General features: G+C 44.4%; 1 long non-coding RNA gene across 2 annotated transcripts; it reads right to left on the bottom strand.

The window, feature by feature from the left end:
- Nucleotides 1–44,802: 44,802 nt before the first annotated feature.
- Nucleotides 44,803–69,402, bottom strand: LOC137152904 (uncharacterized). 2 transcript variants are annotated; one of them, XR_010919650.1, is made up of 4 exons: nucleotides 69,243–69,402; nucleotides 48,857–48,925; nucleotides 45,200–45,325; nucleotides 44,803–45,036 (listed from the first exon to the last, which is right to left on the bottom strand). It is a non-coding gene; the product is annotated as an uncharacterized lncRNA (long non-coding RNA). The 2 variants fall into 2 exon arrangements; XR_010919649.1 differs by lacking the exon at nucleotides 44,803–45,036 and having other exon boundaries at nucleotides 45,079–45,325.
- Nucleotides 69,403–72,089: the final 2,687 nt, after the last annotated feature.

The following is a 72,089-nucleotide window of genomic DNA, read 5'->3' as shown; positions in this document are numbered from 1 at the left end:
AATCAATGATGATGCACTGCTTTACACCAGCCGTGGATTCGGCCCTACCAGTCTGAAAGGGCCACATTGGATCGGGAGAGAAGGATGCTGGTTCAGTCTTTGCTCAGCATGACCTTGCCAAGATAACTGGACTTTTGAACAAGATTCCTTCCTTCTGGCTATTTTCCTTCTTTCCTGCCTGCTCTGAATATTTGAGTTCAATGTTCATGAAGTGTACCAGACTGACACTCCCTGAGATTCACATCCTCTCTCTATCCACAGAGAGCTGGTTCCTTATCCAGTAATGAACGAGAATTGCTTGACAAATGCTCAGAATCCCAGGCAATTATTCTCGGATTTTTTAAAAAGACGATTATTATTGAGATCACAATAGTGCCTAGAGGCGCTAGCCAAGAGCAGGGCTCCATTTGGTGGACAAACACGCATTAAGAGACAGCACATACCCAGTAGATGCACCGAGAGATGAAGTGACTTCCCATCCCCCACATCACACAGCAGATCAGGCAGAACTAGAACTCAGGGCTTCTGACCACTTGCCTATTGCCATCCACTAGGCCAAGCCAACTCCCATGGAGAACAAGAGGAAGGAAAACTGCACTGATGACTGAAGAACTCCGTTAAGTCTGTCTTCTTTTGTTAAAGTTCATGTAGTCCAGTACAGGTGACATCACGATTGCCGGAGCCTGATGGGTGATGCTATAAAATGCACGAAACCGTAAAAATGTCAACAGCAGCAAGCTCCACTGCTGCTACAACTGACAGCTCTTCGCTGCCCTGCGAACACAAATATTATCACAGGGCTCGGTAAGGAAATACACCCTACCTGACCTCAGGAGTTTTGGACTAATAAGCAGTACAGCCGGACTTGGATTTACCACATACAGTCAATAGAATGGTGTCTAAAATAGCAGAGCAAAGTGTAAGTCGGTGGCTAGGACAGGTCTAGGGAGAAGGAAATTTTAAAAGCAGGCCAAATTATTCCTACTGGCACACACTGTCTTCATACAGAGACAAAGCTGCAGCGGGAAGTATCCTAATATGGCTGTGAGAAGAATCCTAGGCCAGGGGTGCTGATGCTTTACACAAACTGTGGGTGGCACAAATGGCATTTAACCCCGCCCCCCACTACAGGCAGTGGCCAGGTTTCGCAAATGGGTCATTGGTGGTGGGGTGGAGAGCAAGGCCCGCAGGACAGAAGCCACTGCTGGGTGGTGAGTGCAAGGCGGGATCACTCTTCAGCGCCGAAGAGGCATCACACTTCCCCCTAAAGGTAGCTGGGGGCCCCTCGTAGCTCCACCACTGACCACAGGGAAAGATGACATCAACTTGTCTCAGAACCTCTGACAGTAAGTGAATCTGCAGGAGCAAAAGAATAACTGTGACCCCTTTTCATCATCACCATCACCACCGAATAAATAACACTAATAATTGCACTGTATTTAGGGGATGGTGCTGAGGGGCCCGTCTGGGATCAAGGCTTCATTGTGCTAGAGTATGTACAAACAGATCATAAAATCATGGTTCTGGCCCCAAAACTCTTACAGCCAAGGATGAAACCCTGGCCCCACTGATGTCTATGGCAAAGCACCCATGTGATGATGATGGCCAACAGGCAGATATAACAAAGAGACACTCTGAGAACATGGGAACAGGGAGATGATTTAGAACGATGGGAACAGCGCACCAGCTGCCTAACCAATTTTTTTCTTTTTCTAAGATCTCCCCTATCCGGCAAGCTCTCAGACACATGCTTAACTGTTCACACGAGGAGTCCTACTCTTTCTCACCAAGGAGCTTAGATGACACCTCTCACCACAGTGTCTGAGCAACTCAAAAACTTTCATGCATTTATCTTTGCAATAAGTACCATTGCCTGCATTTTGCATGGGAAACTGAGGCACAGAGAGACATGGGCAAGGTTACACAGAAGGTCTGTGGCACAGCAGGGAAATGAACTCAAGTCTCATTGTAAGATGCAGACTAGCACCTTGACTGCTGGACCATTCTTCCCCCATTGGAATCACTGGAATTACTTACCTGGGTAATGTTAAGCACAAGACTTAAGTGCTCACAATATCAGTGTCTATGTAAATGTAACACTGGCCAGTGATTTCCCTCTTCTAATCTCTGCCTTGCCTTCCTCCAGTTGTTTGGACAAAGAGAAGCAGCTGGCTCATCAGGGTTTGAATGGGACACATTTAACGAGGGAGCTCCTTTCGCTGCTAAACTTCTCCCCACAGATAAGTGATCAAATGCGACATTTACACACTGAGTTAATTTTATGCTCTCTTTGCCAAGAGCTGATCAGTACAAATGATTTGATCTGGGTGGGCTGTGCACATTAAGGAGAATGGAGAGGATAACAGGGAAATGAGCAGGAAAATCTTGGCCCTCCTTTTCCACAGAGCCACAACAAAGGCGTCAAGCCGAACAGACTCCAAAGCCAAGGTGAGGCATATAAGGTGGAGTCGGTTTCCTGCGAGTAAGTGGATGTAAGGAGATTTAAGTAAGCATCGGGGAGTCTAAGGACGATAAGGAAGTTTCAGATGGTGTAATTTACATGCCAATGAGCCGGAAGGAGGTGTCAAGTTCACCAGCTTAGACTCCTCTCTGAATCTGGCCCTACATTACCAAGACATTAAACTGCTCAGAAGTCTAAACTCAGGCACCCAGTGTTGTACAACCTCCACCTGTGGAGGCCTCTGCTGATGTATCTACCATCAGTTCTTTTCATCACCTTCTGCCAAAAGACAGTTCTAGGTGCCAACTCAGAATGCCACATTGTTGTTACAGTATCATCAGCGGGTGGGCAGAAGAGTGTGGGAGCCGATTGATGCTGAGAAAGAAGGTAGAGGAGAAAGAAGAAAAATAGATACTTAAAAAAAAAAAAAAAAAAACCTAGTAACTTGAAGGAGGAAGGGAGTGCACCAGACTGGTCAACATAATACTTTTAAATGTGACTGAGATCAATTGGCTACACACTCAGGTGATGAGCACAGCATAAATGCTAGGGCTGGGGTTTTCAAAACCACCTAGGGGAGTTAGATGCCCTAGTCCTGTTAACTTTCATTTGGAATTGGGTCTCTTTTGAAATCTCAGCCTAGACAGACAGATAGCTCTGTATATTTCCCACAGCAGCTCAGGGATGTTTAAAGAGTAGAGTTCTCTGCATGAAATACAAACATTCAGAAATAAGAAATATGTTCAAAATGAGAATACAGGAAAATGATTGCCTATTCCAACAAAGACCGTCCTCTGCAGTTGGGGGACAAGGTCTGGAATTTATGCTTAGTGTATCCTTAGCACGTGTTTGCCAACTATTACCACCTAAGGATGTATAATACACTGGGCATTGTCACATGCATACAAGCACCACTAGAGGTTGCCACATACTGTACTTAATTAAACAAACAAACAAGCAAGCCAATGAATGCATTCATTTCTAGGAGGAAGTCAAAGGTAGGACTGGAATCTGGGTTCCTGGCATTCCAATGCAGCTAAGTTACCACTAGGTCTTAGGGCAGGTGGCAGAATCTATTTTATATCTAACACTCTGCAAACTAAACTTTCCCTAACTTAAATGAGCTGAGAATTGTCCTTGAACTCCCACACGTGAGGTCAGGAAATTGAGCAACTGAGTTAGCAGCAAAAGGGTATTTTTCTGTAAGTCTCCTGTCTTGTAGTTACACTACCATGTAAAACAACTAAATTAAATAAATAAATACAAATAATTAGAACTATTTGAAATTTTTTCATGTGAACTTTTTTTAATAGAAAAATGGCCTTTTTTCCAAAAAAAAATATTGTTCACATTATCAAAATGCTGTTTCTCATGTATTTTTAATCACAATTTTTACCAATATTTTTATTGATGTATCTACCAACATTGTTTTCAGAATTACTAATGTTTTTTTCACTTACTGGAAATGGCATTTTCTTAACGAAAAAGGTCATTGATAAAGAAAAAGGTTTGAAAATTTTAGTAAAATTTGCATTAAAAAGTATAGTAGGAAATGTAGCAAAAACACAATGGGTCCATTCTGAACTCTGAAAAATGGAAACAGTTTCAAAATATCTCACGGAATAATTTCCTTATTTTCTCATAGACTCACAGATGTTAAGGTCAGAAAGGACAAATATGATCATCTAGTCTGACCTCCTGCACATCACAGGCCACAGATTTTCACCCACACTCTCCTGTAACAGACCCCTAACCTATAACTGAGTTATTGAAGTCCTCAAATAATGGTTTAAAGACTTCAAGGTACAGAGAATCCACCAGCAAGTGACTTGTGCCCCATGCTACAGAGGAATCTGCCAATCTGCCCTGGGGGAAAATTCCTTCCTGACCCCAAATATGGCAGTCAGCTAAACCCTGAGCATGTGGGCAAGACTCCCCAGCCAGATACCCATAAAGAATTCTCTGTAGTAACTCAGAAACCACCCCATGTAACATCCCCTCACAGGCCATTGGGCATATTTACAGCTAGTAGTCAAAGATTAGTCAATTGCCAAATTAGACTATCCCATCATATCATCCCCTCCATAAATTTATCAAGCTCTGACTTGAAGCCAGCTAGGTTTTTCCAGTCATCCTCATCACAACCGCCACCGCTACTTAATTTAAAACTTGTGGGTACAGGTACAAAGAGAAAATCACAGATTTTGACAAATGTGATCAGATACTATGGAGATGTGTATGATTTTTAGCAGTCAGTTACAAAAAGACACCTAAATCCCATTGATTTCAATGGGAAACTTCCTTTTGGTTTCAAAGGGCTCTGGGATCAGGCTTCTCTGCTTTAGTTTCCCATCTGCAAAATTGACAATGAAACAAAAAGTCCATTTTTGACCTAGCTCCAATATTAATCTCTTTACCTGAAGCATTTAACTCTGGGTGTTGAATAAGGCGGATATTTACTTAGCTCCTGGTCCAAAATGCAGGCCCTAAACGAGGGAGACATCTTGCAGAAACAATAGGATGTGATCATAAAAAGCCCCCGTTGTGATGAATATGCTCAAGGAGGCTGAGTTTAGGCTGTTTGAGTAATCCTAACTTCGGCATTTCCTAATTTCTGAGAGTTCCAGTTTGCAACCTAAGGGTTTTTTTAATGTAGCTTTTTTCCTGTGGAATAGACAAAAAATAAAGCTAATAACGATCATAAAAAAATCAAAATCGTTTACCTTTCACAGGGCAGCTTGAATAGGACTATTAAAATGTAATTTGGTACATCATAAACTTTCCTATTAGAACAGAAAATGAAGCTGCTTGCTTGAGTTGCCAATTGGAAATAAAATAGTAGAGGAACTATGATCTTTAGCACGGCTCTTTCTATTCAGATTACTTTTCATCAGTGGCGTGAAAAGGAAGGAGGTTTGCATTTAGGCGGGATATATCTGGAAGGCAGGAGAGATGGGAATGGAAGCCTGGCCCTTTAGCGCTGCCATGTGCATCTTCATTAAGGGTCTGATCCTGCACTCATTGAAATGAACAGCAAGGCTCACACACACTTCAGTGGCTGAAGGATCGGGACCTGCGACCACAGTGGAACCTCCAAATCCCTCAAATTTCATGCCAGTGCCAGGATCGGACAGAGAGGTGCTAGAAATACCCGCAACGCAATTTGAACTGCTTGAAAATTGAGCATTTTTGGCCACTCCCCAAATGATTTTTTTAAAGGAAAACAGACTAGCTTTTGTGCAAACTGGCCCATTTTTTAGGACAATTATTAACACTATAAATGCCTGAAAAGTTTTGCAGTTGCCTGTGTTTCTCAGCATGATTCCCTCCGCTGCACTGAGCTGTTAAAGGTGGTCCTCCTCCTCTGTGCTCCCCTGACCCTCGAGCTATAAGGTAGCTCAAAGTCACATATGCACACAATAAAAGATCAACTATGATTATTTGCTGACAATGGCACCTGGAGGCCCTAGTTCAAATCAAAGTCTCACCGTGCTGGGCACTGCTCTAACAGACTGGGAGAGACGGTCCTTGTCCCAAAGAGCTTGCAGTCTAAGTAGACAAAGTATGGGAGTGTGAACAGAGGCACACAGAGGGGATGCGTCTTGTCCAAGTTTGCACAACAGGTGAGCAGAAGAGAAAAAAGAGGCATCCAGGTTTCCTGTGTCCCACAGCAATGCCCTAACCACTAGCCCACGCTGCCTCTGAAAAGTCTTATACTCCTCAAGGCATGTGCATTCACCTTCAGCGAGTTTATGAACAAATTGTCTTTGCTCATGCTGACACCTCCTGCTGTTTTCATCTGACCATAGGGCCCAACCCAGCCAGAACTTATAGAATCATAGAGTTGGAAGGGACCTCAGGAGGTATCTAGTTCAACCCCCTGCTCAAAGCAGGACTAACCTCAGCTAAATCATCCCAGCCAGGGCTTTGTCAAGCCACAGCTTAAAAACCTCTAACGATGGAGATTCCACCACCTCCCTAGGTAACCCATTCCAGCGCTTCACCACCCTCCTAGTGAAAAACGTTTTCCTAATGTTCAATCTAGACCTCCCCAACTGCAACTTGAGACCATTGCTCCTTGTTCTGTCATCTGCCACCACTGAGAACAGCCTAGCTCCATCCTCCCTGGAACCCCCTTTCAGGTAGTTAAAGACTGCTATCAAATCTCCCCTCATTCTTCTCTTCCACAGACTAAACAAGCCCAGTTCCCTCAGCCTCTCCTCATAAGTCTTCTGCTCCAGCCGCCTAATCATTTTTGTTACCCTCCGCTGGACTCTCTCCAACTTCTCCACATCCTTTTTATAGTGGGGGGCCCAAAACTGGACACAATACTCCAAATGCGGCCTCACCAATGCCGAATAGAGGGGAATAATCACTTCCCTCGATCTGCTGGCAGTGCTCCTACTAATGCAGCCCAATATTCTATTAGCCTTCTTGGCAACCAGGGCACACTGCCGACTTATATCCAGCTTCTTAGCCACTGTTACCCCCAGGTCCTTTTCTGCAGAACTGCTGCCTAGCTCTTGGGTTTCCAGTCTGTAGCTGTGTATGGGATTCTTCCATCCAAAGTGTAGGACTCTGCACTTGTCCTTGTTGAACCTCATCAGATTCCTTTTGGCCCAATCCTCCAGTTTGTTTAGGTCCTTCTGTATCCTATCCCTACCTTCCAGGGTATCTACCACTCCCCCTAGCTTAGTGTTATCTGCAAACTTGCTGAGGGTGCAATCTACCCCATCCTCCAGATCATTAATGAAGATGTTGAACAAAACCGCCCCCAGCACCGACCCCCTGGGGCGCTCCACTTGTGACCAGCTGCCAGGTAGACATGGAGCCATTGATCACTACTCGTTGAGCCCTATGCTCTAGCCAGTTCTCTATCCATTTTATAGTCCATTCATCCAACCCATACTTCTTTAACTTGCTGATAAGAATACTGTGAGAGACCATATCAAAAGCTTTGCTAAAGTCAAGGTATATCACGTCCACCACTTTCCCCACATCCACTTGCTGCCATGCATAGTGATTATGACTCTGATTGATCACATCAGTGAGCTCACTCATTGTAGTAAGCATTGTGCTTTCAGTACGTGTCTGCAGTAGATGGTAAATCCTTCTGAGCACGGGCACCATCTTTAGCACAGCCATGGCGCTATCTAAGTTGTTCATCATAACAGTAACTGAGCCCGTAAACCTAAAGATAAGCATAGATATGCAGGGCTGAAGCGCGTGCTGTAAAAACAAACCACACAAACTAACACAGGAAAGAGGCTTTTTCCCTTCCTAAGGGGAACAAAAAGTGCCGTTTATACTCCTCAGTTTAACTGACTGCAGAGCAATCGGTCCTGCTGCCATCAGAAGTAGAACTGGCTGCCACAGGTAAGAAAGAAGGTGAAACCCATTCTTGCAATGTATAGCTTAAGCGTTGGGTAAAAGAGACCTTGCTTCCCAGAGCCTCTTTCCCTAATTTGGTTAGTGCAGGTGAGGAAGACCTAAGCACTTTGCTAAGAAGATTGTTGGAAAGCAGAGAATAGAGCCAAGAAGAGGGTAACTGGCATTTTTTTTTTTTGTTCCCTTTAAGTTGGAAAAAGTCTCTTTCCTGTGTTAGAAAACAAGAGCCTTTGAAATGATGCTACCCTAAATGTTTAGGGTAAGTTAGCTGCACAAAATGAGTGTTTCCCCTCTGATATCGCCTGGAGAAATGGTGGAGCTGGCTCATTTCCTCATCTTGTCACAGAAGAAGGACATTGCAGCGATTTTCATTTAATGTGGGCTACGAAAAATAAACCAGTAGGACTCCATGGAGGTTGGGTCATGGAAACCATGGGACACCAGACAGCTCATGCCATGGAGATCATGAAATAGTGTGGAGCTCAGGTCAAGGAAACACCACATGCCACAGAAATCATGGGACACCTTCATAGAAATCAATCCTTGAAGACCATGGCACACCAGCTTAGAGTTCAGGCCACGGAGCTCATTGGACACCATAGAGCAAAAGTCAAGAAAAGTTAAAGCAATAACAATATGATCTGTTGATTCAAACACACACCATCGCTCCCCATAAAAATGGCCACTTGCCCTCAGATGACTCTGTCCCATTTCATCACACTTGACATTGTTTTAAATCAATGAATTTAATGAGCGGCTTATTTCAGTTTAGTTTAAATTGATTCCTAATTTACTTAAGGTAACATGACATAGGCCTGGTTTAAACCAAAATAAGGTCTGGGCTTACACAGACGTTGTGTCGGCGTAACTATGTCAGTTAGGGTAGTGATTTTTTATGGATATAGTTATACCAGAACAACTCCTAGGATGGATACAGTTATACCAGTATAGCTTCTTCCCCTTCCCATGTGGAAATAAGCTATACCAGGATAAGCACTTCTATACCCGTATAACCATGTCCACACTAGGGGGGTCTGTACTGCTTTAGCTATACTTGTTTAGTTAAAATTATACAATTCGTGTGTGCCAAGGCTGGTCTATACTAGGAACTTTTGCCAGTATAGTAACGTTGGTTTCAAATGTGACTTTTTTAGTGACATTTTAATACCAGCAGAAGCCCTAGTGTAGTCAGCTATACCAACATAAAAGTGCTTTTGTCGGTATAGTTTGTTTCATTCTGTGAACCAGTATAAACTGTACCAGCCAAAGCTCTTTTATATATAAGCAAAAGTGCTTTTGCTGGTATAGGCTGTGTGTCCAGTAGGATGGTTTGCCGGTGTAATTATACCTGTGTAGCTATATCAACAAACCTTTCCTAGCGTAGATTAGGCCCAAAGTGTCCATGTAAACCTTTTGCACCAGTTTACCCGCACTGACTTAAAATCCCCCTTTAAGTTAAATGGGTGCAACTTTCTCCTGTGGACAAGGTAGAGGTATAATGATGTATTAGGCTATATCTTTGTGCTACAGATCCAGTGGAAACAGCACTGCCTTTGGAACTAGCAGAATTGCTCACTGAAGTGGTTTCCATCTGGCTCCATTTGACTCAGACATCTTTTCTTTTCCTAATGGAAAGTAAAGTGAAACTCCCTGCCTTTGCCAAAATTTAATCTCTCTCACATGGGCACCCCTTCCCTAGCCACTCACATGCATTACGGGAAGTGGCATTCTTCAGTTGCATCCAGCAATTAGACATTTGCTGCTGCTTCTTGAAATGAATCCACAGGTATGGATCACATCCAGCTATGCACTCAGCGTGTCCAAAAAGCAAAGGCTGCAGTTGCCCTGAATGTACTTTAACTTCTTGTAGATTTATTTAGGAACTTCCTTTTGGAATAATTTGGAGACTTCATTAACTGGAATTCTGCTCCCCCATTACTCTGGCAGATCCATTTACCCTTCAGCATCTTCATGACCCAGTTTCTGGATTCCAGTGTTGGGAACATCACATTTATTTATTTCCCCAGAGCTGTCAATATAAGGTGATGCTGTCTATGTAGTGGAGTCTGCAATCCCTTCCATGACTACCTAGTCCAGTCTGGAATTTACAGAAATCCACTCAGCAGCATAGGCTGTGTTTAATCACTCACTCAGATGAGGTTATGATGGATGCTACCCAACAACAGAGATAGACAGAGAGTGAAACAGCCAGAGAGAAGCATAGGGTCCTGTCTGTGTCCAGTAGCCTCTTTATTAGCCTTTTCATTCAATAGAGTTGGTTGGGTTTTTCCTTCCAAAATGCAATTTGGGGAAAAAATGAAATTTCCACAGGAGATATTTCATTTTGGGAAGGGGTTTAACCTGAATCAAAACATTCTGGTTTGTTGAACTGAACCAAATCGTTTTGTTCTGTCAGTTTGACACTAAACTGTACCTCTGGAAAGCACTGCGGTGCCCCATGGGAGTTGTAGTGTGGATGTTTCATGCCCTCACTCACTTGATAAGTGGGGCTCCCTGACTGGACTACATTTCCCATGATGCTCTGTGGTCTCTCCTCTGACTGAGCCACATAGTGCATCATGGGAGCCACATGACTGTGGTGCATTATTGTCCCAATTTGGGACAAAAACAAATGTCAAAACATTGGAATTTCCTGCAGGACAGAAATTCCCATTTTCTTTGTGGGCATGTTGGTGTGAGCAGCTGACATAAGAACGTGAGCCTGGAGTCACTAGCAGAGCCGAGGAGGCTGAGGGGAAGGGAAGACATGAGAAGGGACCTTGGGCTAGGTTCGCCAGTTTGTCAAGATTGCACTTAGCAGAAGAAGAGGGTAAGTTCAACAGGGATCTGGTCACAGCTCCCTGATTCTCTGCCTGACCCTTGCATGGCTGGCGCTGCCTGGGGGCTGCGTTAACTTGCATCAGCTGGCAATGATCCATACGGGACCACATAGCAGCTGAACTTAGCTGAGATGCATTGTGTTCCAGTCATGCCTCCTCCTCCTCCATCCCTACACACCACCCTACATGCCTCCTGCCGGAGGAGCTATTGGGAGAGTGGTGTAGGAACTGTTTAAATTGGCTGCACAACCACTGAGAACTGCCCAGGCTAGAGGAATTTCTAGTGAGGGGGAAGGCCAGTCCACTCTCCCTGCATGCCAACCTTAATGGTAATCTCAGCAATTTTAAAGCAGAGAAAGTTCCCAGATACTTGGATATGTGCCAGTCAGATGCGCCAGTCTGTTGATATAAAAGACACTGAGGCACCAGAAAGGGTTAGTATTGAGGAAGCGGAGTTGATTATTGCTTTTTGGTATCTATTGGCGATGGACGTGATTGAAAGAACTGTGGAGTGTTGGAGCTGCTTATTAACAGCACTCTCACCAATAGAAAGTCAGCAAGAATTTAAGGATACTTTTTCCTTGGCCATATTCCATGCTGTGAAAGTTGTGGGTGGCTGGGATGGGATGTGACCCTACCTATCACTAAGCAACGATTCTGTTTGTGTTAATTTTCATTAAATGGAGTCCTGTATCTTCGTTAGCAGAAGGGATATTATGCCGGCCATTCCAATCCAGTCTATTCCTATTCCTCTGACTGAAAGAAGCAGTCACGCTGGTTTTCCATCTAAACCCCAGCGTGACAGTATATTTTTGTTAGCATTTAGCAGTGCTTCTAGTCAATATCAGTAAATACATGATGCAGCTTTTAGCCGTAGTTAGTCCTCTTTATTATGAAGACTTTCCTTAAGCCCTTTTCCCTCCTCGGTCTGACTTGGATTTAGGCCTTTCTTACTAATTAAATGGCTAGTTTCTATAGCCTGAGATTGAATTATAATTTCTGTTTAGAGCAATCAGAAATGATCAGAGTAAAGGGTGGAAGCTATATATATATATATATTTGCTATAAAAGATTTTGGTTCCAGACATTTGGATCCAATTAAATAGAGGATCAAATTAACTAGAGATTGAACTGAGTGGAAAGCATCTCATTATCTAAAAGATGGAAACATGTGTCAATTTATAAATGCTAAAAATAAAACAAAAATGGGTTGAAATGAAAAGCAGGAGCTCTCAAAATGTCAGCCAAATGCAGAGTATGTTCAGCCCTCTGAATTGGAAGCCAGTGAATAAGGTATTTGCAGATTCATTACAGGAATCTTTGCAAAATGATGAGCTTAAAAAAAATAGATGTTGCAAAAAAAGTAACAGCATATTTCCCACTGTGACCCAAAGATCTCTTGATGGCAGCTGGCAGAGGGATACATAGAGGTACGGGGATCCCCTGGACTCAGGAAAAAGAATGTCACGTAAGATCTCTAATGAAAAAACTGACTTATTTTCCGTAGATACATACATATATATGTTGAAAATTATGTTTTCTAGGCCATGTAGCTAAAAGCAGGTAACTCAGGGTTTGTCTACACAGCAGTTAAACACCCGCTGCTGGCCCAGGTCAGCTGACTCAGGCTGTGTGGCTGAAAAATCGGTGTGTAGACATTCAGAGGCAGGATCCCAGAGCCCATCCTCCAGCCCAAGCCTGAATGTTTACACAGCAATTGTTAGCCAACTGACTCAGGCCAGCCGCAGGTCTTTTATTCCGGAGTAGAGGTATCCTTTGAGGTAGCATGCCTTGAGATAAATTTCTTCAGAAAGGAAGTTGGAGACACTCATCTCCCTGTGTATTGGGGGTTTGATCTTCACCTGTTCTCAGGTGAAGACCAAAGGTCTAGCCTGGTATACCTGGGGGTGCAGAGACATGCCCTGACATCCTTCAATCTGTGAAGACAATCTGCCAGCAGGCCTGATCTTATGAAAGTGGTGGGGAGGGTTTCAGCCGTCCTGGCTGAAAAGGACTTGGGGTAAGCGTTTCTGTGGGAAACGGGGGACTGTCGTGGGAGTTAAGTTTAGGCTTTAGCAAGCATGTTATGATTTTGTTTTACAACTAACCATTTATTTCCAGTGTTCTTATTTATCATCATGAATCTCTATTCTTTGATAATCAACATTCTTGTTTTCACTATAAATATGTCTAAGTGCTGGATGTCACGCTGAGCGGTGATCCTGAGCAAATCTGAGAATGTTGTGACAGAGTTCAGGGGAACAGGGGCTGGGCGCTCCAGAAGGACACTCATAGGACTCGGGGCTCGGTGTGTGCCATCTCTAACCTGCACAGAGAGAACAGGGCCTGCGGCGGCCTGGCAGGCACTGCTTGTGTTGCCAGAGGCTGGTGGAGTCAGGGAGCTGTCCCCCGGCAGGCACAGACAACCCTGGGTACCCCCGGGAAGCATCACACTCACATTTGCAGTCAGTGAAAGAGGGGGATTAAATTCCAGTTCCCTTTCACTGTTCACTAGCTAGAGCAACATTCGCTCACATGAAAACTCTATTATGCTCAAGCAACAAAACTGTGGCACAAGCGTATCATTTTGTACTATGACTAACACAGCAGGGTGCTGCCCCATAAAAAGGAGCTCTTCCCTCTGTGTTCCGGACACCGTTTTCTTGAAACATAGCTGGATACCACCGCTAACATTCAAAACAAGTCTTATTTTTTTTTCCATGTACAAAAAGCCAGTGAGACATGCAATCTTTCAACTTGCGCTTATCTCCTGTGATGCTAACAAGATTTTCCTTCCTGATCATCTGGACCTCAAATTCTAGCCACTCACCTTCTTTTCTTGCCACAATATTTTGCCGAGCAAAGTGTCAACTAAAAGTTGTCCCTGAATACGTGAATTCAAGTCCTCCCTTCACCACACTCAAAGCCCCCATGCCTAAGTCTGCACTGTGAATTAGGATCTAGCCCTTCCCTATCTAGCACCGTATTTCCTCCCTCTTGTTTCTTTTACATCTCAAGTTTTGACAAATGCAAGTGGAAGCTTTCCAGGATAAATAACTTTATCTTTGCAAAACCCTATGGCACCCTATGGCAATTCATTATTTTCCAATTAAATTTATTATTCATTGGCAGTTGCCCTAGTTTAATTTTCTGCTGTTTGTTTACTGAACAGGGGAAAACATAACACAAAGCTCTATAAAAGTCAGACTAAGTTAATTAAATGTGGAACTAGGAAACCCTAACTCTGCCTCCAGAGCAGTTTTTATCATCAGATCTCCTTAAAAATGTCACTTTTTGCAGGAATTTATTTGGACATTTGCAAGCCGTTATTAATTTAGCATGCGATCCCCACGCTGCTGCCATCAAGAGGTGTTCAACATTAGCATGGTTTGGGGAAATGATGGTTCTCGAAGAGATTCAGAATAAAACTTTGGGGAGTTCTTTTTGCTCAGTTCCAGGTGTACCAGCCCAATTCCAGCTCAGGTACCTACATTCTGCCTCTTTAACCCTTAAGTATCTGCAGCTGCTTCAGCTGAATAGTCTGCTTCACTTCCTATCAAAGTACTGTGCAATTTTGTTGTGCTCTTTACTTTTTTTCACCCCAGAGATGGCTGCATTTCTGCCCTTAGGGGAAGAGATCCTTGTACATCCCTCACCTATTTCAGATGCTTACGATGAAGGAGGGAGGCAGTGAGTACACAAACACACATTGTGCTTTTAAAATGTATAAGCATCTTTTAAATCATGTGCAAATTATTAGCACAGTAGCATTATTAATTATTAGCATCATTACATTAGCCCCTAAAGACCCCAACTGAGATCAATGTTCCACTGTGCTAGGAGCTGTACAAATACGTAGAGGGGAAAAAACCACAGTCTCTTCCCCAAAGAATCTGCAATCGAAGACAGATTTTTCAAAGCAGCTTACCAGATATGGATGCTCAATTCCCAGTGTCTATGCAAACCCCTTACACCATTTTGAAAATCTGAGTCTTCATAGGTGGAAGTCAGACAAAGTGGGGAGAAAGGAAATATCATTATCCCCATTCGACATATGGAAAATGAGGCAGAGAGAGAATTAAGGTACAATTTTGAATAAGAATTAGGTTCCTAAGTCACTTAGGCACTTTCAAAAATTCTATCCAAGTGAGTTGCCTGAGGTCACACTGGAAACTGAATCAAATTCTCCTGAGTCCCAATTTAGTATCTTAGCCACATGATTTCTGTGCTGTACAATGAAAAATGTGAAAACACTGGTCCAAATTCTATTCTTGGTTGACATTGGATAAATCCAGAGTCATTCCACTGACTACACACATGTAGTTATTGTAGAGTTATACAAGTGTCACTCAGAACAGAATTGAAACAGGGTTGCTAGGAGTGTCAGAATAAGTTTTCATTGCTGAAGTATGATTTCAATTAGAAAACTATTTCTAGAACTGAGGACCCTTTATGAGGAGAGGATATTGGCTGGGAAAATCAAGAACAACATGGTCTGTGATGTACCACTCAGAAATGACACTAATAAGTAAAATAACTGGGGAGATTAAAATAGGTTGGATCTCACTTATAGTGCCTAAAAATAATCTGAAGAGAAATGAATTGAAATGTTCAGCTAAATCAATTCAATGGATCTGGACTGACTTACACCCACTGAGGACCTGGCCCCAGATTCTTATTCGAGTAAAGAAATGCCGAAATGAAGCAGCTCTGATTCCATAGGAAGCCGTTTCTCTCTCACACCTTCTCCATTTCCTCCAGTGTCCAGAGACTTGAGGAACTTAGAACAGGGTGCAGATGAATGCCTGCTCCTGTGCTCAGCGCTCATAGACAGCAGGCTACGGGCGAGGGAGTGAGACGCACTCTGTGGGCACATGCTGGCAGATTGCACTCAGTGCATTTGTCCGTGTGTTTGAGGGCCAAGGTTCGGAGGAAGCAGGGAGTGAGGCTTGAGAAGCAAGCACACGAATCACATGAGTGAAGCATGGTGTGATGGTGCTGAGGTGAGCTCTCCATCTTGTGAAAGGCTTGGGGAGCACGTCAACAGTTAAGTTCAAAATGGGGTCTCTTCCACATGCCAGTTTTAGATACCCCCGTTTCATCCTGCACCTCTCTGGCTCTCCTCCATAACGGTGTCAATGGTCTTATGACTCAGGCACTGGAGAGAGTATCAGGAACCGTTAGCCCAGTTCTTGATTCTGCCACAGACTCCCTGTGACAAGTCACTTAAGGTGGGATCTTTCAGTGATCGCCAGGGGCTCACTCTCCATCCCCATGGACCCAGGGCAGGAGGAGTTCTGTGCCCCCAATGATTGGGGGGGTGGGGGGTGCCCCTGCTTGCCCCTCCTTCTACATGCCCTGGCAATAGCCCTAACCCCAATCCCATTGGCTTCACTTTTGAAAAACCCACCCTTAGTCTCTCTGTTCCCCATCTGTATCATGGCAATACTTCCTTTGACTCCTCTATTTAAGTTGTAAGTTCCTCAGGGCAGGGACTAGAACTACAGGAGACATCCTGGTCTTGTTGAAGCCAGTGAGAGCTTTATGGATTTCCCCGTGTATTTGTACAGAGTCTAGCTAACGGGGCCGGTATCTCAATGCTTGCCTCTAGCCACTAGCATAATGTAAACAGTAACAATAACAGCCCCAGACACTCGCTGTCTCAGAGCAATGGAACAGATCACTTTGCACTTCCACTCGTAGGTTTTAATGCAGAGCGGGCTGCTATTTACCAGAAGTTACTATGTGTTGACTGTTGGTAGCCAGCATGAAATGAGCGTCTCAGTCCAGTAACCCCCAGTGAAAAGCTCAGCACAGTTAGGACTCTTCTGGGAGGTTTCAGTAAAGAAGCCAAGGATCTGAATGGAGAATGATCTCACTTTTCAACCACTGAGGTGATTCATCTAGGTCACAGCTGAGACATAGTCCAAGGCAGCCCAGGGAAAACATGCACTGCTTCTGCTCATGCTCTAACTGTGTTGGGGACAACAGAGTACTTCAGACTACACCTACATTGCAAAAAACACCCCATGGCCATCAGCCTCAGAGCCCTGGTCCACTGACTCAGGCACGGTGCTCGAGCGGCATGGACTTTCCCACTCAGGCTGGATCCTGGCTCTGAGACTCACCCTCCTCACCAGATTTCAGAGCCCGGGCTCCAGCCCCCGTGGGAACATCTACACCATTTTTAGCCCCGCAGCCTGAGGCCCGCAAGCCCGACTGAGTTGACCCAGGTTCCGAGACTTACTGAGGGGGGTCTTTTTTTTTTGCAGTGTAACCGTACCCCAAGGCTGGCGAGCCAGTACCAAGACCTGATGAGAGCTGCCTCATGCCTGAACCAAATATTAACAGGAGCCTGGTCCAAGCATGCAAGGCGGCCTGATTTCAGTACAGAAGTGGCATGCCATATGGGACGCTAAAGTACCACATCGATGCACTGGGCAGCTGCTTGCCTGTACTAGTATTATCGCACGCTGCTACCCATCACCACTCACGTTTTCTATCTATGGATCCCACGCTGTGTTTTACAGCTGTAACCTCGTGCAGCATTTCAGAGAAGGCAAGGGGAGCCATTTCTTATTAAAGGGATAACTTGCTGTGTGCCTTGAAAATAGGGGTCTGCATTTTGCAGGCTCCGTTTTGAGCTACTGCTAATAAGAAGTGCCCCTCCACCTCTCAAGCCTGGAATCCAATTGTTTCAAACTAATCCCAGTCCTGGCAGTATCTGACTGCTGATGTGATGAGACAGATTTTCTCCATCAGGGAAATACCGAAATGCAGAGAGAATCTTGCTCTGAGCTGCCAATTACGTTATGCCAGAAGCAGGAAGAAGGTGTCCTGGATAGAATGGAGGCCCTTTGACAGCTGGGCAATTCACTAATCTCACTCTCCACCTCCTCTGGTTGGTCGGCTGGCTTTTTTATGTGCTACCCTATAACTTTTTCCTAAGATCATTCCCACATAGTTATTCTGAGAGAGGAGGGGGTCTTGATGGGATCAATGGGAAACAGACAGTTCCACATTAGAAACAGGGGAGTTTAGGGCTGAAATCCTGGCTCTATTGAAGGCAATGGGGTTATTGCCCCTCAATTCGCTGGGGTCAGGATGTCACTCGAGGGTTCTGAGGTGCAGCAAAGCAGATCCGCAGCTGGTGTAAGTGTCCACTGAAATCAATAGAACTAGGACAATTTACCCCAGCTCAGGGCCTGGCCTCCTGTGCTTCTTCTGTTGCAGTTTTTCCCCCAAATCTAATCTATGAACCTGATCCTGCAAAACCCTTCGTGATGTGAGCAAGGCATTACTCAAGCAGTAGCTCCACTGACATCGCTGAGATCACTCACGTGAGTAAGGGACCACAAGCGCCTGCCTCTTCATTTAAAACAGCACTGTTTTTCTGCTGCTCTTCATTACTCTTCTCACACCTGTCCCCGTTACTTCAGAAATAAAGGGTTATGAAACTGAGGCAACAGAGTTATTGCCACGAAGGAGAGCCATCCTGCAATCTTTTCACATTTCCTGCTTGAATGGTTCCGTGCATCCTTTACTTTGGGTCTCTGTCGCACATCACACTGGGGCCGGGGCTGGAGAGTACGCGCCGACACGTTACATTGAATATCCTGAGATTGTGGGTGGGAGGCTTGGAAAAAAAAATCCCACAGAATCTTGACTAGCAGGCCAAAAAACTAAGGCAGGTTTGCCTCAAATCCTCCAGGGAGTAAAGTCCAGGTATGCCTCCTGCGGCTGCTGCTTTGGAGTCCCTTAGGGGCCAATCCTGCAAATCCCCTGTGCCTGGAACTCCTGGGGAATCCATACACAGAGGGGCAGGATCAGTGTTTTCAGCAGGGCAACATCCCAGGAAGGATGGAGGCAGGGCGCACAGGAGAGCTCTGGGAAGAGACAGATCTTTACTCCTTGGCTGCCATCACATTCAATGGATCAGAGATCCTATAAATTACAAGCTCATATCACATGGCCCGGGTCAGGCTCCACTGCCTCAGATGGCTACAGTCACACCACGTCTCCCAGTCACAGAGCTGTCATTGCCAAAGGACTCGGGAACTCGGAGACAAGCTGCCTGGGACTGCGCCACCAGACAGAGCAGCTCACTTCAAAGGGTTCTTAAAACCATTAAAGAAACTTCCAACCATACACCAGTTTCAAGCCACCCTGAAGTTGCTTAAACATTTTGGTCTTTCCATTTACGTGGGGATTTAGCAAGTGCGTTCCAGTAGGACAAAGCATTCCTGCTTATCTCCAACCCTGGACTCTTTAGTTGGCTCCAACTATGCCTGATTTATTGTCTCCCTCTAAAGTCCCTCTTCATTTAGCGTCTGGTGAAAGGATCCTGCGGCAGAGGATTGCTCTCTGGGGACACCTCCTTTTCAGCAAGGCAAGGCACGAGTGTTAACGACACAGCCGTTGTCTGATCCTCTCTGCTTTAAAAGCCATAAAGGAGCCAGCTCGTTCCATGGGAAAGTGCTGGGGAGCCGAGCGAAGCTGCATCAAATGTCAGAGGAGTGGGGCTTGCTTTCGCAGAGCGTCGCTACATGATATCACCTTCCCCGCTCCAAACCAACAACGAGGGACTTGGAAGTCCTTTAGCTTTTATGGAGTATCCAGTAGTTGTAGCATCTGGCAAGCAGCTCAATACCTGAGCGGTGACTAAGCCCACATGCCCCTTTCCCCGCCCCCCCACGTACCCTCGCCGAGTGAGAGCGCGATGGAAAACCGAAATGCTCAGCTCAGCCCAACCAGTGTAGAGGCCTGCTCAGTGAGCTGTGAAAAGCCACCTGGGTTACAGCTGGCGGCGAGCATCCTGTGCCTCCCATGTTGCAAGCGCCGCGTTTTGAGGGGCAGTGCTGTAATTGCAGGTGGCCTCTGACTGGAGGGGAGTTGGCCCCCCATTTATACCTCATTTTGTGCCTTGGTGAAGCCTCATTGCCCTCCCTCTTCATCATCACAGCACCCAGCTTTTGGCATAGAGGGGCTGATGGCTTCACCTTCTGGGGGTCTATCAATGTTCCTTGCATTGGCCAGAAGGAGTCACTGGAGAGCAATGTGACACACTCCTTGTTACCCACCGGGGCCTAGCCGCAATCTCAGACACTGATGGCCCAGGGATGAAGAATGCTGACTGCAGCCAACAAGCAGCACTCCAGCAGTGCAATGCAACTAGGTCGCCAGGCTACTTTGCCACCTGAATTGCTACTGTATGTTGCAACTGCACGTTCCTCTCCCTCAGTTCATCCAGCACTTCCAGGAAAGACAGAACCCCGCAACACTGAGGCACGGCACTGAAATGCGAAGCACACCACTGTGGATGAAGTCCAAAACATTACAAAACCAGCCTTTCCCATGGTATTTTGGCATTTCCTCTCCCAGGGGCAGCCACAGCATGTAGAGGACGCACCAAATTGAGAAACAACAAAAGGAGCCGGTTGGGAATTTTTCAATGAAACGATTTTTCACAGCAGTAAATGCTGATCTGTTGAAACCAAAACTTTGTGGAAACGTAGCCATTTTGATGAAACTTTTGTCAGGAAGGTTTCTCAGGTCCAGAACGGGATTTCTGGCCAAAACCAGAGAGCAAGAGACCAGTCCGAGATGAGCCAACAGAATAGGGTGCTCTGCTTGGCTCGGTGCAGGGACTTGAACCTTGGTCTCCCATAGTCCAGGTGCATGCTCCAAACCACTAGACTATTCTAGCAGGATTCTCACTTCAGTTGTTCCACAAACAATTTCAGAAGGGCTAACTGTCATCCCGATATGCAACCCTGTGAGCTTTCATGAAACTGCATTCTTGTTTTCCAGCCAGACCTAACAACAAGAGTATTAGTTCAATGAACCAAACTATCCTTGTAGATTTCTGGATTTCTAGCACTTCCCGCTTCTTCTCCAGCTAGAAATCTCCCCAGAAAAGGGTATATCAGCGTCTTTGTTCATTGCTGGAATCTGAGAGCAAAAAAAAGGCCTCAAAATAATAAGAAAACAGTGCAGAAAGAAAGGATGGTTGTGTAGGTAAGGCACTGGACAGGATCTCAGGAAATCTGGGTCCAGCTCCCAGCTCTGTCACAGATTCCCTGTGGGAGCTAGGGCAAGTCACTTAGGGTGCGTCTACACTGCAAAGAAAAAAAAAAACTTGCAACAGAGAGTCTCAGAGTCCGTGTCAATTGACGTGGGTTTGCAGGGATCATGCAGTGAAGCTGAAAATAGCAGCGTAGATGGTCAGGCCCGGGCACTTCTCTGGTTTTCAGAGCCTGGGCTCCAGCCAGCACCTGAATGTCAACACAGCTAATTTTAGCCCTGCGGCCCCAGCCCAAGTGAATTGATCCCAGTTCTGAGACTTCTTGCTGTGAGTCTTTTATTGCAGTGTGGACTTACCCCATCTCTCTGTGCCTCAGTTCCCCACCTATAAAATGGAGGTAATACCACTTTCGTTGTTTACAGTGTAAGCTCCTCAAGGCTGGGACTGTTTCCTATTATGCGTTTGTACAGGGCTAGCACAATGGGATCCTGATCTCAGTGGAAGCCCCTAGCTGCTGCTGAAACAGAAATAATAAAAGAGCAGCTCCTCCAAACCGCAAAGTATTATAATTCAGCTTGGATGTTCTGGACGGGTCACATTTTCTCCCGACCCAGTTGTGCTTCCCATCTGACTTCCCCTTTTCTTTTCAGGATGTATTGCTCCTTACAACTCTTAGATTTGAACTGACACAAAGCCTCTAATCTAAGAACAGACGTTTGCCTTGGGAGATGAGTGCTGCCTTGCACAAGTGGCCGGCAAATCCTCTGGAGCGCTCAGCCTGTAAAACGCAACGTCGGTTCTTCTGGATGGCTTGTAAATGGTGAGGTAACCGTTGAAACAGTTTTGAGGTTGCTCCTCTCCCCGCTGGGAACAGGAGCTAAGATCCTAGCACAGAATCAGATCATTCATCATCGCATGGGTGCCTGATTAAGATTTATTAGAAACTTTTTGATAGCCGAGGAAAACTGCTTCCAGAAGTTGTCCAGCATAACCAAACAAGAAAGCCCTTCAGATGAAATGGCACTATCCAAATTCCCTTAGGCTGACTCGCAGCCAAGAAAGGGTACAGACAGACACTCAGCAGCTGCCCAGATGTAATGGAGCATCCAAAACTTTTAACTAGAGTCCAGCATTCAGCTATTCCAAGCCGTGGCTATAAAACTGATGAACTGAGAGAAATGTCTCAAAAAGAAAGAGGAAAAACACAGCCGCCTTCCTTAGCTGTTTGTTAGTGATTTATGTCATATCCTACCTTGCATTAACTCTGCAAAGCCTTTCAGGAGAAAACCACTATACACTGTAAAATGGTCTTGTATTAAACATCTGCAGATCCCTGCTTGAAGGATGAACTGCTGTGCAGTTCTGTAGGGCTCGGGCATGCTAGCAGAGGGTGGGCAGTTATGTCCCAGGTGCTAAGCAGCTCTTTGTGTTGAGGCAGTGGTGAGGTACGTAACTGTTGGATTTATTACTCATGTCTGTATAAACCAGGTATCCGCACAGCACTGACGAAATGTCCAAAGTCTTGTGATGGCACAGGCTGTGTGCACGTAAAGCATAGGATGTATTCTCTGAGGGATGTCTCTGTTCGGATGTTCCAATGTCCTGGTCAAAAATCTTGAGTGGCGTTCCAGCTGTGGGCATTATGGTGGTTGGCCCCCTAGAACTAGGATAGATCAAAAATGTTCCATCAAAACCATTTTTTTGCTGTGGAAAATTAGTTTTTTTCACCTACACTAATATTTTTAAGAAGTGTCAGCTTTCCATGGAATTGTAAACCCTCAACACCCCAAAACTGAAATATTTCAGCCAAAAACGCTAATATTTTTATTTGGATAGCCTGCCATGGTGCCTCACAGGAGTTATGGTAAGGTTTCTTCATATCCCTGTTCTCCTTTATGGGCCAGCTTCCCCGGCTGAACCACATCTGCCACGATGCACCATGGCCAGGGACTCCCATGCTGCAACCACCTCCCCTAAATGTGAGGAGAGATTATGGGGCATCACAGCAGATGTAAACCAAATCAGGAGCCAGTCTACAGAGAAAAATGGAAGCATGAAGCACACGGACTACTACTTCATGAGTACCACCACAGCATTTTCTAATCAATATATGCATTTCGTTCTTCAGCCAAAAAAAAAAAAATTTTTTTTTTTTTGACAAAAAGAATAAAATTTCTCGGGGGGGGGGAACCCCATTTTCCAACCAGCTCTAATAAATAGTTAGATCCCATAGAAAATCTTTTGTTGTAGGACCACATTAGGAACAGATGAACCTCTTAAGAGGTGAAGTCTAGATATACTGCTCCTCTGGGTTAGGCTGGGCAGCCTGGGAAAAATTCCAGGGCACTACTTGTTCTTCATATTTGTGCGTTGATGCATGACACTATCAAGCCCAATTACTTGTGGTTGAACTAGAGCACATCTTTTAGAAAGATATCCAAGTCTCAATTTAAAGACTCTGTGATGATGAATTTATTCCTTCCCTTGGTAAGCTGTTTTGATGGTTAATTATCCTCACTGTAAGGGAGTTGTGTCTTATTTCCATTTTAAATGTTTCTAATTTTAACTTCCAGCCATTGGCTCTGTTCCACCTTTGCTAAATGTCAGAAATCTTTTCCCAGTGTAGGGACTTGTAGACCGTGATCAAGTTGCTTTGGAAGCTCCTCTTCAATAAGCTAAATAGATTGAGCTCCTTAAGTCTGTCATTGTAAGGCTTTTTTCCAGACTTGACCTGCCTCATTACAGCTCAGGTATCCCTTAGCACATCTTCAAGATGAAAACGAAAGCGTACCTAGCTTCAATCACTGCGTCATTTGTAATATCATAAACATCAGGCCTGCATACTTGGCCAGCCAATACAATAAATGCAATGATGCCAGAAGTAAAAGTCGAAGCGTAAGAAATGTGATGTCAGGAGAGAGGGAAACATGAGCTCCAAAGTATCTTGAAGGTGTCATGAGCAGCCAACCGTCCACATTTCCCAACACCAGCTGTCCATCGACTTGGGCATATTTGGTTCCATCCAGCTGGAATGAAAACTAGGGAGTCCGTTCTCCGCCTCATTTCCATGCGATGTCAGTGGCAGTCCTGCATGCTGATGTGGACAATTTTGCTCCTTGTGATGAGAGCCCATCCAGTGGAAGATGCTTCACTGAACAAATGACTGAGTCTTCTCCTGGTCCCCTAGGAGGGGTCCAAAGAATGGGTGCACCAAGAAGCTCTCTCTGGGCCACACTGACAGCCAAAGCCTCCCAATAAAGATATGCTAAGCCCACGGGATGCCATTCTCTCTCCTTTGAGTGGATGTTCTGTGGCAGCCAGACACGGTGCAAAGAAAACACATTCCAGGCAATACTCGTCGAAATTACAAGCCGTGACAAATAAGATCTGTAACAGAGATGGATAATCCAAGGCTGTCCAGCAGGCTGTCTACCTGTCCCAACATTCACCCATGGCTTTTCCCAAGTAAAATATTACCCACTTCCTTGAAGGCAGCACGCTCTTTATGCTAATGCAATGCCACGGCAGCATGAAATGAGCTGTTTCTCCACCTTACTTCTGCTCAGTCTAGACAGAGGCAAATGTACCTTCCCGCTCACGTGGCAGGCCTGTGTAAAGCACAGCTCGGCATATGGTGACCTGCAGCCTCCCATGGCTCTGCACTGAATCTCAGAGAATGGATTTTGCTCTCCCAGCAGCAGCTACAAATAAAGATCCCGAGGATTCAGATACACAAGGAGCCTCAGCTGCACAGAATGAATATTTTGGTGAGTGAATTTAGGGCTCCTGTTAGCACGGGGTTAACAGCACTGCAGCCAGACATGGGAAATACACATAGCTCTCTCAGAGCACCTCAGCAGCAACCTCCCATACCCCTCCCAGTCTCCCCCACGGTTTTAACAGTGGGGCTCATTCCTGATGGGCAGCCCGCCCTGCTATCCAGTCGTGGGCTCTCACCACACTACAGGAGCGAGGGCTTTTTTTTTGGGGGGGGGGGGGGGAGGGGAGGGAAATCACAAAATTTCACAAGACTCACAATAGCTTGCATTTACAGACCACCCTTCCACCCAAAGGGTCATCTGGTGTCTTAAAAGATATCTACAAGATTCAGTTCACCCATTGCTGAACTGCAAATTGCACAGTGCAAAAGAGAATACATTATCCAAGAGAAACTGCAGGGGGGAATTCAATGGCTAGAATGGAATCGCCCCAGTTGGAATTTGACCGGAATTCCAGGGGTAACACATACCTTACTCTGCGCAGCACCCCGGGCTCTTTAACCAAACCCACACACAGCATGTCAGCCCATAACAGCACACTGGCTCACTGGATCGGTTTTGGCTCAGAGGAAAGAGCATGTCTACCAGCTCATAAAGAAAATCTGAATGAAGATGGTTGCATGTAAATTAACAGTCCTCACTTCACTGCTCAGCAGTGGTGTTTCCCAGTGTCCATAGTACAACAGCTATGGTACTACTGTCTGACACAGCACCTTAATGTTACCAAACATGGGAGTGAGGCTACGCCTACACTGCAAACTTTGGTCAACACCAGTTACGTCAGTGTAAACTGCAACAGTCGGTATATCACTCATACATGTGCCTGCTTATGTCAGTACTGCATATGTTGACCAGGACTGCCTGTGTCGATTGAAAGTACAGTTCACCACAGGTGGGTATCCCGCTGTGTTGCATACCACCCTTAGCGCAATGCATATTGAGGAGTTTTTGCAACGTGTTGTGGGGCACACGCACCATGCAGGAGGGACTGGGAGCAAGGGGACAAGTTCCCATCATGCAACTTCCTCCATCCCATAATGAATGGCCATTATCAGTGTTTACTCCGATTAGATCTCCGTGAGAAAAATATTCCAGTAGTTATAGCGGTGTGTTTTGCCACAAAGATACTGTGCAGACACCAGAGGAAGTGTTGCTACTGGGGTGGAAGTAGAGCGGCTGCCTGCTGCCTTTGAACAGCCAGACACAAGGATCATTAGAAGAGCTGAAAGCAGAGCTATGAACGTTAGTCAGCCACAGTAATGCACGGCGCTGGACAGTGCCACTGTAGGCCCTGCAGTTGATGGGATTGTCAGGAATGATGCAGTGCTTGATGGACGTTTATGAATATCACACCATGAATTATGCAGTGCCTCCACTAATTATGCTGATTTGGCAACTGAACCTACAAGTTCTGGGATCTGTTCTATTACAAGCAACGTGGGCTTTGAGTAGCGCTCGGCATGGTGCAGCATGATAAAGTAAAGATGAATTTACTTCCAAAAGATAAACATTTCTCATGTCCCATAAACAGTGCAAAATGTTAATGTGCAATTGAAAACCAGCACAGTGCACACTTGAGTTAATAGAACAGGACTTTAAAATTAGAACAGGAGAAAATCTGTGTGTCCATTTCTGCCAAACATACACCAACCGTGGCTCTCAGGTCAGTTTATGTGAAGCGAGGGTTTGCCTTACTGCCCCCAGCGTGGAGCCGTACGGGGAGGGATGCGGTGCCTAACGGCACCTGGGATGTTTGGGGGTGTAGGGAGCTGCTGCAATGGAGTTGTCCATTGACTGCAAAGGGAGACGAGCGTGTGACTGTCGGACTTGTAGGTCAACAAGAATCTGCAGCATGTGTGTTTGCTGCCTGAGAAGCCCCATTGTGTCCTGGTGCATCTCCCTCTTCTTTTCACGCTAGGACTCTCCCCTGTCCACTTTTTCCTCCTCCCGGCTGGCAGCTATATTCATCCTCCAGACCCTCCACTCATGGTCTGATGCAGCTCTGGCTTGCAGGATCTCAGGGAACTTGTTCTCTCTAGTCCTCTTCTTTCTCCTCCGCAGAGTCAGGCGTCCTGGTGTGGAGCAGGCATTCCTCAAGGCCACAATGGCAGCACCACAGGTAAAACAGATGGATTGTTGTGTTTACACTCACAATGGAAAGTTTCAGAATTCCCTTCCCTCATTCCCCTAAGGGTTTTAAATAAGACATGCTTATTGACCCTCCGGCTTTGGAGCACCTCTGCACAGCATAGTTCTTCAGCCACTGCCGAGGTGAGCGTGGCATGCCGGGGTGAGGGGGGGCAAATGAGGAGGAAATTATTTGGCTGAGTTTTGGTGGCAGTGATTTTAACGATCTCATTCTTGAGGGGGCCACAAAGGCACAGAGCACAGCTGCTGCTGCCGCCCCAAAGCCGCCTGGGCCCATATGCTGCTGGCCTGTTTACTGTAATGGTGTCTGCGGAAGTCATTGCAGGGTTGAGGGGAAGTGTCCGACCACAGAGGAAGACATAAGGTGGCCATCCCTAGAAACTGTCAAGAGACGATTGCAGAGTACCGCCAGGAAAGTTTCATCAAGATCTTTCAAGAGGACACAAGGGATACAAGGACATCCCTATGTACATAAATAAACTGATCTTCACGTCCACTCCTCGCTGCCTACACCTACAACAGAAGGAATTTAACTATGTGTCTGTTGTACCTCTACCACGTCTCGGAGAAGTAAACAATGAACAGTAGATACCCTGTGTCCTGCTCACTTGGGTTGGCCAGGCACCATTTTCCCATTTCAATATTTTAAGGGAGAATGCATGCACACGCTTACCTGAGCTTCCATCCTTGGATCAGACTCATCAGTGCTCAGCTGATGGGACTGGCTAGAGTCTCAAACAGATCCTACTTCTCAGCATAACTGCTCCCCCCAGCCTCTGACTGCACATCCCTCCTCCTCACGGCAGAGGTCTGTCTTGGGCTCCATCCTGTGTTCTGCAGGGTGCTGGTGGAGTCTCTGCCAAGTCTGGCATGCAGTTCATTTTCAAAGCAGCTTGTCTGCAGCTCAGCACCGATCAGCTGTTAGCTTCAATCGCCTTGTGATCTGTCTGCCGCAGTTGCTTCACTGTCTTGCAGCGCTGCTTCTGAACCATGCCATACCCCTTCCCCTGCATCCCCTGCACAATCTTTTCGTAGATGTCCACATTGCTAGAACAGCCCATAGCTGTGTCTGCACAGCCTTTTCTCCTCACAGGTCCAGGAGACCCAGGCAGGAGCACATCTAGAGCACGCAGCCAGCATGCTCAGTTGCCCCCACGGGAGAGCTGCCAGGTGAGCTTGCCAGGCATTTCAAAAACATGCAGGGATTTTAAAGAGGGGCAGTTTCCAGTCTCCATGAACCCTAAGCAGCAGAGTTCACAATTATGTCCAGAATGGTCACTGTCAGGCATTGCGGGACAGCTCCTGGAGGACTGTAAGGGTGAACATACAGTTACGAGTTTTGAGTTACGGGAAGGGAGATTGTTCATAACTGTGAGATGTTCGTAACTCTGAACAAAGTGTTATGGTTCTTTCAAAAGTTTACAACTGAACATTGACTTAATACAGCTTTGAAACTTTGCTATGCAGAAGAAAAATGCTGCTTTCCCTTTATTTTTAGTAGTTTGTTTAACACAGTACTGGATTGTATTTGCCTTTTTTTTTTTTTGGTCTCTGCTTCTGCCTTATTGCATACTTCCAATTCCAAAATGAGGTGTGTGGTTGACTGGTCAGTTTGTAACTCTGAGGTTCTACTGTAGTTATAGGCAGTGCTGCTGTAGCTGTGTCAGTCCCAGGATAGAGAGACAAAGGTGGGTGAGGTGATGTCTTTTATGGAACCAACCTCTGCTTGTCTCTCTCACCCACAGAAGCTGGTCCAATAAAAGATACTGCCTCACCCACTTGTCTCTCTAGTGTCAACATAGGTCACCCAGTGTCTGCACTCACACTGTGTTGGCCACAGTACATCAACCATGGCTCAACGCTGTTCGGGGAGGTCGTGTTACTGCATCACCATAATAAGGTGCTTACGTCAGCAGGAGACAAAATTAGGGTGTAGACATATGCACAAATAAGTCAACACTTGGCAACGGACATTGACCTAACTTTGTAGTTTAAACCAGACTTGAGTCTGTGCAAGAATTTTGCCTTGCATGTATTGTGCCTTCCATAAAAAACATATAGTATGGGTCATAATAGTTACGTACTTAAAACAAGGTTTCACCATCTTTTAAAGTGATACATTTGGAAGTAGATTTTCCAAAGACCTCAGTTCCCATTTGTCACTTCCCTGGAGTTTTTCAGAAAGGGCCTGGCACCTACAGTTTTCATTGTGAACAAATGGGAGCTGAGTACAGAGGGTAAGAAAATAGTTTTTCATCCACAAATCAAAAGTCTCAAAACAAAGCGGAAAAAAAAAAAAAGGGTAGGCCAAAATCAAAAGCTTTAAGGCAGAGTTGATTTAAAAATGCTTCCCCCTCCTCCCCCATTCACCTCTATAGTCTTGGCTTCTTCGTCAGCCTACCTCTCCCATGATGCATCAATCTCCCCTCCTGGAGAAGGGAGGAAGTACATCCAGGGAGGCACTGTCCATGGTGCACTAGAGGAGACGTATGCCAGTGAGGGACCCCACACAGAAGAATGGGGACATGAGGCAACTGAACACCAGTTCCCATAAGGCACCACAGTAGCATTTCCAACTTGAAATATTTTGGTTGGAATATTTCAGTTTTGGGATGTGGGTTGTTTTGGGGGGTTTTTTAAAGACAAAAAAATAAAAGTTTTCCAGGGAAAGTTGATATTTTCCATACAAAAAAGTATTTTGTAGATTCAAAACCCCAAGTTTCCAAAGAAAAAAGTGTGGATGAAAATGTTTAATCAGTCTTAGTACTGAGCTCTTTTGAAAATCTGGCTTTATCTCTTCTCATGTATTTGAAGTTATTTGAAGCTATTATGAAACATCCAAATATATAACATTAAAGGAACCATCAAGAAGATTTAACTAAACCTATATTGAGTCTAAAGAAAGGATTTTACAAAACGTAATATGAATGAAATTGTCTGATGATTATTGATATTTCAGTTACAATGTGTGATTGTCTCTTTGTGAGGGGGAATTTAGCTTTCCCCAGAAGCAATGGAAATCCAAATACTACACTACTGAGCAGAAATTAAATTGAAACCAACTATAAACAGAAAATGAAACTGAGCAATCTAGGTTCATTGGCTGCTGAATGAAGAGGGTAAAGAAACAGCATAAAAAGCAAGTAAAGATCTGAACTATGATTTTTTTGTCTCAGTGTCCTTTTAAAAACGAACCTTTACATTTTACTTCCAAACATTAAGTAAAGAAAGAGAAGGCATTGGAGTGACCTTCTTTAAATAAGACTGATTTTTCTGGATGAAACTATTTGTAAGACAAAAGACAAATAAAACCAAATAGGTTGAGCGGTTTGTTACCAGACTGTACTGAAAAGGGAGCTCTCGCATCAGGTCAGTGCAGCAGGCAAAAGAAACTATTTTTATTTTAGCACTTTGGAAAAAATAACTCTATAAAATAACATTTGGCATACCACTGAGAGCTAAGGGAAATTAGAACCTGCACAGAGCTGCTATGGAAGATCTGGGAACCTTGCTGTGAAACTGAAAACTACGGCTAATCCATTCACCCAGTATTGCCCTGTGTGAGAATAGGAAAACTACTGGGGGAAAAAAACTGGCCAGAGAAAATCCAGGTTTCCTGTTTTCAATCCTTCAGCTTTTGTTTCAGAGGCTGCTGGTTTATTTAATTAATAAGTTCATCTCTCCCAAGTCTGTGGTTCTGATTCCACTCTTGATTACCTCGTCCTAGTGTAAATATAGTGGAATTCCATTGCAATCATTGGGGTTACATTGGTGCAAAACTAGCCTGAGATTAGAGTCATGTCCTGTGTTTTCGCAATGATGGGACCATGCTGCAGAATCCAGATCTAGATTTCAAGCATTCCAGAGCTTAGGGGCACATGCATCCTGACTATATTATAAAGATAAGGGGCCATCTCAAACTTGGGATTCAGAACTGGGTTTGGATTTCAAACTACCCAATGTTTAGGGGTATCTTCTGCAGGCAGCTCTATAGCTTTTAGAAGTATTTTGGACATTCAGCCCATGTATTTCAATATTGAAATAGGAAGGGTACTTGCATTCTTATTTCTTTTATTTCCCAAAGAATCAGCATAGACAACTGTCGCTGGTTGGTTGTCTATGGGAACTCCACTACTTTAGGTGCCAGCCCTTGCCAGATGTTGAGCACTAGAGCCCTGATTTAGTAAAGCCCTTAAGCATGTGAGTATCAGACTCTGGTGTTTAGCATTTTGCAGGATCAAGCTGACAGTGACGAACAAGATTAGGACTCAGTAAGACTAGAGTGCAAACATTTCAAAAGCACTGAAGTGATTTAGGAGCATAAGTCCCATTGGTTTTCCATAGGACTTAGGCACTTTTGAAATTTTTACCCCAAATTAATTTCAACAGAACCTAATCTGTGATAATAAATAATAAACCACTTATTTTCCTGGCCGTTACAAGCAAGCAAAAACACAGTTCTTTATTGGAGGAATGTAAGATTAATATCTAAATGGCTCCAGGGATTGGTTCTTGTTCTAAACTTCCAAGTTATACTAGTCAGTATCAACTGAAAATCATTACTGTCCCATGGCTTTTGGGTAGTTGTGTGTGAAATGAATTTGGGAAATTGATAGAATTCCAGGTAGGCATTTGTTCACCTAAAATAAATTATTATTGCTGTTATAGACTGTCATTCTTGTATACTTGTTGGTAGTCTCAGAGAAGCTAAAGAACACCTGGGTAAGGAGATTCTGCCACATCTGTAGGTTCACCTGCCTATCATGTGTAAAGCACCCACCCCATAGTACAAACTCGAGAATCACATTGTTTTGGTTGCAGAGAGCCCTGCTTTCTTCCCAGCCAAGACATGGCCAACCTTGACTTTGAGAGGTATTGTTATTCATTTTAATCTTAGGTTTGCTGCTGCTGAAATGCAAAAAAAAGGGGGGGGAACATCTGGGATGATCTCGATCTCACAAAACTGGACAGCTGGCAGTGTGAACTAAGCACTTTGCCATATTTCTCAGGACATCTACCTCAAAAAAGGGATGGTGCTGGAAAAACACAGACAGGTGGCAACCTTATTTAATATCCATGATGCTGGGTCATCATTCATCAGTTCTCAATACTGGGGAAGGTTTGCACAAATGATGGATGTTGGAGGCTTATGTGTCAGGCTTATGCTGATCCCGATGACTGGTGGCTAGGAGTTCCACAGCTGCAGGTTCTCTGCTGACAACTGTGCACTCACTCCCAAATGTCTCACTCTAGGGTCTATGAACCTCACATAAACTGGGTCTGCTAATTGCCTTGGTAGCTCATACAAAGATAAGGCTTTGGCATAAAGCTAAGTCAGACCATTAAGGACTTTAAAGAAAGATCATGGACTCTGAAGTGGATTTTAGCAACTCATTCTCAGAATATATTTTCACAGAGCTGTAATCCATAAGGGAAGAGCCAAAGTCCACTAGGGTCAATGGGAGTCTTTCTATTGACTTCAGCAGACTTTGGATCATGCCCCAAGAACAATACTTCAGAGCTCAATGTACTGAGCACTTTAAAAATATGGCCATTAATTTAGGTGCCTAAATGGGAGCAGAGCTCTTCTGAAATAATCTGACACTAGTTGAGGGTGCTGAGCCCTTTCAAAAATTCCATCTTAAGGGTACTTAAGTCCTACTTTAGGGAATAAGTTAGCAAATAGCCGAAAATTGAGAGGAGGGGGAGATTTACCACAAAACATCCTCCTGGACCAGGAGGGTTAAGCTAAATATTTGGCCCAATTTCTTTGAGATGCTATGCAATGAAGAATTCCCACTGCAAACTGAGCCTGATTCTCTTCTCACAGCAGTTACAGTGCTGTATGAGAGAATCAACTTCTGTGGTGTTCCTCTTGATTTACATTAGTGTAATCAAGAGGAGAAGCAAGCCTTGGCAGTTCAAAGAACAGATTCTGACCGTATAGCAAAAGGGATTACTTCATTTGGACAAGGCTCCATGCGGACAAATCATGGGTGAATCTCTGGCCCTATTGAATTAAATGGGAGTTTTGCCATTAATTTCCAAAGGCATGGGATTTCACCCTATATCTTTTTTCACCAGATCTGGAAGTTAAATATCCCTTTAACATTCCTTTCATGATTATTGTAAAAATAATAATCCAATAAAACAAGTGTGCTACAAATCTCCTTTAATAATCTTGCTCACCAGATTTTTGCCCTTGTCTTTCAGACCTCAGGATCAGTAGTGCAAGGTTTCTTTTATCCATCAATTTATACTTAAATAATGCATAAAACAGTCTTATTAAATAGGTGTTGAATATTTATTTGGGCACATAAATTGAAAGATATCCAAGTAGATGATTATCCCAAAGGGAATTGAAAATGAAGGTTAGTTGAAGAGACACAGACTCTTCAGTGTGTGGCTAGCTGGTTTTGGATCCTCTTCTAATAATACCTTCACACTGAGGCAGCACTGATGTGCTGAAACTATCATGCAGCTTTGCCCATCTGAGGCTAATCCATAAAGTGGACAAGAGAGAATGAAAGTGATCATGATGCTCACTTATTTCTTAGCATTGTCTTTATGTTTGTGCCAGACAGACACAGGAAAGACCCTACCATATCACCATGTAATAACCACTAACAACCTGTCTGCCCGGGATTTCACATGCACACCATAGTTACTCAGGACCTCACAAGATCAACAGAGCTAGAACTCAGCTGCTCCTGCTTCAAAGGCAAATCTTCTGACCACTTGCACGAAAGGCGAACCAGTGTCATCTACAAGATTCATGGGCACATAGGACACAATGGTTCAGTTCTGACACCATCCAGTGGAGGGCAGTAGTGCCACATACCTAGTAGCCACTTCCTCCCATAGGGTAGTTGGGACAGCCAGAGTAACACCTCAGCAGCTGAAAACCAAAATCGGTTTGCTGACCATAACTCCTCTCTTCTTTGCATAATGCACACCAATTGGTTATTGTAGACTTGCTCAGGAGTGCCTAGATATACATACTGGTTTGTTACTGGAAGGTTGTTCATAAGTGCCCATTTGTCCTGGAATACCAGCAATCATCTCATTCTCTTGTTTTCTTTTTTTTTTTTTTTTTTTAAAAAAAGGGCAGGAAAAATTGTGGGCCAACCTTGAAATGTTCCATCTAAGGGTCAAATCCTGCATTCCTTGCATATATAGACACCCATTGACTTGCATGGGAGTTGCAGATGCAATTTCTCAACTGAGCAGGTGCATGTTTCTGACACGTTCCACAGTACAAGACCTAACTATTTAGCACATGGGAGAGATTTACCTATTCCTGACACTGTCAGATCTTTGGCAGCTGCTGGAAATGGCTGTTGAATGAATGAACGGAAGCACTTTTGTGTAACACCATCTTTCAAGGTTGTCAAATTCACTTTTAATGGAGATTCATTAAATAATACTGTATGTAAAAATGTCAATCATTTTTAAATGCTTCCTTATTGCCAAATGAAGAGAGCTGGTCAAAAAATTAAGTGAAATTTTGCTCAATAGGAAAGCATTATTTCATTGAAGCTAAAATGTTTCATGGATATGCCTGTTTCAATTAAGTTTCCATCCAGAAGTTTACTCAGCTCCAGAACGGAATTTCCCAGTATCCACCCCACAAGAATCAAAAGTCCAGTGATTAGGGCATTGAAGACATAGGTGCAAGTCCCTGCTCCCAGTCCCACATGTTAAACGGAAGTGTAAAATGAATCATACATACAGACTCTTCCATCCCTGTTCACACTGAGTAATATTGTTAAAGTACTTAAATTGATTTCCGCAGGACAATTTGTGGAATAATGTACTAATTAATGTGATGCCAAGAAGCTGGCCCAGAGTTGTTATTCCTGCATATTTATAAAAACTCAGTATCCCTTTGACAATAGACAGGGGGCTTGATTCTGATCTCAGTCGTACCACTTTTACACCAGTGTAGCTGCACTGACTCCGGTGGGGATACGTCTTATTTGCACCAGTGTAAGTGAAATCTAAAAATCAGGCCCATCATGTGCTACTAAACCCAACCTCAAACTTTCATTTAAAGAAATTATGGAGATGTCAGTCGTAACTCAATAGTTAAGGCTGACTTTGTTTGTCCTTAAAGCAGGGATTCAACCTCTTTCTTATGTATGAAAATACCCTCCACAAACTTACAACCTGTACTCTTTAAGTACAGAATGGATTTTCTGAGAATTTACAAATAAACCATTAGTTTGAGTTAAAAATTAAATTAAAAACTGGGTCCTTTAAGGAATGTAGTATCTGCGCCAGTTTTTCCTCTGTTTAAATGATCTTAAAAATGAAATGACAAACTCTTCAAACTTTCCATACAATTAAAATTAATCGGAGTCTTAAGCACAGGCTATATTTAAAGAAATTAACTTGTAATTAATAAATTAGCTCAACATTGTTGTATTCTAGCCTATATAATTGTAATTAGATACAAAGAGGGTCTGGTGAACAGTTCAAACAACTCTTAACTGGGACTGTTGTGACGGAGGTAGCAACGAATCACCAGCCTCTCCCTACAGAGAATTTCCATGCAGTAATTCTGTGGACGATACGAGCGAGATTGGACTTGTATTGAGAATTCTCATTTGGCAGATTACTGGGCCTAACTGCCGCTGCTCTGTAAAGGTTCCATGGTGACAGGCAAGGATCAGTGCTCGACAGACTCCCTGTGGCACTGTTGCATTGGCTTCATAGATTCCAAGGCCAGACCGGGCCATTGTGAGCCTCTACTCTGACCTCCCATACAACACAGGCATAGAACTGCCCCAGATTCATTCCTAGCGCAGATCTTTTAGAAAGTGATCCAATTTTGATTTAAAATTTGCCAGTGATGGAGACTCCACCACAACCCTGAGCAAGTTGTTCCAATAGTTAATTACTCATTGTTAAAAGTTTACTCCTTATTTCCAGTCTGAATTTGTTTATCAACTTCGAATCACCGGCTCATGTTATACTTTCTCTGTTAGACTGAAGAGTCCTTTATCAAATATCTGTTCTCCATGTAGGTACGTGTAGACTAATCAAACCACCCATTGGCCTTCTCTTTGTTAAGCTAAATAGATTGAGCTTCTTGAGTCTATCACCATATGGCATATTTTTTAATTATTCTCATGGTTCTTCTCTGAACCCCTCCAATTTATCAACATCCTGAGTTGATACCAGAATGGGACACAGAATTCCAGCAGTTGCCCCAGAGCCAAATATGGAGGTAAAAACCTCTGCTCCTACTTCAGATTCCCGTTTATGCATCTAAGGATTCCAACAGCCCTTTTTGCCATAGCATCACACTGGGAGCACATGTTCAGCTGATTAGCCACCATGACCCCCAACTCTTATTCAGAGAGTCATTGTTTCCCCGGACAGATACCTCCAACCTATAAGCATGGTCTACATTCTTTGTGTTAGCTATATTTAAATGCATCCTGTTTGCTTGCACTCTGCTTACAGAGTGATCTGGATCATCCAGTTTATCCTTTTTAAATATTGACTTCTGGAAAGTCAGTTGAAAGTCAACACTGATGGTCCAGCAATTTCCTCAGACAGCTCATTTAAAACTCTTGGATGTAAGTAATCTGGATTTGCTAATATCAGAGTGTCTAACTTTAGTAGCTGCTGTTTAACATTCTCCTAAGATACTACTGGAATGGAAAGTGTGATCTAGGACATGACTACATCTTTCCCCTTCCCCCCAGTATAGAACCAATATTTATTGAACATTCTGTCTTTTCTGCATTATTGATAATTCTACCATTTCTATCTAGTAATGCAACAATACCATTGCTAGGATTCTTTTTGTTCCTACTATGCTTAAACTCCTTCATGTCCTTAACTCTGCTGGTCATGAATTTCTCCATGTATCCCATTGGTTCCCTTATCAGTCATCTATAATTACTAGCTTCTTATTCATATTTATTATTGTGAGCTTCTCCTTTTTTATAGCTACCTTCACCTCTCCTCTAAACCAGGTCAGTTTTTTAACCAATATGTCTTTCTTCCTCAGCTGTGGCTTTTTGGGCATCTAATAAAAGTATTCTTAAACCATTCCCAATTATCATTCACATTTTCTGAGGAAGTTCTTCCTTCCAGTTGATTTGAAACAATTGTTTTCAGCTTTTTTAAACTAGCCTTTTTAAAGCATCGAGTGTGCACATACCTCACTGGTCTGGACTTTATACATGCTTGAGTGTGCACTGAAGTAGCACATAGGGCTGGTAGAAAGTGTTCAATGAGAGCTGGGTTTTCTATGGAAAATTGGGCTTTTAATTACATGAAAATTTTCCATGGAAAGTGTCTGCTTTCTGGGGAAATTTTTGACTTTTCATCTAAAACCCCCCAAAACATTCAGTTTTCATTTTTTCAATGAAAAGTTGACATTTTCTGCAGAAATCCCCTCTAAACCAGGTCAGAAAATGAGCTGTAAGTGAAGGTAGCTATAAAACAATAGAAGAAAGAGGAAGCTGACTGTAATGAATATGAATCAGAAGCTAGTAATTATAGAAGATTGATAAGGGAAGCAAAAAGACAGAGAAATCTATGGCCAGCAGAGTTCTAGTAGCACTGCTGGAGAGATTGGGGTAGAAGGAGCCTTTAAAGACAGTGGGACTCAAGGACTAAGCTCTTTGTGGCTCTTCATATAACACTGGTCTCATTGACACAGCCCTCTAAACCAATAAGTTAATTGAAAGTTAAAGGCTAGACTTGTCAGTATGCTTTAGAAGCTTTATGGTCTCTGGTAATGCAAATCAACTGTAAATCTAATTTAACTGGCCCATGCAGTGGCAGCTTTACATTCACCATAACAATCTGCCCTTGAAAGTTAAAATGTAATCAGCTATTTAAGATTATACTACATGGTAGCATTCTCTTTGGGTTTCTTGTTTAGTGTTCAAGTATGACCTTTTAAATAATTTTAGAACTAAGGAAATTCCCAAGAAAAAAAAAAAACCAAAAACAAAAGAACCCTATATTAAGATGGAGTTAAAGTTGAGTACATATCAATAATTTAAAGGGTTAAAATAAAAATTACAGGAATGCTGTAATTATCCCAAAACCCAGCATTATAAACCCAGGAAATTCAGAATTAAGGTTACACTGAAAAGAAATCCAAATGTGAAGATATGCATAGTTAAAACACTCACTGCCCTGTAGTGACACCATGAGGGGTGAAAAAAATTCTAATGTACCTTTAAAAAAAAAAAATCAGATTAATTTTATCCGGAACCACAATAAAATGCCATAATCATGATCATACGGGTATCGCAGGGTACCACAACAGGACAGAGTAAGGTTGCTCATTCCCACATGTGGATTGTTTAGAAATTAAACCCCCTCATTTCACTAAGAGCAATAGCTAGCACGATCTCATGCCCTTTCTGAATATGTGGGCTCACACAACATATGATTCAACTTCATCAGTATCTGTGGGAGAGGTTATCTTGTTTCTGCCAGAACTATGTGCAAATGGGCAACCAAAATTCTCTTATGCTACATGTTTGATTTTGTAACAAACCAGTGACCACAAAATGCTAGATTTAATTAGAAACATTATGAACTTGAATATTCCTTCACATGAATTTTACATCAGCATCATCTCATGTATTTCCAGAGCTACTTCCAGAGTTATGACTTACAGCAGTGTAAATGAAAAAAAGTCAGATCTAAAGCTTCCAAAGCCAGCTGCATGAGTTAACCCTTCAATGCCACAATTAGAATACCACACTCTACCTGGCAAATTGCTTAGGGTCTATTTTAAAAGTTTGGAGGTTTCACCCTCTTTACCAGTAATATATTGCCAGTGTAGTGATATTCCCATTAGATGTGTAGGGAATACCTGCTCAAACCAGGCAGGAAAAGAACATTAATTTGGTACCTATACTTGCTGTGTAGACAAATCACCTAAATCTGAAACAAAGCAAAAGAGGAGGGAGAGTATCTGAGCCCTGCCTGTGATGTCACGCTCAGCACAAAGCCCAGTGCTGTGAGGTCAGTGCTGTTCGGAGCAGGACACGAAGCCCTACCACCTGAATGTGATCATTGACGACTAGCGAGAACAGAGCAGCTGGGTACAGTCTGATGGATGCTCAAACCCACTGGGGGACGTGAAGGAGAGAGGAGACAAAAAGAAAGGAATCAAGAGAGATTTAAGCAGCAGCATGGGCAGAAAAGGAAAGGAAACCCAGACAAGACCCTATGAACAGGTATAGCACTTGCTCATCCTGGGCTGATCTGCAATCACAGATATGTAACTGACATGGGAATCTCAGCGAAGGACAAAGATGTATGTCGGTACATAAACAGGGGAACTAGGTTAGGGAAATTCTTAAGTCAGCCAAGCTATGAAGTTTTGTCCCTCTGAGTTCCAGGGACCTAGTGATGGGACTGATTCAGGGACAGGATATGATGGGCTCAGAGATGACTGCTAGGATAGGACACAATCTGCAGAGGTCCCAGAATCTTAACACCATTGACCTCCAAGATTACAGCGCAAACCAGATTGTGTTCTGGGGGTTGGTTTGTTGTCCTTTTATGTCTGCTCCCTTCTCCAAGACACCAGGGATTGTGGAAGTGACTTCCTCGCACAATCTGTTAATGAAAGGCTTTCCAACAAAAAGTGAGGAAGAAAATATGGCCTGAGAAAGAAAAGGGAACAGCAGGGATAGTTGCATTCAGATACAGAACATCCAACAAGGAAGTTACAATCTAATTAGACAAGGCAGAGAAAAGGGTTGGAGATATCTCCATTGTATGGACAGGGAACTGAAGCAGAGAGAAATTAAGTGACTTGCCCAAGGTCACAAAAAAAATCTGAGGCTGAACTCAGAGTCCCAAGCCTGTGTCTCAGCAACAAATTCAGCCTCCCCACCCCTCCCCGTGAGGAAGAGTTCCATTTTCAGCTCTCAGTGACAAAACCTTTACAGGTGCCTTAAATTATAAATGTTAATAATCTGACTTCTGCTTTGCTGTCTCAGGCTTATAATTGGCAAATGCCTCATGTCAATCCCGATTTCAGATGTGTCCAGCCATCTGTTAATGGTTTTCCTGAGGTTACCTGGACAGAGAGATCTTTTGAATGTAATCTACAGCACATCTGGTTTTAAGCTAGATGTTAATTAGAAACATTTATAGTGCCAAACGTATGATTAATGCACAGGGTATTAATTGAAATGAACCAGCATTCTTAAAATCTACTCTCTTTTCCTGATGGAAGAGTTGGGAAGATGAGAAAAAAAAAAAAAAAAAAAAAAAAAAAAAGGCCAGATACAGAGCAAATGTAAGCCAACAGAGACAATTTACATTAGCTTAGGATAAGGTCCAAAAGATGTGGGCTATAATAATAAAATACCATAACACTGACCTACCATATTTCCTTAACAACAAACATAGCTGCAAGGGATTTTGAAAAGATGATTAAGGGTGCTCAGCATTATCGTTATTATGCGGTCTTATTTGTAATGCCATTTTAATTTGCCTAGCACTAATTCACTGAGAAAAATCACATGCTCTCAGTTCACTCCACTATTCTCTTTTTTCTCTCTCTGAGTATAATAGAGAACTTTGTGTGTTTTAGCCTTTGGGAGATTGCCACCCATCCCAATTTTCATGGGACAAAATGGAATGCCATCACTGCAAAACAGGCAGAACCAAAGAAATATTTTTGGTGGGGGAGGGGATCATCTTGACTTTCAGATATCTTTATTTTTATTAGGATCTTTAAGTCTTTTACAATGTTAAATGCAGCTGCTTCTCAGAGCTATACTCAGGATATTTCCAAAACTAAGGAAATTCTTCAAGTCAATTCTGGGGACAGATTTGTCTTGACAATGAATGGTGGGAATCCTGATCTTGGAGGTGCAGATCAAATGTGTTTTAAATTTTGCTATACACTGAGCTGGTTTCATTTCTGATAAAGTGTCCCAAGATATACTATTATCAGTGATCTATGGAGTGTTTCTCAAGAGCAGTATATACATCCAATAGCACATCCTTTGTCCTTGCTGGTCTTGTTTTAACTCTTTTTGTGCCTACAAATATCCTGCAACCGGGCTTTGTGGAAACATCGTATGTGCTAATGTAATTGAAGACTGGATCGTAATGCACGCACACATAGGGGTTGAATTAAGATTGCACAGGAAAGCTTAATTCTGGCCTTTCCTAACTTTGAGTGCTTGACTTTGCAACCCTAACATAGCGCGTGTGATACACTCTATAGATTGCACAAGTCTGTGCCTTTACAGGTGGTGGTAAAATGTCCCAGGCCAGGAGTTGTCCTGGGAAGAGATTGTGATTTAGGTAGTCTCAGGCTACGGCTACACTGACGGCAGCAAAGTCGCCGCCGACAGATCGATTTCTCTGGATTGACTGAGCGGTCAGTGAAGACCCGCTCAGTCGACCCAGAAATCGACATACTAAGACCACCTTCGCAAGTGGCGCAGTGCAGTGAAGTCGGCGCGCAGAAGAGAAGTCGACAGGAGTTACGCAAGTTTTTTGCGTAGCTTGCGTAACTCTTGTCGACTGCTATCGAATCTCAGAGGTAAGTGTAGACAGTGTCTAAGTTCCTCCTGTTTCCAACTTACTCCTCAGAGAACTAAACGTATCACTCCTCCCTGTGATGTTAATGGTGCTCCACACTCCCGGGAGGTAGGGAAGCATTATTGCAAGGGGAGGCCTAGGGCCTGATTTACAGAAGCTTTGAGCACCCACAGCTCCAATTGTGGAATGGGAGCTGCAAATGCTTGGCCCCTCTGCACACCAGGTCTAGGTCACGCACCCCAGTCCACACAGGTCTGTAGCAGAGCCAGGAGTAGAAGTGAAGTCTCTGGAGCCCCATTCCTGTATCTTAGCCACAAGGTCATCCTTCCTCCTCCTTTCAAGGAGACTTACACTGAGTTCCTGTCACAATCCCAGGTTTCCTATGCCTGGGGCTCAGGTAGCTACTTCCACCACCAGGCTTTATGCTAAAAAATTTTACCTCATCACACCCTTCCCTTTGCTCCCGTTTTCCAAGGGCCAGACCCAGGAGTCAGGTGCTCCCTGGCAAATAGAGTCGGTGCTCCTTGAAGGCCACAGAGAGAAAACCCACTCACCACAGCTCCACTCCAGACGTGTAATACATATATTAAGAGCTGGTTAACCAAGTAAACCCATGGATGAACTAATTTAGACCCCTGCCTAGCACTTTCCGCCAGATCCCAGAACAACCCGTCTCCTGCCTGCCAGCCTCACATCTCCCCTCCAACGGTCCTCGCCCAACTGCTGGCATTGGAACAGACATTCCACAGAGGCTGCTACCAATCAAGTGGGCCCTTACAGAGCTCTCAGACGTGAAATCCCTGCCTCACGTCCAACCACAGATTTTACTGGCCACAGCCCCATATGTAAAACAACGTTAGCACAACACATTCCTTAGCATTCTCTGCAACCCCAAACAGACTTTTAAGGGGTTGACTTTCAGTCTGTCAACCTCGTTTAGTATCACAGACCTAAATGTTCTCCATATTAGCAGTCTCCTGGACATGTCGTCACGAGGGCTAGGAAGCGTTTACTGTTATGAACCTGTGGAAGAGTGACTCACCTGCTGACACTCCCCCCTCATGGCTGGGCATCACATAGCTGGCTCTTCTCCACTAGCACCCCCTGCCAACAGCTGCTTTGGCCTTGCTGTAGTCCATTTCTTCTTCTGACGTGGCCTCCAGCCAAGCCAAATTCAGTCCCACCCCTTCCAGGAGAACAGAGACTCCCACGAAACAGTAGCTCAATGACCTTACACGAGGTCTTCGGCCCAACTCAGAGCTCAATGATCATTACACCCTTTATATGAGGGGGGTTTTAAGCCACCATCCTCAGTGACCAGTAGGAGAGCCCAGGCCCTCACTATACGCTCAGTTCCAGTCCAGGGATCCTCTAACAAGTAGCTAACTCTGCTTCCTAAGACTCTTTACTGCCTCTCTGGACCACTTCCTACCACAACTTCTCTCTAGGCCCTTTTCCTCAGCCCTTCCCCAGCCCACGCACCCACAGACGCGCCACACATTTCCAGGCTCTGCAAAGTTCTTTCCAACTCCTGCACTAAGCAACAGCCATCCAACGCTTTCTCCCTGGAGCCTTTACTTCTCTCTGCCTCTCTTTGTTTCTGTGTTTTCTTCAGTAACTTGACCCTTGGGCTGCCTCCCTGGGGTCTAGCCCTTTTGTCCAGGTTCGGCACAAGAGCTCACTCCACCCCATAGCGTCCCAGTGTCTCTCCCCCATCCCTTTGCCAGTGCTCCCTTCTGGAAAGAGACTAACGCCTACTCTTCTCCTAGGCTCCTTGTGTCCCTTTATTAGTCATGTGGCTCCTCCCCAGCCAGTCCTAATCCTAAATTGGGCCTGGCTCAACCTCTAGGTGCAACTGGGAATACTAATTGCATTCTGGCTCCAGTTAACTCTGCCAGTGTAGGGTGAACACCACATTCAAAAACGTTGACTCTTCTATCTTCCCAAACTTTGAGGGGTTCTCTAGTAACCCCCAGTAACCTGGGACAATGACACACCACCCCTTGGCCACCTTTAGAGGCAACGTTTCCCCTCTTGCAAGCACAGAGACTGAGCAAAACACCCACCCCAGAGTACGTGAGGCAGTTTCCTTTTGCTCCAGGTTAAGTCCAGCAACAAGAAGTTCCTTTAATGTGCCCTTCCCTTCACAGCACCCCACTCACAGGTGTTGTCCTTAGTCAGGGCAGACCCAGAGTCTAGAGGGGCAGCTGCCGTGCTCACCTACCACCCTGGTTGGAGGGGAGGGGGAAAGAAGTGCTCACTCCACTGTCCGGCTGCTCTGCCAGCCACCCTGCTGGTCTCATTGCTCTGCAGGCCGCTCCACCAGTTCCCTGCTAGCCACTCTGCTAGCCACTTCGCTGCACACAATCACCTTCTGCAGCCACCTGCTTCTCCACAATGACCTCTGCAGGTTGGGCGATTGAGATTCCACCCGGCGCTCAGTGATTGGCAGCTCTTAGTGGGGGAGCCTCAGTGCGGAAGCTGGGCAGGAGCGTTGTCCCACAGTAGAGGATTTTAGCTCTAGCGAGCACCTAACAAAGCAAAAGGCTCCTAATGGAATCTTAATTCCAGCTATTTTTGAACAGTGGGAGGGGGAAGAGGCGGTGAAACCAGGCTGGGGCTCTTCGGCAGAGCCCACACTTCCAGACAGGAACACCTGTTGCCACCCCCCTCAACCTTCACAGGGCTCTAGCATCCTAGCCCCTTGCTTAGCTAGTTGACTGTGACTCTTCAATCAGAACAGGCTACGCTCAGGTCTGCTGCTCTTTGCTGATACACTAAGAGGAACAACATTTCACTACCCTTGCATTTAACACTAAAGTGATTTGTAACCCAACACCAGCCAAAGGGATCTTTTGGGCAAAGCCGTCCCGCCATGCTGAGCACCGAAGCAGGGTGGGTTTGCTCATGCAAATACCAGCTCGACAGGGGAGAGTCCAGTCAGGCCCTGATTATACACCCATGTCACTGACACTAACTAGCACCATTGTGTTCAGACTGAGCAGAGTCTGAATGGGGCGTTTTTGAAATGTCACTTTTGTGAATTTTAGTCTGACTCTGAAAAACGTGGCTTGCCTGGACATCTCCAGAGGACAAGCTACCTCATGAAATTGCCCACAGCCAGGGCTGTTAGTCCCTCCTTATGTTACCCGACCCTTTCAGAATCTCAAAAAGGCATTCATTCCAGAGTTTCTTTCTAAAAACGGGCAACATATTTGGGCCTTTTTTCCTCTGAACAAGCCTGTCTATCGAAAATGTGCATCTCCCTTGAAGGCAAAACGCTACATTAAAGGCTCCTCATGGAATTTTAGGCTTTGTCCTGTGAAAATAAGGGCAGGTGACAGTAGCTAATAGGCTTCCCAGTTTAAAAAGAAAAGCTTCTGTTAGAAAACATTTCAGTTCCTTGACTAGCAACCTTTCTCTTAGCACCCCTCCTTGTCCTTTCATCTCTCCCTCCTTTCTTCAACGAAAGCTCTTGATCACAATGCTGATCACTGAAGTCATTTTAATTTGTGGCCAGCAGAGAAGCTCAGAAGTGTCTGACTCTGGGCCGCTGTCCCTCTTTTCACGAGGAAGAATAAATACACAAGTACATGAAAAGCACAGGGTTTCAAGCAGCATTTTAATTTAAAACAAATATGGTGTCAAATTGATGATTAATATTGTTTTTCCACTGCAATGAACATGAAGGTTGGTTATTTTATTTTATTTTTATATTTTTGGGTCTCTCTCCATTTATAAAGACCCATACATCCACTCTAGATGATTGATGAAGATGATGATGATGGGAGGTGATTAAATCAGCTGAATGAAACAGTTTGGACTTTCTCAGTTTCTGCTGGCCTAAAAGACGAGTTACGTTTACATGCTGGACTCTGGATTCCCTCCTATGACTGGCTGCAGTTGCTCAACCAATGAAGTTGTTTCACATCACTTGGTGAGGCCAATTGCTCTATAGCGCTAAAGGGCCCAGGTTAGAGCACTGTATGCAGTGTTACGTACGCACCTGCAAGCAGCAGCATGTCAAGAGGGGACCCACTGGGTTACAGGCCAGATGGCCGAGCTGCAGCTCACATGCCTCCTGGTCTTGGCAGTCAGAACCCACCGTATGTGCTGGTTGGGTGCGGGGCTGCTGTTGAGATGCAGAGAGCATTGGTGAGTTAAAAGGTCACTTCAACCAGATCTGAACTGCAGTCTGTGAGGTGAGGACAGGCAGGAGGGGAATCAGAATGATGTGATTAGGAGGTCCGATGTCCTGTGACTGTCTAGAGGAGTGGCAGATGTAGCCTCTCCTTTCAGTGAGTGCACGATACCAAACTCCAGCGTAATCATGGTATGACACAATGCAGAGCAGGATACAATGAGAGCACCACCCCGCGGTAGAGGGAGTCCAAGAACGGGCCCAGGTGCAGCCTCAATGCCAAGTCTGCTCTGCCCCAAGCACCTGGTTTAAGATACCCCACCCCCCCGGCATGGTGCACTCTATAAAATGGCATTGCCTGTCCAATACCAGACAGAGCCACGTCCATTTTGTTTCAGAACCAGAGGGGAACCTTGGAAGAGCAGGACTGTCCAGTTTAAAAATCAGACAAATGGCCTAGCTGGCCTGGGACGTGGAACTGCACATGGTTTCTCACGCAAAGGAATAATTGCAGCTCCCTGCCTCTGCCTGCCCCCTCATAGGGTATTTTCACACACTTGGCTTCATGATTTCTGGAGGTGGAATTGAACCCATGAACCCCCACTAAAACTGTTCCTGGTCTAGAGTTAGGAAAAATTGTTTGGGAGGTGGGCTTTCCAGCGATGGGCAGAATTAGTTTCTAGTTAATTTCCTTGGTGGTTCCTGAGAGATCATGACTTCAAATAGCCACCAGTCTCTCAGGCCAGCCATACCATTAATCATACAGGCCAGGATGCTTTCATCATTCCAGACACCCTGAGCCAGTTCCCTCACCCAGCCGCACACAGAATACTGGCTTCTAGTCCACATAGCGGATAGTACGTGCGATAGTTTTGGCAGCAGATTTGAGGCTTGAAAACCTTCAAACTAATAAGGTCAGAGCAGAATTTCTTTTAGGTGAGCGCACAAATCCAGGAAGGGAATAATCTGGAATTTAGCTTGTATTAGGTTATAGCTGGCCAGTGGTGCCTGACGGTAACAGCAAAGAGGCAGTGGACTCTTTTACCTTATAACATTCAGTCACATGGAATAAGGGATTAGAGTTGAGACAGAATGGTCCAGGGCATAGGCAATGGATGGAGCTCCTGGCTCTTATTCCTGCTTCAAACAATGACTTATTGTCATGTGGTCTGCGGCAGGTCATTCATGTTTTTGTGCCTCAGTTCCCAATCCGTAAAGTGGCAATAATACTTTTGTTCTCCCACCTCTTGGCTATTTAAATTGTCAACTCCTCAGGGTAAGAGCACAGCCCCTATCAAAATGGAGCTGTGTCTCTGTTGGGGGCTTTAGCTGCCACTGAAATAAAAGAAGAAAGTTGCTGAAGAGTGGCAAAATGACCTCCAAGCCCCATAAATTTCCTTCTAGTATAAGAAGAAAGGAACTATTTATCGGATATCAGATGTGTACAGACACCCTGGGGAAATGCAATAAGGAACAAAAAGCTTTACATTCACCTCTTGTGTTTCCTACAGATGTTGCAGTGCTACTGAGTTTATTATAATAATAATTACATATAAAGTTTTGTATTATCGGCCTACAGGGCCTGATCCAAAGCCCACTGAATTTAGAGAGCTTTACATCAGATTTCAGTAGTCCTTAGATGAGGCTCATAGAAAGGCTACCATTCGAAGCGGGGGACTGGAATTCAGTAGTTTGGGATTCTCTAAAGGACACTGCCACTAACCCAGAGCGAAATCCCTCGTCTCCATGCAAAGCTTCAGTATAGAGGGGCATTGTGCATGGGCTCTGCACAAGTCTCAAGGGGATGGAACTCTGGAACCGCACCCTCACTGACAACTCCATTGACTTAATGGAGCAACGCCCCTTTACACGTATCCAAAGTCAGTAAAAAGTAAATGTTCAAGCCTGTAAACCCAACATATAAGGAACAATTCTGTCCTGGACCAGAGTGAAGGGCAAGGTGACCTATTTTAGGGGTCCTTCCTATTTCTGATTGTTTAGAGCCTCTGATTCCCCCAGCTATCACACTGTGAAATTCATTTAAGACATCAAAGTGGGATTGCGCATTAACCCAGAATATACTCTTCTTTTCTTACAGTCCAACAAAAGACCTCCCTGCTTTTCTGCCTTAGCTACCTAAGAGCTTCATTGGAATAAAGCATCTGATTGGTTCACCGGAAAATCCGGATTGATGAACTTTAGTCTTTTTATTTTAAAGCAAATGATTTATACATATAAATAAAAAACAAGAATCTGTCATTTAAATCCTGTTCTAGCAATTAGTTCTCCACACAGCCCTGCTTTATAATGCGATCGCCTTTCATTGTGTGTGCCTATTTATACCACTCTTTAAACTTCATTAAAATCGCTGCCACTATCTCTCACAAAACAACTGTTCAAGACATCAGTGTCAGACACTCAGGATATTTATGCTTTGAAGTTCCTCTTTTATTCATTTTTATCAGGGTTTTTTTTTTTTTTTTTAAATGGCTAAACCAGTTTTATGCTTTTCACAGTTATTCAGAAATCTGTTCCTCCTGACGCGGAGCCGAGACATCATTCCTTGCACGTTACCCTTTTTCATCATTTCTCTCCCTGCTTGCTTTGGCCCTCTGCTAAGTCCATCACAGTTTGTTTTTATATCCTCCTCACTGTATTTTATAGCCCAGTAAAACCTAGAAAGCTGCTTCAGAAAACACACGCCAGCCCTTTGATGTTTATATTTGCGTGGCAGCTCACTGGAATTTGTCAGCACTCATACAGAGACAAAGACTTTTGAACTCGCCTGCTGCTAGAATCAACCACTGCCCGACATAAGACTAAAGGCAGCCAGCAACGTACCAAAGTCAAAAATAATAAAAAGGGACAGATGAAAACTTTCCTCTCCTGGTCCAACCCATTCTTGATTGAGAAAAATATCACAGCCATGTTTTCCAAAGGGCCAAGTTCTGTCCCTAGGGCTCCCATTGGGTCTAGCGGAGATTGGCTGATCAGAAGTGATGGATTAAACCCAGAGAATTCTGGTTCTGGTACAGTGGCACCAGAGTTTAAATGGACGGAATCTGCCTTTTCCATTGCATGGCAAAATCTAGACGACAGGTGAAGGGTCTCCTGACTCCCAGATCACTGCTCTAGCTACTAGGTTACACTGCCTCCTCTTGATGCATCTGCAGAACCCCTGCACAAAGCCCCTGCATACCCAGGTTTTACACAGAAAGTAGGAATTTGACCCTGAATCCGTCCATTAGAAAACTAAAAAGATATCACCTCATCCAACTTGTCTTTCTGATTACATGACTATGTCCCTGCCCTGAAGAACTGTCACTATATATTTGTACAGCACCTAGCACAGCTGGGTCCTGCAGGTGCTGCCATCATACAAATAACAAACTAACTGCCCACTCCACTCCCCAGTTGTTCTCTGCTGCGTGCTGTCATAGTGCTTTGTCCTGGTCTAGTTTCAACAACTTATTCTATGCAGCTTCCACCAGTTTCTGATCAGTTCCACTCTTTAGTTCTTACCCTCTCAGATGCTATTGTTCGGCTCCTCGGTTTAGATTTCCACAGCAGCAGGTGCCTCTTTTCAAAGACCTGTTAAGAGGGAACAAAAATTCATGAGCTTTCCAGCTACAATTGTCAACTTTTATAATACTGTCAACTCGGGGGGGGGGGGAAAAAAAAAAAAAAAAATGATCTTTAAAAATCAGTGACAACATTTCCATTCTTGTTACATCGGTTCACCTTTGTTTAGCAAAACCTAAAAATGTTGGCCTTATGCTAATTGCCGGGTTCCTTTTAACTCCTTCAGTGCCGTGTGAACAGACTGGTCACAAGTGCAGCTGGGGTAAATCAGCATAGCTCTCCTGAAGACTGTGGCCTTCCACCAGCCGAGGTTCTGCCCCAGAATAGCATCCATCAGTCAATTCTCATGTAACGCAGCTTCCTTAGAGACTCCAAGTAGGTGGTAAATTCTAAGGGCTAAATCCTGACAAGAACTACACGCCTCACAAGGTGGGTAAGGGAGGAGTAAGAACTTTCTAAAACTCCTACGCAGGCTGGTAGCATCGGATCTGGGTACACAGGTGTAAACCGGGGCTACGAGGCTTTATACTCCCAGAAGAACTGAGCAGGAAGTGGCTGGGCCTTGGCGCCACACACCCATTTGTTAATCAGTGCAGCGGAGCCAGTGTGGAGGTGTTGTCATTTGTTGATGTACAGGCCAGCAGCAAATTATTCTGCCGGAGTCCCCAGAACAAGGCAGAAGCAGGTGAGGAACTGAGTGTAAGTGTGTCTAAGGCCCAGCATCTCATGGGGTTCCTGTGGGTGCTGGGCAGCTTATGTCGCATCTCTTGGGCCAAAAGGCACCTTCTAGCTCTAAATGTTCTGTGGACCTGCCTGACGACGTGCTGAGCACAGAACTCACCCTGCAGCTGCAAGGTGAGCTGCAATTTGTGCTAAATGTACTTACAGTTGAGTATTGTTAACGGCTTCTCTCTTCAAGATCCTCTCCAAGACGGTCTTGCAAACGTAAAGGTGGGGTGGGGAGAGCAAAGATTTATGGGGCTGAGTGACATGGTGTGATCCCTTATAACGCTCGAGAGAAAGCCTACAGATGTGCTGAAATGCCCAAGCCAGGCCTGGCCTGTGATGGGATGGAAACAGTTCTGCTCTGGTTATTGTCATCCCAGTTTGGACCCTAAATGTTTATGTCTCGTATTTGGAAACGTGGGGCTCCGATTCCCTCACGACGCACGTCGATGGACAGGTGGAGAATTTCCAGGCCCATCGAGCAGGAACCCACTCTATGGTTTACAGAATTGTGCAATGCCCAGAGCAAACTGTACAGTTCAGATCCCTCCCCTCCCCTCCCTTCCTGCTCGGTCACTTCACGCTAACCTCTTCGCATGTGAGGTCTGTCCCAGTCACGCTGCCTATCAGCGGCAGTGTCAGCCCCACTAGAGCCTTGAAGCGCTGATAGGATCCAACCACAAATGTGGGGTTCAGTCCGGTCTGAAAACAACCGGACCTGACCTGGTTGCCGTGTGCGCACGCGATGCAGCGAGCGTGCCGATGAATTGCAGCACCTCGCCCTCCGCAGCCCAGACAGCGTAGCGAGGTGGCGGCCAGCAGGAGGGGCACACAGCTGCTGCACCAATCCCACGGGCAGGAGGCTGCGGGAGACAGATGGCAGGCATGGGAGCAGGAAGGCCCCAGCTGGCCAAACCCCAAGGAGGAGACAGTGACAGACACGGGTTCATGGGGAAGCGGTGGGTCAGATCTGTACGTGACTTGACGCTCTGCCTGGTCAGGTTCAGGTCAACTGTGCTCAGGTCAGGCAACAAAATTAGTCCTGAGTGATGGTGTGGGGCTCAGCTGTCCACTCCCTCCCCCGAGATCACCGATACCTCATGCAATTCCTTGCCCCTTCCAGCACCCCACTAACCCATTGCAACGTAAGGTCATCTCTCGGACGAGCCGTGCTAACCTCATTGCTTATCCTATCGCCCCAGTGCTAAAGGAGCGCAATGGGAGATTGCCCTTAACTCTTGTAGATCATGCCAACCCTACCCACCCCCACTAACCCATTGCAGTGGGAGCACTTTCCCACTCAGATAGCTAAGGCTGCTCCTAGTACGGAAGAATCAGTGTGGAGATTCTCTAAAGAGCCACAGAAAGCACAAGTCCAACTGAAAGACAATATTCCTAGGACAGCCATTCCCAGAGTCCCATTCTCGGGGGGTGGGCGGGGCGGGGGGGGAGGGGCAGAAAGAATGCTGATAAAACGCCCAGAAAGAATGCCAACCCATGTGGTGCCGCCCCTTTAAAGGTGTCAGATTCAATTCAAGTTACTCAACTCAATTCATTAAAGTCAGTGGCATCGCATCCACTGAAACCATGTCTGAAGTTGGTCCCTCATCCCTACCCTTGGGTTAGAGAACAAGTAGCTGGAGCTTCCTTGGGGTGTCAGCCCTGTGATATCATCTCAGAGTAAGTCACCGCCTGATCTTCTATCACACAGGCTGTAAAGGCAAAGCAGGCAGGCATGCAGGGAAAGCTGCATGAAAATAGTGCACACATGAATAGGCTAGGCACTGTGCAGACAGAAATGAGACATAAACCAGAGCCATAGAACGCATTCAGCTAGGTACTGGGCTGGACCACAGCATCGCTTTTCCCGGTTTAACAGGCACCAATGTTGTCGCTCACGGTGACTCAGCTTTGCTTCCAAATGTTTATTCTGCTGGTCATGTCTTGGGACTGGCAATCTTTGCAGAATGGTCTGTTATTCTGGGGCATGGGTCCCAGGCAAGAGTGTGTATCAAGACTAAGGGAGCTTTTTCTCCACGTCACTCCCATTGTCATTAATGGAAGCAACGCAAGGACAATTGATGGACGTTTGGATGCATCATTCAGCTGCAGTGATTATTTTCAGCATTCCTGAGACTAAAGGTCACTGGGAATTTTAGGAGATGACTGGATGCAGGATCAGACTGTAAGCTTACCCCTCACCCCCAGGGGGCCAAATCAAGGGTGGATGGGCCCCCTGACTTCTGGCATTTCTTAGCCTTTCAGTAGTTGACTTAGCAACCCTCATGTCCTTTTCATATTGTGGGGCAGGGTTGGTGTAGGTCTGTGTGTTATTTTTCCCTGGTGCTTGTTTCCAAAAGACCGTGGCACTCCTAGTGGATAAAGCACTGGACTGGGGCTTGGAAGACCTGGCTTCTACTCCTGGCTCTGCTACGGGCCTGCTGGGTGACCTGGGGCAAGTCACATCCCTCTTCTGTGCCTCATTTTCCCCATCTCTAAAATGGGCATAATGATACTGACCTCCTTCGTAAAGCACTGATAGCAGCTGATGAAAAGCACTAAATAAGAGCTAGGAGTTGTTATTCCCCCTATAAAGTTTCAATGACCCTTTTAAAAACAGAACAGCAACCTAGCACCAATAAGCAACCCTACAATAACACACCTGTATGACCACTCTAGCAAGCACAAGCCACGTTGCAGTCATAAAACCAGGGGGTGTGCCTAATGGAAAGGGGGGGGGAAGAAAGAAAGGTTTGTGTTTCAAGCTTCTTATGCACATAAACAACTTCCTGGCCCTGCCCTTTCAGTCACGTTACTAACAGTTTCCTTTTCCCTCTTCCCCTAGATACGATGGGCTCTGTCATACGAAGTCTGTTCTTGCTGCCCCGTTAGTTACTTACATGAAATGACAGGAATTGCACCATTCAGGAGGATGGAGTCCAGTAGTCAAAATGTACATTTTCCCAAGAGCAAGTATCTTGACTTTTTAATGACAGTACTGAGTCTAGGAGGCTCCAAACGCTACGCAGGAAGGGATACGACGAGCCACGTTCTGGCCTGGTTTCTCTTTCCTTTCTTATATTTCAAATGGTAAATGAAGCACTTGTGTGGGACTGCGGAACGACACAACATGACGCTGACAGCACAGAGCGCTATGTTACTTGCACGGTGGGTTAGGCTGCAGAGGCAGACAGATGCAGGCTGGGTCTGGGTCTCCTGCATGCTCCCCAAAGTGCCACCAGGACCTACCTTTAAAATTGTCCTCCTAGGCCCTGGACCATGTTCAACTCCATTCTCATCTCACACATAAATCAGTGTAGGGATCTCTGCACTTGGGGCTCCCTCCAATATTTCAGACTACCTCCCTGCCATAAGCAACCACTTTAAATCATCCCCAAGCTATTTCCCGTAGAATGTTTTTGACCTTTGAAGACCAATCTTTGTTGAGCTATTGATTATGACTAGGCCTTTTGATGGTCAAGCAGTGTCACCACCCATCATGCCAATGGCTTTCCTGCAGAAGGGCTTCTCATTCATACTGAGATGAAGACAAGATATGCTCAGCAAAAACAACACTGAGGCCTCCTGCCCCAGACTGGCTGATGGGGAGATTCTTGGTTTATCTGAGCTGAGTGTGCCTACCACCCTAACATATGGGGAGAGGGCCGGTAGCTAAAGGGACTGAGCTGAGAACCCCAGTTCCAACATAACACTGCCATTTTTATTACTGTATTTGGATTTCAGATTGTCGAATTTATGATGCATTTTAATCGGTTTGAGGATTTGTCCCCTCAGTAGCTGGAGGCTTCCTTGAACAGGAACAGTGACCTTCTGAGAATCATCCATCACTATCTAAATTACCTTTGTACTGAATGGAATAATTTCACCTCCATAGTACTTTAGGGCTAAAGGCGACTGACTTAAAGGTGATTATCTTTTGTTAATAGCCAGTATGAGTGAGCAAGATCTCACAATTACCTCTGTAATCTTTCCCTATACTTTAATGTTGCTGTTATTATTAATATTGCTCTTTAAAACATACTCCTTCCCTGCCACACGGACGCACAGACCGCAGGTTCTAACAAAATTAGTGAGAAAGCTGCATTATATTAGCAAGCGTAAAGAATCCTGTATGTTACTCTATTTAAAAGAAAAAAAAGTTAAAGGATATTTGAACCAGGCCAGAAGGAACAAGAGGTATTGGGTTTACAATCCATACAGGTTGACTGCAATTATGCTTATCCTGATCTACGTTTTATCTCAGTAAATATCCTTGTCCACAAATTTTGGTCCAGGCCAAAGCATTTAATAGCCTGGATTTTTCCACCTATCGAGTGAAAATTATTAAGCCTAAAAGTGGCTGAGAGTGTGCTTTTTTAAAAATAAATAAAATAAAAATATAAAAAGTAAAACCCAGCAAAACCACACACACTGGCTGACCTTGCCAAAGCTGCCTAAGGGATTTAGATTCCTGATACTCATTAAAATTAATGAGTCTAAGTCCCCTTGGAGCTCTCTTAGTTTTTGCTTCCCTTCTATGTTCTGATCTGCATGTGGATTTAATCAGTTTACAGCCTTCTTGGCTTCTGGCTTTGATGTTTCCTGGATCCACCGATTCAGCTGGGCGACCACTTGGAGTCGGCCAGCTCGCCACCTTCACAGCTCTCCCACTAGAAGATGGAGGAATTCCATCCAGGTTTGTCCAGATCTTGATATCCCACTCCTGCCTTCCAGCCTGTGCTCAGGCAGGGCAAGGAGAGTGGAAATTTTGGAAGTTCACAACCTTTCAGCCACACTTTAGTGGGTGGAGGGAGAAAAGTGGGACAAAGTTGAATAATGTATTCCATTTTAAATGTCCTGCCTTATATAATAGCATCCACAATCAACCAGTCTATATACTTAACAGGAAAGGCCCACTTACCTAGAAATAAAGAAGCACTTTTCCTTCCTATCTGTCTCTTGTGTTTACATTGGCCTTTTGGTCTGCCAATTTTAAGGGAAATTAACTCAATAGACTTAAGGTTTGTGACCATTTTGTTTTAACCTAGTTAATATTTCCTGTTATATAATAAATGTTGTTATCTTTGTGTTTATAACTTGAAATTTTTCCTGGGGTGTTTCAGTTAATAAAAGCAACAGGTCATGAATATGATGTGTTATTATTAACTAATTAAACTTCCACTATTAAATAAAAAACCCAAGCCTTTTCCTTCCTGAGCCCTAGCTGCAGGTTGCATAAGCAATTACATATATATTACTAAGGTTGCAAAGTCAAGCACTCAAGAGTTAGGAAATGCCAGATTTAAGGTTGCCTGTGCAACTTTAATTCAGCCCCTTTGTGTGTATGCATTAGGATACGGTCTTTACATGATCGCATGCTATTATTTCCATTTAATCCGCTCCTGGCTGCCACCAAGATGTGGCCCTGAAGGTTTTAAGCACAGTTAAAAAGCATTAGATCCGATTCCCATCTCACTCGCAGCAGTCTCACTCAAGCACAACTCTTGGTTTCAGTGGAATTACTCCCAAGTCTCACAGGTGTGAAAGGATAGCTGTGTCACATAACAACGACAATGTCACACCTGCGATTAAAGGTGAAGACTATACCTATCCATAGACAAATCAGACTTTGTACTCAAGACTTCAGATGTTCAAGGCATGGAGCTCTTCTTGATGGCGACTAGAACAGAGACAAGAATGGATCCTTTGAACAGAACACTTTAGTCTTCTAGACTGGGTAGTTTGATCTGAATTTCACTAACAGTTTGAGTCCACCAAACACAGACATTCAACTTCCAATAAAAAATGTTGCTTGCTTGGACAAGCAAGAGGGAACAATCTGACTGTCTAATGATCATTCCAGCCAATAGGATTACGAGGTGAATAACTGCATAGTTCAGGGCTATTTATGTTTACCATCAGAAAGTTTGTGACTTTTTCCAGATTTAGAGATGGGCCTTTAGAAAACCCCAATATCCAAATCACCTTGAATTTTGGGAAACAACTGGAGTCCAAATCTGGATCCAGCTTGGAAATTCCCCTCGGAGCACAATGACTGGAATGGTCCAAAACCAAACCCTACATCCAAATACCTCTAAACTTGGAAATGTTTGAAATCTGGTTCTGAATTTTATAGCTTGAGCCCATTTTTCACTACTTTGGCTGCTGTCACAGGTTTTGCAAACAATTTCCAGAGGCTTCAAATAAGCAGATTCGAAAGCAAAAGCCCACAAGCCATAGAGGAATGTGTTCTGGATGTGAAACGAGAGGAAGGTTACAAATATGTCAGTGTAGTGTTACAGGAAAGTGAAAGATTTTTGGAGAGCAATCCACGTTCTCCGTGAAGCCTCAGCTCTAGGGAATGAAAGTGTGACTATCCTCGGGTGCTGGAGGCATCTTACCATGCACGAGGAGGTGTGGGCTATTTATCACCCTGTCATCTGTTACTCTTCATTTACGACTTTAGAAGCCTGGTGTAATTGGAACTTTCCGACTGGCTGCTAATGATATCATGTCTATAATGTCCAGCAAATGCCCATGGCTGTATACCTTATTTCTATGTATAAATTCCATTTTATACTAGCAGCCAGACACCCCATGCCAAGCATTTCAGGTTAATCATTGCACTTGTCAGATGGCTAAAGACACTCGGCCTTTGGCCTCATGTTTTGTACTGTAACACCCAAATGGCACTGTAATCACCCATGCATGCACAGAGTGTCACGCCTTATTGCTTAGCTGAAGATGGGATTTTTGGATGAAGTGCTAGCATATAGCAAAGGAAGGGAAAGATTTTAAAAATCAGCTTCTAATTTGGTGCCCACATTTTTGTCGTTTCAATCAGTCACGAATGCAAAATCAGAAGCTAGTTTATCAAGTCCAAAGTATAGAGCCGGACTCAAAGCATGTAATGCAATGTCCCACTTCTCATAACTGGTTTGCAAATGTTGCTAAGCAAATGAAGGGGAAGGGTATGAGCAGGCAAAATGAGGAGCTTCTAGGAACTGAGATGGATAAGGCCTGAATATAGAAAAGAGTGATTGAGAAAAGGCACCCTGACTCTGAGAAGCAAGTTTGCTGTCGGAGCTGGAGTTGGCTGGAAAACATTGCTTTCTTTCCCCCTGTGGAAAATGTTTTCAGTTTCTGTGTTTTCAGGTTCTCTGAAAAGTAAGTTTTCATCTGAACCAAAAATGTTCACTCCAAAACGGAAAAAATTTGGCTCAAAAGTTTTCAAAAATGGCAGACTCTTTCCATGAAAATTTTAGTTTAGTTGAAAATCCAGTTTTCCATATCCTCTCCCTCCGCGCCCCCCGAAAAAAAAAGTTTTGATAGAAAATTTACAACCAGCCCTGACGGCGACATTAGCAGATAGATTTTCAACTCTGTGGTGAAGTAGCTCCACTCCCACAGACATCAAGCCATTTACTTAAATGGGAGCAGAGTTTGGTCAGTGATGAGTATGTTTGAAAATCCCACCTTTAGAAACCATCTAGTGAGACCAAATATCTTTGTGGTTCACCAGCAAACACTCCCAGAGAAGTACACGAGCCAAGTTTTCAAGCATAAAAAGAAAATGATCACAGTCTTATTGCCTAAACCTGTTATTAGTGACAGGGGAAGCCCAGCAATTCACGTCAGCATCAAAAATTTGGTAACTTCTCAGAAACCCTGGAGTCTGAAAAACTAGATGGGAAATATCACAGAGTCAGGCTCTTGGGAAATATCCTTTACTTCCTTCTTAGGGACATGTTGAAAATTCTATGAGAATATCCTCTCTCAAGATACTGCAGTACTCCCCCTCCTAGCTAGAACCTGGAAGTGCAGAGGCTCTTGGCAAGGAGAAATACCTGGGGAAATGTTAATGGAGCCATTTAAGTCTTTTTAGAAAGATTCTGTTTGGAGTTGGATCATGTTTAGGGTGAAGGCTGGTTAAGGGATGGGGCGGGCTTTGGGTGAGTGAAGAAGTTAAGGGAGGTGAGAAGATTCCTTATTTTACCAGAGAAGTTCAGCCATCTTGTATCTGAACATGGCAGAGCAGTACTAGAGATGGACCAAGTATTGTCCCCCAGCAGCAGTGATGTGCCTGCACTGAAATCCCAGCTCCACTGCCCACCCAAACACTGGCCAGATTTGAATCTAGATGAAGATCCAAATACAAACCTCCTGACTCATGCCTTCAATGGGCGTTAATTACCTGACCCTCAAATACCACCGTGATGAGCAAAGGTGCTGTAATAACAAGTCCTTCAGACCACAACAGCTGGAGGTTGGGGGGATGACTGTCACCCCAAGCCAGTGGGCCATGAATCCATGCCTTCTTGGGGCCATGAAGAGCTGGTAGGTGGATTATCCAGACTTCCTTCCAAATGCAAGATTGTGGGATGGGAAAGAGACACCCTGTATCCCCTTTCCCAACCTAACCCTACTATTCCACCGAGCCATCACAGGACAGGACCGGACCCTTAGACTGAGATTTTCAGAGCCATTGAAGGGATGGAAGTGCTCAATTCCCGTTAAAAGCTAACTGGAGAATTAAATCCCTTCAGCAGCTTTGAGCGCCTCACTGTACAATAAGTAACGTTTCTCATGCGATGACAGCTGGAGGTGTTTGAAAGCATTTCAGAAAGGGCAACTCAGCAGCTAAATTTCCAGGTAAAGCTAATCCCCACCAGGTAAAGTGAAGCATTAGCCCTGCCATGGGCTTAATCAGCAGGGAACTGGCAGTGGGTTGAGCCGCAGGTGGTACAGGCTGTGGGCCGAGCGAGCGTTGAATGTTTTGATTCAAAAACACGAGCTGGGGAGAGAATACGTTCGTAGGTTTGGGAGGAAGCAGCCTAACCGAGAGGGTTTCCTTCCCCAACTGCTGCCAGCTGGCAAAGCCATTGTGCAAGTTGTTTCGCACAACATGTTTCAGGCTGTGAAGGAGGGAAAAAAAAGTCTCAGCTGCATGGAGACCGGCCTTCACTTTGCAGGGCTTGGTGGCTACTTTCACAGCTGAACCGTGAACTCAGAGGGGATTCCACAGCCTGAGTTAGGCCTAATGATCACTGGGAGAGTGCAATTTGGGATCTACTAGGACACCTGTGTTTGAAACATGTGCAAGAAGAGTGGGGAAAAACAAAGAATGCTCCCAGACCACCAGCTCTCACAACAGCAGCACATCACCCAGATTAAGGCCAGATCCCCAGCTGGTGTAAACTGACACGTGGCAGTCCATTCATTTCAGGGAGCTAGACCAGTTTACACCACTTGCAGATCTGCCACAGTTCTTGTATAAGAAGAACTGGAGGGAATCAAAGCCCTGTTCATAACTCAATGTCATGCGCTGATGAGGTCTGTTTGAGCTCAGACAAGCTAGAATTCCTTGAGCAATGAGTCACTCTCACCCCCTCCCCACCTTCTTCGGAAGGTCAGAGGATCCAGGAGCCATAATCAAATTATTTATTTATTTTTTTTTAATTTTAATCTGATGGGGGTTTCAACTCATCAGCCATAAAAAACACTACTAACCCTCAGACAACCTGTCTGGAAAGGAGGAGAATGGAGCCTGGTGCTTCCTGGGCAAATGAGTGCCAAATTATGCGTGCAAAGAAACCATGCAATGCGATTTCCAGCTAACTTCATTATCTGACAGATGCACTGCACAAATAGTAACTTCTGCTGTTTGTTTTTCCCCCTCTGACTGTAATAGCAGGTCTAGCCACCTTTCCTCACACAGTCCCAGCAGAAATCTCACAGCCCAGGGAAAACTCACTCTCATTGGGCAGACCTGAGAGTTTTGGTTCTCATCGGAAGAGGAGGTCAAGCTTAAAGTGGCTACAATATTGGAGGGAGCTTCCAGAGAGAAAAAGCAAGAGCAAAAATTATCCTGCTAGGCATGGCAGAATTTGGTTTCTATTTTCTCATAATTTTAACAAACTATCAGTGCTTAACTTTAAGCATTTTTTTCATTTTTTAAAGCAATTTAAATTTTCACAGTTGCAGGAAATTATGGGGGGAGGTCAGACAATTATTTAATGACTGTAGAGTTGAGATTCAAAAAGCAAACGCTTTATATCTGTCAAAACAGAAATTGTCATCATCACAGGTCAAAATATACAAAGTAAATATCCGTCTATCAAACTCTACTAAGTTCTCAAGCAGCACTTTTCTTGCCTTGCCTATCTATAAATTTTGATTATTATTGACAAATCTTTTTTCATCATTTTGCATTTGTATATCGAAATCAACATTTACTGATAAAAATCACATCCTTCCAAGCCTACTTATAGGCATAAAATTTTAAAATATCCAAGTCTCCCAGACACCCAGTGGGGAGGGAAAAGCTGAGATGTTGATCAGGATAACTGTGGTGTGCACAGGTAACTTGCACTGGGCTGGATTCAGAGGCAATCCAGCGACCCCTGAGATCCAGATATCTGAGGGGTGTCAGTTACAGGTTGGAAAGTGGCTGCAATTGGCTCTGGGTGCATATAAGGGAGTTGAAGACAATTCCCATGTATCTAAGGCCACAGGCACAAAGATTTTTTTGGTGTAAGCTAAGATGTGAATTTAAACTGGTAGAGTTATCATGGTATTCACTCACACTCGTATGGATACTCTTATTCTGGGATAAGAGTGACTTTTTTAGTACAGATTATGTAGCTTTGGAAGGGTATTATGCTAAGCCAAAAAAAGTTACCCTTATACCAGAATAAAAGTGTCCACACGGGGGGCCATACCAGTATACTAGACCCACTTGGAACACTGTTCTGTGTAGACATGGCTCTAAATGAAAATGAGGGCTTGTCTACATGGGGAAGTGTTACCAGTCATACGGGTGCAGTTATACTGATATAACCCCCAGTGAAGACATTTTTATTCTGGTATAACCTGGGCTTTGCAGTTTAACCTAAACCACTTGCCAAGCAGTGCAAGATAAACTGCAGAAAGTCCCACTTAAAATGGGAATGGGAGCATCTACTGGGGGATTATACCAGTATAACTATGCCAGTTTAAATTCACAGCTTAGGTTATAAACAACATTCCCATGTAGACAAGGCCTTTCTGGCGGCATAAAGGGGCCTTAGAACAGAGGCAACCCACTTTAAGGCCACTTTGTGATGTCGGAGTGGTGTGAAATGGCCGTGAGAGTCAGTGAGAAGTTAGCCTGGTGCGTGTTGCTGGCTGAGGGGCTGGGCTAAGGTGAATGTGACACCAGCTTGTCGCCTTCTTGAAGTCACCTTATACAGAGCCTCTGAATCTGGCCTGTTCTCGGAGTCTAAGACACTTGAGGGAGAAAGCTCATCTCTGTGGGAGGTGAGGAAAGTTTTTATAGGGTTTCACCTCAATCACATTGCTGCAAGTCAATGCAGGTGAGCCCTCAATTATGGGTTTACAGTGTCCCCTGCCCCTTCTACCCACAGCCATCCAAAGTGCCCATCCTAAGCCCCTGGCCTGATTCCCACAATGCAGATCTTCCCACTTCAGCTTCTCCTTTCTCTGCTTACTCCTCTGGGAGTTGGGTGTCAACCCTGCCTCCACCATTCCTTTACAGCTCTTGGCCAGACAGCGTTAAAAACTGTGTGCCGCTGCCATCTGGAATGCCACTTGCACCAGGGTACCAGGCTGGAAAGAGAATTCATCCTGTATACTAGACAAAGTTCATCTGAGACAGTGACAGACGGTGTGATAAGATCGGGTGTTTCGCTACAATGTATTGCAACATGTCAACAGGCACAAAATCCAGCACATTATCCGTGCCCTAGACTCAGAAGCCCAAGTCTGATCACTGGGGTTACATAACTCTTATACACCACTCCTGATATTTGTTTTGCAAGTGAGCAAAGGGATGTTTCCAAGTGTGTGATGATCTAACGCATGATTTTAATCCCGGGTGGAACCATACTATGAAAGCTAAACTACAGGCATAATTGTTGTAGCAGTTTTGGTGCCCAGACCTGAAGAGGAGCTCTGTGTAGCCCAAAAGCTTGGTTCTTTCATCAACGCAAGTTGGTCCAATAAAAAGATATTGACTCACCCACCTGCAGACAAAGTGTTTATCTCCAATACAAGCTCACACAAGCACAGTAGCCGTGGCACTTGTAGTGAAATGCACACTTCACAATGATCACTGTGCACGTGGGTGTGCTGGGGGTGTTGTGACCCTTGAAGAACCAAGAACCCATAACTGGGCAAGACAGCTCATTATTCAACCTCACACACGCCTTGCGTATCTTCAGATTTCTACTTAAGTGTTCTGGAATTGTTCCCTACAAAGCCACTAATAAGTCACTCTGCATGGAGCTGAGGCATTGCGACAACACATCTATGGCTCTAAATCCAACAGAGGGCTGTAGGTAGAAAAAGATGGTCTTGTGATGGACTCAGAAGATCTAGGTTCCATTCTCAGCTTAATTCTTGTCTGCTACAAGCTTCCTCTGTGCACTTGGGCAAATCAAGTCATCTCTTTCCATCAACTCTAAAATGGAGACAATACTCCTTGTGTCTTTCGGGCCTGTTTTGACTGTAAGCTCTTCAGGGTACTCACTTCTCTTACCATTGTGTCTATACAGCACCTAGCACAATGGGACCCTGACCCTGGTTGAGCGTCTAGGTCCTACTACTGTAATACAAATAATACTAATCAAGATCAAGTCCTCATGTTTCAAAAACATTATTTCTAATTCCAGGATTTTGGTCTTCCTGGAGACAGGATATGGCAGCAGGTCACAGGAGTTCAAAGTTGTCCCTTGCTCTAAACTTCATCATCCATTGTGAAGGAGAATTCACTTCCATCTACCGCCATGCTTATAGGAGCCTCCCTCCCCCTAACCTCACCCTTTGCAATCTGAGCTCATTCTGCGGGTCATCAATTCAGTTTTGCTATGAATTGAAGTCTTTACTACTCTCAAATGGAATCACATTAGGCCCATTAATCATCATATCTCTCTGGTTTCCGCTAGCCTCCTGCAGTCTTGAACCAAAGCATTCCAACTGCCTCTCCTCCGCAGCACTTGGAGGCTGAGGAGTCACATTCAGCCCCTTGCTAATCTCCTCTGACTTCATCTCAGTATGCACGTCTGACACCATTTCCTATGCCACGGCACTGTGGGCCTCACAGCATCTCTTTTCCTATTTGGATACACATATATGAACCCTCTGGATGAGATCATGAATTCTGGGAAACTGCTTTTTGCCTACACTGGGAATCAAATTTGCAGCATTACTGGGAAACTGGGACGCATTCAAACACCACAAATGTGTGACAGTTAATTTAACCACTCCCTCACTTCCCAAGTTAAAACAATGAAAGAGGTTCTTCCATCTGCTAGTGCAATGAAATGGCCTCTTAAGTTGAACGTGACAGCATCTTTGCATAAAACAAAGGTTTTGGAAAGTCCAGCTAACAGAGTGACTTCATTAGCTGAATATTCCTACAGATTTGTACTGTCGCTCTGATTGTTTGAAACAGAGGAGACCCACTTGACACAAACATTGACTGTTCATCATAATGCCTTTGGTTTGTGAATGGGCATCGTACAGCTTCTCTGCCTTTTCCACAATCCTTCAAAACTGTGCCAGGCAGATCGAGATGATACTGAGCCAAACCGAGCAGAGATGAGAAAGTGCAATACAAGAACTGGTTGGGAAATGTTATTTTTTTCTGTGGAAAATTTAGACTTTTCATTGAAAAAAACCTGAAAACTGGAAAAAGCAGAAAAAAAAGTGACCAAACACCAAACATTCTCAACTGAAAACTGCAACAAACAAAAAACCAAAACTGATTCTTGGTTGAAAATTTCTGGTTTTGTGTCTTTTTTTTTCCCAAATCAGAAATTTTAGAAGAACCCCCCCCCCCCCCTTTTTTTTTTTTTTTTTTTTTTAAACAGAAAATGTTGTTTTAACTGAAAACCCTATTTTCTGTCAAAAAAGTTTCAATTCAGAGATTTTCAATCAGCCCTACGCAATAGGTATTTGAGAGCACTAGAGGGAGCTTAGATGAAGAAGGTGGGGGGGAAGGGAGGTGAAAACAAAGCCATAGTGACATTCTTATATTTTGTGAGTTGACTTGAGCAACAAAAAGAATGTAGTTTAATCCTCTTGATCGCTTTGCTTAGGTCAGAATGCAACACACATCTAAAGACACTGCATTACTACAGAACCTCAACAATAGCAGGTTGAAACACTGAATTTCTGTTCCCAGAATCATTTTCTAAATTTGCTTTTGATCCAAACCAGAATAAACCCCCCAAAATTAGAAATTCCCCATGAAATGAATTTTTTTTAAAAAAATATTTCATTTCTGATCAATTGAAGTGTTTTGTTTCAATAAAATCAAAAGTTTCATTCTGATTTTGACTTTTTCAAATGTTAGGTGATATTATAATTCTATTATTTCTATAAAATAGAATATAAAACTTCTAAATGAAAATTTGTTTGGAAACAAAAAATTAAAACATTCTTTTCTGATAAGGTTGAAATTGAACACTTCAATCTTATCAAAAGATTTCTCCATTTTTTTTTTTTTTTTTTATTATTATTAAGTGAAATGTCATCAAAATTAACAGGTTCCTGCAGAAAATTTTGATTTTGAGAACACAGCATTTTCCAACAGAAAAATGTTCCATCGGAAATTTTTTCCCACCCCTAACCACAATACCAGTACCAATAAGATTCATCTAGCAGCCTGGACGCTTCAAGTGCCCTTCCGTGGTTTCAACAGAAGTAACATGTATATCATCATCATATCATTAAGGGCCCAATTTTCATTTACACGAAGATCACTTTACACCATTCTAGCAGTGCAAGGTGTCAATATAATTCACTCCCTTTTTAAGGCCCATTTACTGTGCTCTCACAATATGAAGTTGCCTTCGTGTAAATGAGAGAAGTAGGCCCTTTAATGCCAGAATTCTAATTTGAATTATGAAGAGGGACTACATGACGACCTAATACAGATACAAGCCTGCATGTATATTATGGTTTGAAAAAAGAAGTCAGGTAAAATGATAACCCTTATCCATAACTTGAACGGACCTACAAGCTCCATATGATGTAAGGAAAGTTCGGTTCATTGGTTGTTTTTGTTATTTCCATAGCCTTCCCGGTTCTGGCTTGGAGAAGGAGTGGGAGTGCGAGCAGAAAGGCTCTTTCTCCATATTTCTAGTCCAGCCAGAATCTGGAACCAGAAACTGCACAATAGCCTCATCTTGCAAGATTTAAATCCAAAATTCCAGAGCAAAAATAGTTTGGGTCAGATGAGTACCTGATACCTGACTTTAAAAAAGCAACATAATCCTGGAATCTAATTGTCACTCTGTCATTCTGAAGCCTAGAATGTCTGTTGAGTGAGTGGGAAGCGCTGGAAACAGCTACAAGCAAGACAGAGCTCTCTCTGTTAAGAATATCACCCGGTTGCATTATCATTAAGGTTCACAATCTGTTACTTCCAAGTTCCACAGCAAAGCATGTATCTATGCCATGCCAAGAATCTTGGACCGTTGCAATAATCCGAGGTAGCTCAACCAACCACCTTTACCCTACAGCTAATTCACATGCACCAATTGCAGTGGTTGTACGAGGGACTGCACAGATGGTGGATTACGTGGCACAATGGGCACATTTCTTCAAAAACAACCCCAAACACAATAACCCCAAACATGCATAGCCCCTCACAGCTGCACACACCCCTCATTTGCCACTGATACAATTCCACATAAATCTCCCAGCACCAAACACACACACCAGATTCAGCCACCATGCTAACAGAGTTCCTCTGTTATCAGCCGTTTGAAGCCACCCTCTGAAGAGTGCACGTATGTTAGTTCAAACTGGATTCCTCAGGGAATAACAAACAAAGAAAGGATTTTTGGATAAATAGCCTGGTTTTAAATAGGCTGAGGGCCTTTTTCCTGATCCAGCAAGCGGACAGGTCCCCTGGTACATGGAGGGCCTCAGTCTTTAGGGATGAGTTGGAAGGACTGGGCCTTCTGAGCTGAAGCTGTGATGTGCTTGTACCCACAAGGAATCCCCTTGGGTGGGGGGCTGAAGAACTGCTCCTGCCAGAGCCCAGGTTAGGGCTGGGGTGAGCTCTGGTAAGCTTATTAGCATGCGTGTAGTTTCTTTTATTGTTTGAATAGGTTCTCTCGGTAATGCTTTTCTACCCTAAGAATAAAATAGGCTTACATAGGAAGTGCTCTGTGGTACCTTATAACTGCAGCAAATACATCTGTGAACAATCTAGGCAGAGAAGGCAAGCAGGAGTCCTCGGTCTGTGCTGGGAATGACACAGGGATGGCAGGGAGCTGTACAGCCTGGCAATACCCTGGTCAGAACAGAGAGAGATGCAGTTCTCCATCCTGAAGGGTAACAGCTGGGGAGTTGGAAGCCTGCAAGCGGAAACCCTTGCTAGACCATTAAAGGAAATACAGGTGCAGTTGCCCTGTACTGAGATATTCAGGACCTTTGAAAAATCAGGCCACTTTTCATTAGATACCTAAATATGGATTTAAGAACCTAACTAGAAAAAAAATAATCTCAAACCTTCTAAAATGAGTCATGATGGATTTATTATGCACACTAGGCCAGATCCCTCAAGTGGCGTAATCCACCTGTCTCCATGAAAGTCAATGGAGCTATGCTAATCTGCACTGTTTTAAAGCCGGATTGTAGAGATTTTCATACTAGAACGTGTCTAACACACCTGAAATCTCTCCAGATTGAAGAATGAGCATTAAATCACTAGGATAAAAAAAAGGGGAGTGAGAGGACAGATTTCAAGGGTCCATTCACAAGCCTGCAGCTTAGGGGAGGTCAGACACGTTTACAACAAAGAACACATGTACAGTCAGAGGACGAACTACAGGACAAAATACACTGAAGTGCTGTCCCATTTATCACTGTCATACAAATATGAAACTCCAGGAAATGTCTATGATAAACCAAGTGAGGGCCTGCTTCAAAGCCCGCAGAAGTCAATCAGCACACAGCCATCAACTTTCACACACTTTGGATCAGGCCCTTAACACTTATGGATGGATTTTCAAAAACACCTACATGATGTAGGAGTACAATTCCTATTGACTTTCCCCGGGGCTTGTGCTCCTTGGTCACAAAGGTGCATTTGAAAAATCACCCCCCAACCGGGGTCCTCATTCAGCTTAAAGATCAGCACATGCTTAAGGGCTTTGCTGAATGGGGGCCGAGATACTTGCATTAGAGAAACGAGACCGCAACAAATACACGCCTCCTGAGGCGCACGCCCGCGCACACAATCACTACTTAGTGCTGGGTTTTCAGAGGAGTCCCAAAATTGCCCATTATACCCCTCTTCTGCAGCTTGACCACAGTCCTTACTCAGGCAAATTCACCCATGAAGCTAACAGGGCTTTTGCTTGAGTCCTGGACTGGTGTCTTTTCCTAGGGAGTCAGGCTAGAGAAACACAGAACCAAGTCTGAACAGACGTTTTGGGGGGGCTGGGGCAAAATCTGAAATTGCAGCCCCCCTACCCTTCCAAAAGAATTCTGCTGGTGTCCTAGTGGGGCTGGAGAGTGAGCCTGTCCCGCACTCATCCCATGATGTCTCTCCCTGTCTGACATAATGATCCCTGGGGGCTACAGGAAACCAGCACAAATCAAAGCAACCTTCAGGCTGCCCTAATTTATGCAAGAGTCCAGCTCAGGATTGGATGCAAATGACCTCCTGTACGACCTCCCCCACTCCATCCTGCATGGAGTGCTCTCCTGGTACACGCAGCAGGATGAAGGTCCAGTGTTTTCTGCACGTCCCTGTCGATAGAGAGGCAAGAGGAACTGCAGGACACCAGAAGAATTCTTTCCCTAGCTGTGCTAACCACTCTAAGAGGCACTGCCATGGCAACATTTTTCATGTCAATGGGATTTAAAGCCCACCAGCTGGGCTTTAAAGAGATTACTCACATGGGAAAGGTTTACTTTGTGGAGTACTTTTTTCAGGGTAAGGTCCTGATGGTTAAATTTCATTCCTTTCGCATCTCCCCTCCTCCCCCCAACCTTGCTTCCCCAGCTAAAGAATTCTTGTGAATAATCTGTATTCAATATGGAAAAGTATTGAAAGTGGTCTAGGGATCTGAGTCTCACTTACAGTGCAAGAAGGCCCCGGTTCAAATCCCAGAGTAACCCTTGCAAAGGCTGGGATCAGTCCTGTGCCTTGAAAATTTGCTTAGAAGCTGAAACTGGACAAAGTCAAATGGAAATAAGGCATGATTTTTTCCTGTTTAAACAGTGTAATTAACCACTGGAACATTTTCCAAGGGTTGTGGTGGATTCTCCATCACTGGCAATTTTCAAATCAAGATTGATTTTTTTTTTTTTTGTTTTGTTTTAAATATCTGCTCTAGCTCAAAAGGAATTACTCTGGGGAAGTTCTGCAGCCTGTGTTACACAGGAGATCAGATTCGATGATCACAATGGTCCCTTCTAACCTTGAAATCTAGGAATCGGTTTGCCACAAGAGACTTTCAGTCTTTATTCCTTTACATTCTCCAGGGTCCCTTAAGAGAAATCAACCCCCATCCTCCCAATATTCATGCTGTATTTTCACCATCTGTAACCATCTTCCGACTTAGAAAACCCATTTGCTCTGCAGATTTACATTGCCCCTACAGTGAACAGTTTTTCCTCTATTAAAAAAGTCTCTAGTGAAAATGTACCTCCTTCCACCTTTTGTCTTGCCAGTTGTTCTTGGTTACAGCTTTCAGTCTCCCTGAGACTCCATAGGTACAACACTGGCTGTTCCAGTGTGCCATAAAAACCCCAAATCAGGTAAACAGCATATGCAAAAGCAGCAAAAGAATAAAGCTAGAAATATTGCAGGGCTTATTCTTTTAACCTGTGCAACACTCTTAACGATCTGTCTCAGGTGTCAGCATTCCCAATGCCAGTAATTAACAGTCATAAGCAACAGCCCAGGGAGGTACATTTACAGCTAAAGATGAGTGAAATGCTATAATTAGGAACACTCAAGAGACATGTTCTTCATGTCCATGAAAAATGGCGAGGAGAGAACCCATTGACTCCAATGGTCTGACTGCTCAGCACATCTGAAAATCAGCTCACTGACATAACTTTATTGAAGGAGTTCTGTGGGACACAGAACAGATCATCTTTAAGAGCTATCTGGGCTCTAGACTGAATAACCAGACAGTAAAGATCTCTGTGGGGTCTAGAATAACATAGAACCTAAAAGTAAGAACCTGAGAACTTCATAGGAACTAGAGCTAAGAACTTTACTGAATGAGTGGGGATTGTGTGGCTTTATGAAACACACCAGACTCTTCTCACCTATTGAGTCACAGACAGGGTGAAGAGCTGGTGCTGGGATCCAGACTAAAGCAGGGCTCAGATTTGGGTTCAGACTCAAAAATTTTCAGGAGGCACTTGGGCCCAGGAAGCTCCTGGGTTCACAACAAACCATTTCTGTGTCCCCAGCCAGGTGACAAAGACTAAAGGTTGGTGTTGGGGTTTTTTTAATCTGCCTGTCACCCCCTCCAACTGGGACCCCACTGTAGCAGGCTACCTCAGCAACAACAGGCCAGTCACCAGCAGTAACGCCAAAGCAATAGCTCTGCATCAGACCTACCTTCCTTCATCGGTGCTCTAGTAGGCTGTCTGGTTAATTTCTCTCACAGAGCAAGACTTAGAGCTGGGCCCTTCCCTTTTCACTCCTCCCTCCAGGCCAGATACCTGTTGCAGGTGCCCTGGGTTGGGGCTGATTGAGGCCACAGCAGTTCATTAACCGTTTCCTGGCCAGTGCGGGGTTTGTAGATCCCGTCACAGGACTGTTCATCTAGCCTGACCTCTGGCATAAGACAGGGAATCAATTTCACTACAGAAATTCTGCGTTAGCCTCCTAACTTGGGGTTGAGCTAGAGTATCGCTGTCAGGAAGAAGTCCTTCCTTGATTCAATTCCTGGGGATTGCATCACATTCCTTGGCCAACGGTTCCAGCAGTCAGTTACCCTTCACAGTTACCAGTTTACACCATGCTTCCCAGTTCAATTTTTCTAGCTTTGGATTCTAGCCATTGGATCTTGTCATGCCTTTGCGTGCTTGATTAAAGAACCCTGAGGTATCCGATATGGCGTCCATTTGTTGGCACTTCAGCACTGGAATCTCAGGAGCTGATTCTCCTGAGATCTTGACAGGATCGGAACCAGCATCAGACCCCCCTTCCCCCCAAAAATGTCCTTATCAGTCTTCAGATCTGACTTGGGTCCCAAACAAAAGGGTGAGTGTAGCTAATTTTTAATAACAAATGTTGCCTGAGAGAGCTGAGCAATAAGTACGGCTGGTCAGAAAAAAACTGATTCATCAAAATTGAAAAGATCCATGGAAATGGTTCGATTTCCACAAAGTTCCTACAGAACCATGGCCAGGGTCTGATGGAATCGTGTCTGCCAGGTTCATGGGGAACCTGTCTGATTTCCTGTCAGCTCACCTGCCAGGCTCATCAGCCACCCACCGACTGTCTTGGAGTAGGGGACCCCAGAGCTTCCCAGGTCTGCAGCTCCAGAACAACCCACCAGGTGGCCTGCCCTTGGGCTAGCGGCCCTGAGTTTCCAGCATCTGTGGCACCTGTCCCGCCTCCTGGGCAGACTGCTCCATCCCCTTTTGGGAGAACTTAAAAAAATTGGGGGTGGGTGTTCCAAAGTCAAACAAAACCAAGTTTCGAAATACTGAAATCCTCCGTGCTCTGAAATTACCTTTCTCTACACCACTCTAGAGAAAAACAGTTTCAATGACACTTTTTATTGAAAAATTTCAGAGTTGTTTTCCCCCCCCCCCCCCCAACAAAACCAAATTTTGGGGTCAAACTCTAAAAATTCAGAAAATGTCAACAAGCACTCCCCACCCACATACACACCCACATACACACCCACATACACCCACATACACACCCGTACGAAGGTCTGCTGAGGTTGCAAGGAGCAAGCATCCCTCTATATGGACCCTCGGAGGACAGCCGAGAGTGGGGACCGGGCAATCATGAGATCTTGGAGGAGAGGAGGCACGAGGTGCACCCCCGTGGACCTTCTGAGGTCTGCAAAAGTGGAGCACCCCAGTGAGTGCTTTTGGGTGGGTTTTAGAGGGGTATCGGGGGGTTGTCATGGAGCCTCCTTTGCAATCTCGTCTGTAAAGTGACTGCCGACAGTCCGTAATGCAAGATATTCCTTTATTGCTGATATGATATGCTGCACAGTAGCCAACTATTAGGATGAATTATGCTTCCTGCTGAATGGTGCTTGCCTGCTCCAAGTAACAGTGCTACATGCAGCCATTGAACTAATTTGCCATACAACAGGCAGACAAACTACTACTAAATCTCTCAGCGCTTAAATAAGCTTGGAGCCTCGTGATTTTAGCTTGTTTATACAAGGGATATTTGCTATAAATATGCAGCCACTGTTGCGATTAGGAACAAAAAGGAACCAACTAAGTCGAGGCATATCTCCTAGGCAAGTATTTTGTTATGGTGTATCGCCACCAGGTCACTTTGGGTTCTCGTAGCTTCAGTTTAAACCATTATTTCCCCCATTGCTTTTCCTACGAGCCAGAAAGCACAGATTATAAACACCGGGCTTTAGACTCACAGGTGAGATTGTACAGGCTATCCTGGAGCCAAGAGTTACTAAGCCTTTGATGTGTATAGCAGCAAATGTTCAAGGCCTCTCAGCCTCAGATAAAGGCCCTTTCAGCTCTGCTAAGTGTTTGGAAAATGAAACCAAATCACAAAGATTGATTCTCTGCAGTAAAAGTTTCCAGTGCTCACCAAACAGGAGTTGGATCCTTGTACCCGACATCAGATTCTATTACCATAAATAAACTGGTTGCAAAATCTCTCTGAGACGAAGGGGCTTCTTTTCCTTCTGAGCTTGGAAACATTTCCCTGGATGATGCTGTGGGTGCTGATGCAAGAACAGGGATAGTATGAAATGGAGAAGATAGAAAACAATCAATTAGGCCACCATCTCCATCCCCCAGCCAAAGTAGGATTATTCCTAATGGTTTATTTGCCTGCATTTGTCAAACCTAATTTTCAATGGCTCAAGCATTGGAGCTTCCAGCTCTTCCTTTGGAACATTTAGCCTTTCCTTTCTCAGTTTCATCCTTGTCTGATGCGGCATTAGCCAGTCCTTGCCCACTAGGCCACGCTACCTCTCAAACATATGGAACGCTTCACAAATTGCATGTCGCCCTTCCTTGTGAAGAGAGCCGTGCTAATCTGTTTTATATTATGCATGCTGTTTGCACAAGCAACCCCTAAAATTCCTAAACCTCGTTTTTATATTGGTCTTGGCCCAAGATTGAGCAAAATCACTCTGTGCCTCAGTTTCCCATCAGTAAAATGGGGATAAATCTGTCTGCTCATCATCTTTATTATACCTCAGAGGAGGGTTGTCAGGCTTATCTAAAAGAGTTTGTACAG

Source organism: Emydura macquarii, unplaced genomic scaffold (genome assembly GCF_026122565.2).
Source record: "Emydura macquarii macquarii isolate MOO-44397 ecotype Brisbane River unplaced genomic scaffold, CSIRO-AGI_Emac_v2 contig_1230, whole genome shotgun sequence".
Lineage (NCBI taxonomy): Eukaryota > Metazoa > Chordata > Testudines > Chelidae > Emydura > Emydura macquarii.
This window is presented reverse-complemented; position numbering and strand designations above follow the sequence as displayed.